The 72,089-nt window shown below is 33.2% G+C and overlaps 2 pseudogenes; both read right to left on the bottom strand.

Moving 5' to 3' along the window:
- Window positions 1-32,822: 32,822 nt before the first annotated feature.
- Window positions 32,823-32,942, bottom strand: LOC112470796 (annotated as a pseudogene).
- Window positions 32,943-33,633: 691 nt separating this feature from the next.
- LOC102886525 lies at window positions 33,634-34,436 on the bottom strand (annotated as a pseudogene).
- Between the last annotated feature and the right edge of the window lie 37,653 nt (window positions 34,437-72,089).

Here is a 72,089-nt window from a genome sequence, read left to right as displayed (position 1 = left end):
CTGTTTGACCAAGGTCAGGAACAAATGGCTGGTCATAACTACTCCAGCATTATTTTTCAACAAATGGGAGGTAAACTATAGAATCATTCTATTACACAGGTATTAAACCAGTCACTATAATACTCAAATTCTTACAGAGTTGATATCTTTTGCTTTTAGAACAAATATAGATATTATTTAATTAAATTTAGATTGTCTGGTGCTTATTCTTCTGAAAGCTGGTACAAATACTAGAATTAACTAATTTTCAAACTGCATAACTGATATGTTATTGGAGTCTGAAGAACCATGTAATTATTACATTTAACAATTTTTTTGTTCTCATTTTTATAATAGTTGATCTTGTCTTTTGCCATAAGAGAGGTAGCTTAATGTACTTCCCAAAGTGGCAGAGTTGCAGGAAAAATCCTATTGCCAAAAGCCAGTTTCTTAGCAACAGCACCCTCTCAATGTGTCACAAAGTCTGAAGCCCTTTGGCCCCTCAAAGGAAGTTCCTTAGGTGTCTTTTACACATTGAATGCTTTGTGATAGTTGAGGCCTGCTGGCTGTCAACTCCGTCCCTTAAGGGAACTTGACAGATCTTAAAAAAAATCAATTTTAAGCTCACATGCCCCAGTGGGTGCCAAAGCCACTTCAGAGAGCCTGAAAGATGGCTGAGTCGACAGGATTTGACTTCTAGAGGTAGAAAGGTGACAAACTCTATCATGAGAAAGGGGCAGCTCAGGGCCTCAGAGGCCTAACCTGCTCCCAGGATCTGGGGCCTAGTGTTGTATTGAACCTATTTATCTCTTTCAGGGGCCTAAGGTACCACAGGGAAAGAAAAGTTGTTCAAAAAATGCTGGCAGAATTCAGGGGTGTAAATGATGAATTACTTTTCATCAGCTGAAAGGAAACATACTCCGGAACAATACTGAAAGGGAGCAGGAGCGGCTGACCCCCTGCTTCAGAGCAGCCAATATCTTCATTCAAGAAGACAACCATGAAATTACACAGAAAATGGGATTGTCATGAACAGCCCCTTGAAATCTCAGTATACAGTCATTACTGCATGGGAAAAAGCCTTCATCCACACATCATAACTTGTAACAGACAAGGAAGGAAAAAAAAGAATAGAAGAAAAAAGGTCTCGGGAGTTACCAGGAGGAATGTAGAAAATATTTGTTGATTCAAACTTCCCCCTATAGCTTTCTCAATACTATCACATAGTTTTAACAGCATATTAATTTTATGCTGATTGTTGATTTCTTTTTCTGAAGGATTTGGGGAGATTGTATAAATTTCAGAGAAGTGGCAAGGAAAGGAAGAGTTATCTTTACATTCATAAGGTCTTCACCCTACAAAATAATAATTAAATGGACCAATATTATATGTCATCAAATTATTGCTTAATTAATCATCTAAAACTTAGTACTGTATATTACTTAACTATTACATAGAAATTACTTAAATTCTTAATTCAATTATCGCTCTTTAGAAGGTCAACTAATTTTCAGGTTTATGTTGAAAATATTCGAGTTCAAATATAGACTCAGAATATAGATTTTTTTAATAGGATAGTTCAAATACAAAATTTGGGGGATCCAAAAACTTTAAATAAAACTATTAGAGTTATGTGGTTTGCTTTGTCTGGCTACTTTCTCCACTGAATTTTAATTAAATTTACTCCAGTCTTTTTTTTCTTAAAGGATTATTCATTATACTATTTTCTTCCTCTAGTTTTCAGTTGTTCAAGTGACTACCCCTCGTGAAAATCTAAATTACAGATTTTGCCACAAGTTCAGTTACAAACAAATGAGAAACTATTACCTATTTGTGGGATACATTTCCTTCCCAAGTGATAATGAAAAAGAAGCAGAGTAGGAAGTGCCTATTTAGACCAGTCAATTTTTGGGTAATGTCTTGGAGACTACTGTTTGGAATTTTGGGGTGTTCTTGATAATCTTTTACTGATGCTCTTTACTGTAAATCTATGTTTGTTTGTTTGTTTGTTTGTTTAAAGAGATTGCATTGATTGGATGAGTATTCTTTTCCCTGCCTACTTATAATTTTTGTAAAACAGTTTAGACCATAAAACCAATAGAAAAGAAAGAATTCCCCAGCAATGCACTTCAGACAAGAAAGTTACTTTCCTAGAATAGCAGTTCTCCCATTGTATTAGTTGATATCTAACAAGGTGTAAAAAGAAGACATATCGCACAAAAACTATCCTGTGGGATATTATGTTTGGGAAATGCTGCCTGGTATTACTGAAGAGTTGAATAAGACATGCCTAATAAATTCCTACCTAGGATATAAGTTATGAGGCTCCTAAGGAGAAAGAAATGTCTCACATACAGGAAGTCAGGTTTTACATCAAACTGTAGAGAAGATTGTCCAGGGAATAAGCATATAAGCAGAATGTCTATATGATCATGCTTAACCTTACAAGTTAAAATACAACCACATTCAAATAGTAATAATTGTCAAAGCTTTTGGTCGCTTTTGAAAGTTGTCAAGGCTTTTGCAACTACTTCTACTATTTCAGTAAATGCAATTTACCCAAGATATTATGAGGAGTATAGAAAAAGGCAGAAATTCTGCCCTAATTATAAGTTAATTTTTATTGTAATTTAAAAGTGTTCAAGACCTTATTCTAAAAGATGATGAGACTATTTAGCTAACCATTCACCTCTTTAGTTTATTTGTTAAATCAAGGATAGTGATTTTGCTCCCTCTGTCTTTATCATTATTTTATTTTCCACATTGACATACCACTGAATAACTTTTACAAGGTGTCATCTGGAGCTACATTTATATAGCTGGCATTAAGGACCAGAGAGAAAAAATATAACAGCTTAATTTGACTAAACTATAATTTTCAAAGGTTAGGTGAAAACATATAGTCACATATTGATAGTCACAAAAGCATAGTTTTCCTTTTAACATTCTCACGTTTGTGGGGGTTTAAGAAAACTTCGTCTAATATATGCACATTGAGTATATGTGAATATATGCACATAAGTACATATAAGTTATAACTTCAAAATTACCCCTCTTCTTTTTCTCCTATTTTTCTCCTTCTATGATTTTACTGTATGCATAGAATTTCTAAACCTCATGGGAAAATTGTATACTTTTCCTAGAAAATTTTGACATTCATAAATAGTTATTTACTGTCACCAAGGTATTCGCTATAGCATGAAATGATTATTATGTTTATAAAATATTGTTAATATTTTTCATCAAAAGACTGTTAATTAATAATTGCAATAAATTTCAAAGCTATTCATTGCCTTTTTTCACCCCCAAAAGTAAAATAAAATTAGTTTACAGCACTTTCCTTTTTGTCACATGTATTGTTCCATATATTCAAATATATGATCAAATGTTACTTGGTTGACCTAATGACAGCAAAAGTATACTACAACTGTGCATCAATGGGGAAAATATAATTATTTAATAAGAAATATTCTACAGAAGTAGATATACATTCTAATATACAGCCTTGCTGACATTTAGTTAGTTTTAGCATTAGGCATCCATCCTTCTTCTAATTGTTTTTATTTTCAAAAATCACGTTAAAGGAACCAAAATAAAGTTCTTTGGCAAATAGGAATCCTGTTTACTTTCTAACTCTGAACTCAGCAGGTTAAGTAATTGGGCTACAGAAAAGTTCTTCCATTTCTATTTCCAGCTGGTGATACACAAAAGGCAGGAAGTTATCTCATTAATGGGGCACCAGCTTTATGCAAATTATAGTAACAAAAAGGCTTCCCTTCATACTTTTTCATAAATTACCTAATAAAGTGGGAATAAATGGCCATATTCAAGAGCCTTTGTTGTATTTTTAGCACAAGACTCTTTCTGTTACTGCAAATATGACTAAATGTGCCTTGTTCAAAAGGGGTGTTTATGAAATAAGGCCACTCAAAAGCTTTTATTCCTTAACAGCCTTCAGTTACTTTTATGGCGCAAAATTAACATAATTAGTCACAGAGAATAGATGACATAAGCAGCGTGCCATGCACAAAAGGGGGAAGCAGTATCTAAGGAAGGTATTTTGAGAGATCAAAAATTTTCAAAGTGCTTAATACTAGAAGGTCCTTTTTATTTGTGCACAGCCTTAAGATACTTTTTTTTTTTTAACTCCGTGAAATTCACATAATGAGATGCAGTAGACAGATGACATTAGCGATGTGCCATTAGAAAGAGGTCAGTTTCCTCTGAAAGATAGTCACTGTTCCTGCTCGTCATTAATTTGCAGCTTCAAAGCACTGAGCATATGATAGCCTGGCATGTTAAGCAAGTTGCAGTTATCTTTAAATAACCATTTTTTCCAGTTATTAGAAGCTAAAGTTTTTAAACTACCGACTGAAAGCAAAATTAAAGCACACAGCAGTTTAAGGGGATGGGGGGAGGCTAAGAAAGAAAGGCTGGAAGATTAGGAAAAGAAAATCAAATATATTTTTTAAATGAAGTTGCTGTGGTTTTCACTGGGGGTGGCCTGCTTTAACTTCAGTGCTAGAATTTTAGGGGTAGTAATAGGCCTCAAAGATTGGAGCACTAGCTAGCAAATGAAACAAGTGGGAATTTTGGGGATTCTATGTCCTTATTATGGCATATATTACAAGACGAGTTGTGTTGTTATTTATGATTGCACTGAGGGGAATCAATGCCTTTTGAAGCCTGAGGGCTCTATGAGGTAGGAGCCTAAAAAAGGGTTAAGAACACATGGATTTCTGTTACATGGGTATTGATCAAATAAAAATGCATGGAAAAATATATCAGATTATCTTATTTTAAGGAGAAGATCAATGAAAATTCTCTGGTTTGGTTTGTAAATAAATAACAGGAGAGAACACAGAAAACTAAAGAATTAAGACTGCATTCATCTGAGTTGAAACCTATATTACAAGACTCTTCTGTTTTAATTTATTTTTAAATAATTCACTTTTTGCATATAAATTCATGAATATGGTATAACGCAATTCAAATTTTCTCAGAGTTTACTTTTCACTTAGAAATTCTAGAAGCATTGCTTAGGGCTTAACTGCTTTAAAAACATTCTGATTTATAACTTCATTTCCCACCACTCAAAATAAAATTTAGTCACAAAAATCTCTTGTGAGGACATGGTGACTGATTTTCTGCAGTATTTTTAGCCTGCATGTCAGTGGAGTGGCAAGACAAAATGACTTTGGATGAATAGGTACTGGCATGAAAATGGCAAGCTACATTGGCAAACATTTTGGAACTATTGAAACAAATAAAATATTTGTTTTTAGGCCAGCAATAAATAAGAAAAATAAATGATGACTATCAGATGATGCTTTCATGTGTGCAGTGACATTTTTCTATAGGAGTATTATTTTTAAACATCATCTAGATTGTTGGACTTGCATCTTTACAGTGCGTGAATAACCCAGAGATGTGCAGAGTTGGGGAAGATTGCATGGAGCCACCATTTCATGGTGAGGAAAGGAAGCTGAGGAGGGACTCAGGCCAATGCTATAGCTATGGTGATACTACATGACATGGGCCACAGCGAAATGAACCACCAACGTTTTGGGGAAAGTTTTGACATGAAAATCAAGGATTAAAGAAGGTTAACACAAACTGCACCTCTTCCTTCCTAAAGTTGGTTTTATACCACATAACTTACTTTTGACATTATTTTATTAGCTTTCATTTTGTTAATACAACTTTTTTTCTTTTTTACATTATAGTTTCAAAATAATTTTGCTGCTTCTCTTCTAGTAACTTGCAGGTAACATACTAATGCTAGGGAAACACATTGCTACAGCTCAAGGGGCTTACAGAGGAGAAAGTAATTATCAGCAGATGTACAGAGGAGAGTTGGATGCTGCAATAATAGAGATTCTGATTATTTCTATCTTGTTGAATCAAAGGAGGTATCATTGAAGGGTGACTAGGAATTCATTTGAATGACAAAACTGAGAAGCACATTCAATCAAAGGGAGTCTGGAGAACTGGAAGGGCAACTGTCATGCAGGACAGGGTTGGTTCACCACTGATGCATCTTGAGGCTCAGTCAGAAAGAGAGATCCTGGATCATGCCAACCCAAGAAGTTCAAAAATTCTGGTGGTAGAAGTTTAAAAGTGAAGATTTTCAATTTTAATTATTATTTTAAAACAGCATTTTAGGCAGATTCTGGCTGACTTGGACCACCTTCATGTATTATCTTATATTTGGAGAGGAAGTAACAAAAACCATGTCTGCCTTTTTAAAAGTGCCTACTGTGTGCTGGATACTGCAATGGGCATTTTGCATAGATTCTCCCTTTAGCCTTCTTGACAGTTCTACAAAGTAGATATTTTTATCTCTGTTTTTCAAATGAGAAAACTAAAGCTCAAACAAATTAACTGACTTGCCCAGCATCACACAATTTAGGAACTACCAGCTGGATTCAAACCTAACTCTGAATGGAGAGGACTGTGACCTTTCCATTATACCACACATAGAAATCATATCTTTAAGTAATAGATCACAATTCATCTTCTTCTACTAACTTTTAAGGAGTGCCTTCAAGGATCAGAATGTGAATGACAAGAGAGGACACTTGGATAATATAATATTGGAATTTTCAGAAATTCACTTCCTAATTGTGTTCACATTTTTTCAATTGTTTAAAATTTTATATATATATTTGTAAATACAATTGATGATACAAATTGAATCATCAATTGATTCTTTGAGAATCTCAAACTATAAAATAATAGAGAATGCATATAAATGACAAAAAATAAACAAAAACAATCAAACACTAGAGAAAATATATATCTATAATGTAGAGTAATTGAAGAAAAATTCCTGTTGAGTTCAAATGCATAATTGCCATTTTGTCATTGTTCCTTTCCATGAAAAATGTCGTAGAATAATTATATGTGTTTAGCTATATACAAGAAGCAATGATGGTTAATACTGTATTTTTTCTTGCAAAATGAATTCTATCTGCCTTTATAAAGAATAGTTTTAGTAGAATGAGATTCTTATTAATCTAGCTGGTCTAAGTAAGGTCTAGTTCACTTTAATTAAAAAGCTGAATTTCTAAGGAATTGTGTATATACGGACCCACTGAAAGCCTCTTACATTTCAGACCTTTTATTTTAATTCCTAAGCTTTCTATATTGTTTTTTTAAAGTACATGTTAATAATATGCAAACCGATGCTTTAAAAATTCTCTGAGATGTGGTTAATGAAGAGAAACTGCACAATAAATTGGATCCAAAATATGCAGTCCATGCAGATGTAATTTTTCTTGAACTACATAGTTTTTTGCAATAAACATTTTTTAGCTTGTTTGGATTTATTCTCTATTGTTTATAAAAAATACCATCAGGCTCTACTGCATAAAACAACTACACAGTAACAGCCAATCTTAGTTTAATAAGATCCTTTGGATTAAAATAGATTTCAGATCTATTTTGTGTTAAGAGAATGCAAATACTGATGAAACTGCACACCACTGTTTTTCATAATTTCAAGTTTGTCACATGGTCTAATGTACTTGTTCACTTTCCCTTGAGTTCGGCCAGAGGAGGCATAGTGGCTATACCAGTTTATGATCAATAGAGATAGAATGTTCTACAAGGTATTCTGGGAACTGTAGTTAACTGAGAACATTTTTCTTTCAAATGCATTTGTTCAAACAATGCCCAAAAGAGACATGATATTCCGGCGACTGTCAGAGTTTCTATGATAAACCCTGCATTTTTCAGAGGGTCGTAACTGGCAATTTGGCCATTGCTAAATGGCACCATCTGTAGTTTAGCCTGCAGGGTTGCACAAACTGAGATGCTGTCACCATTTAGGAAAGTGTATTCTTTAAAGATTTCATGCAAACCTACGTTAAGAAAGACATGAAGATAGTTGATCTTTTCATTGATTTTCATTGTAGCCTAAATTATCAAGCATAAAGAAAATGTGCTCAGAGCGAGTGGGAGAGATTGTGGCCAGTTTATCTCACAGTGCTTTATTTTGCACTTCTACTCGTTTGACTTTCCATATTATATTATTACTATTTGAGAGGGGTAGGGAGAATGCCAGGAAGGAAATAAGAAAATATTTTGATTCTATTTTTCACTAGAAGAAATAAGTATCGTTTGAATCATCGGCTATCCCAAGAGGCAGAAACCAAAATCTTGTGGAAGACAGAGATGCATGGTAAATGAAGGGAATGGGAGTCTGACAACCAGGAGAGCAGTGCCCAGCTTAAATGAGCAGTGAGTATACAGCTCTAGCAGATGGCTGTGTGCTCGATGTTGCAAGCTAGCCCTATATTTTTTCAAAATATGTTAGAATTATGGACTTTTTTACAATATCAAATGGCTTCATTTTTAAATGTTGGCATCATATTCACATTTAAAATAAATATAATCCTGTGTGTGTAAAAATAACCACTCTCTAAACCGTATTTATCTAGTCTACCTTAATTTGAGACTTATTGATCTCATCTTGCATCTTCACATCCGTAAAGTATCAATGCCGTCACAAATATAAGCAAAAAATTCTGAAAAGGTAAACTTTAGAATAAGATCAAATTTCACATTTTTGATTAATCTGTTTCTATGTTTCAAATAAATAGATTACTTTTAAGTTATAGTAATAACCTCCTGTTAACTCTTTAATTCCTTTGAATATATATTTCTGTAATTTATGTGCTCACACTCTAGCGACTTCATAAGTCATTTACTTTATGATTTTGTTTTGTTTTTTCAAGTGGACCAAAATCTATACATCAGAAATTATCATCATGGAAAAATTAATATCATTAAATCTAAATAAAGCCAAATACCAAAATAATAAATAAATAAATGTACATTTATTTGTGAAAAAGTTATTTTATTGAAAACCCTCTGGAAATTGAACAAAAGAAAGTGACAGTAATTGGCAGATATTTGCCTCAAAAAGAAAGTGAGCTCTGATAATCAAATCCTTCTTTAGGTATCTTTCAATTCCTTAGCTTTGTCTGCATAGGATTGAAGTACAATAAAAATAGTATTATATGGAAAATAATCACAAAGAAAGAACTATGCAATTTTGGAGAAGACATAAAAAGGATGAGAAAATCTTGCTTTTTCAACAAGAATATATATGTGTGCATATAGATATATAGAATTTCTTTTTATATATTTTAAAAAGAAAGATAAAAACATATCCAAAAATATTATATTATTATAATTATATACACCAAAATCAATACATTTATATTTACAATTAATACAAAGATTGCTATTGTCCTATGTGTATTTAAGGTTGACCTACAATTTTCCAAACTGGAGAATTTTATTTGAAACAAATGTACCATGCTAGCATATCAAATGACAAACTATCTCACAGGAATCAGTTTCTACCTTAAAATTATTGGATATGTTTAAAATCCAAGTATGTTCCTATTTGGCCCTTTAACAAATGCTCATTGCCTTAATTTGTTTCCCTTAAAAGTCTGGTGATCGTTGAAAAGAAAAACTAAAAGTACATATACTCTTCACTGAGGCAGAAAAAGCTCTAATCCTAAAGTTTCCGACCAGAACAGGGTCACCTACACTTAAATTCTCTGTAAACAAATAAGTGCTGAGACAGCAAATAGACTTCCTTAGTGCATTTTTTCTCCAGTAAAATCAGTTTGAGATAAATTACAAAATAAATAAATGTCAAATAACAATTCCCATGACTAGTATTTGAACTGAATTTAATGATTATTATGAAGACAAAGCTGTGATAGGCCTCTGTGTAGAATGCTTAAAGGGGACAATCTGGAACGATTTTAGCTTGGAATCATTTTAACAAATGAATATATTTCTTAAATTGCTACATCAACCAACCTTGAGATCTAATTATGGCCAGCAAAAAGGGCTACAGAATAACTATTTCAAAGCCTACTCCATTTTTTTTGGTTGACATTCCTGAACATTCAGTTAATAAATCCAAAAGCATTTTGTTCATTCAGTATTCTAGGTTTTTATTTTACAACTGGTTGAGAATATAAAAGGGAGTTGTGTTGCTACAAATTAGGCATTCTCTAAGGACTTTCTTCCAGCTCTATGACGTTGTTGGCCATCAATGCTTGAACCATTTTCCAAGCTAAAATGATCACGGCTGCTTCTTAGAATAGAAATTTAAGACATCTAAAACCCATTATTTCAAAATTATTTAGCAAGAAAAAAAATTAATAAAATATCCATCCTACATTCAACAGGGTGAAATGGCTTAGGATCATGCAATTATCTAGCCCCAACTGGCTCATTTTGAAAGCATATGGCTCTGTACTGATCAACACGTAGAACAATCTTGAATTTAGTGTTTATCGAGAAGAATTTTTAGAGAAACAATATTTAGAAATGTTATTTATGGAGAATATAGGAATATATTTTTTATGTTCTAAAATTTATTTTGGTATTAAGAAGCTTGTCCTTTGAAAAGTTGTGTACTTGCCAACATTAAATTAGTTTACTGGTAGACTTACTTTGTTGATATTCTATCTACTTATTTTGAGAAAAATTTTTAAATGTTATTAAAAAACTTGAACTTGCATTTTCTATCTACAGTATATCACAGAGTCATCACTCTAACAGCCATCTGGGAAATTTCTCTTTGTCTCGTGGATACAGTTTTATTCTACCTAAACAACACTAATTGCATTTCCCTTTGAGCATAGGCTACGAGAATGCTCAGTCATACTATGGTCCACTTCTAGGAAACATATGAGCCTTCATGACTCTCTGCTACCTTAACCTTGCTATTGGGATCAACTCTCCTTCTTAAACTCGTCCTTAATTCCTTCACCTAGTCTTAGGGTGTTCATCTAGTTGTAACGAATCTTTGGAAGAAGCCATGAATCTTATTTTAAATACAGTAAAGTTATGAAAAGTAGTTCATAATTTTTTTTTCTTTTGCCATAGCGCTTTTTGGAGACTATGGGTTAAACAAAGTATTATCAAAAAACTTTAGAAAGTCTAGTTTTTCTTTTCTAAAATAGTTCTATATGCTCTTTAATCACTAGTTAGTTCTCCTAAATTCCTAAGAACGCAAAAGTAACCACTTAATTTAGGCAAAAGAATAAAAGTTTTGCACAATCATACCTATAAAAAGTGAAACATTCAAACGAGTCAATTTTGTTGTCCTCCTGTTGAAAATACTAACTCGGCCCTTGTTGAAATAAATTTTAGAAATAGAGTCATCATAAGATTATTGCATAAAATAGAAGAAAAATAGGCTTTTAAAAAATAGTTTTTTAATAGCTAGTCTACTTGCCTCCGTTAAACAAGTAATCTTCATTAATCATATCGAATTGGACTCTGCATGATTGGGCTTCTGTCTGTCATCTTGCTCAAGGATCATGTTGTTTAAGAGGCCTTTCCTGGACACAAGCTAAAATGCTTACCTACTCTCTCTCTTGTATTCCTCTTCACTGATAGGAATGTATTCTTTTATCCATTGCTTTACTTGTCTGTTGCATTTCCCCATCACTCTAAGTACCAACAGGTCAAAGAGCTTATCTGTCTTGTACATCCACCACTAAATTAGCTGTTCCAACCCAATGCTGGGCACATTGTAGGGATTCAATGGCTATTTCTTAAATAAATAAGAGGAGAAGCATCACCAAATTTCAAAAAGTGAGAAAGTAGAGAAATATATAAACAAACATTGCATTGTCAAAAGAATAGTTCAAGGAAGTCAGGAATGTAGTATCTCACAAAAAATCTTAGTTATCAATGTAATATAAAACAGTATTTGGGGAAACAATAGCATTTTTTTCAAAAGGGCCTTGAACAGTCATTAAGTTTTTAGGGAGCCAATTGTAATTCAAATAAGATATAAGGAATGAGTTTCCCATATTGCCTACATTTTCATATCCATAAAAATAAATAACAAAAATAATAACTATTTTTCATATATAACTACAACGAAATAGTAAAGGTTTTTCTCTCTTTAAAATTTATATTCATCAACCAAAAAATGTTTCTTGAATATAACTTATAAATATATTATCATTATGTGCATTTATCTAAATTTATCCTTCTAATTATCTCTATGTGTACATACAGTTGTCATTATGAATATCACTAAAGTAATAAGTTGTCCATTCTGGAATTCTGACAAATAAGAGAATCACAATAAAGTTTTGGGAAGAAAATCCTTGCTTTTAATCCCATATCCTTTTCATGAATCTAGTTCATTGATGCAAAATATTAAACCATTGAACAAGAAAATAGATTCTATGCAAGAAGTAGTTTCTTTAGAGGTAGGAAATTTGTCGGACTGAAGACTAGATTGTCTGAGGATAAAATTCAAAATAACCATTGAAGAAATAACATGAAGATTTAATTCTTTCCCAAGGGTAATTGTAAAAAGAGCAAATGATTTAATGCTAATCTAAAAGCTAATGAGAGTTAACTGTGGAATAAAAATTTTGAAAAGCTTAGTGTACATGTAATCTTCTGACTGTTTTCCTTTATCAAAATAGCTCCTAAAATTTTATGGAGATTTGTATATATTTCTATATTTTGCATCAAATATTTTTATTTTGTTTTGGTTTTTTGCTGACTATAAAGAATTTTACATACTTATGTGTATGTCTTATTGAATTGCTTCATTGACCCAAAATTTCTTTGTCCTTCTGAGTTTAATAAAATAAAATTTTCAATAAAAACAAAAATAAACTTAGCAATGAGTGAAAGACAAAGACATTTTTTCTTTTAAATAATATAAATATACCTTATTTCTTTCTGTTTAAATATCCTATGCTTTCCTTTTGTTTTTTTTCTTCCTTCAAGTTTACACACTCAGGTGATAAAAGTAAATATTATATTATTATCAAAAAGAAAATATAGTCATTTGATTTAATTTGAAATTAAAGTTGCAGTAATGTGACAAGATTTTTTTCCCTCCATATTCTTATATGGCATTGTTCAAATGATTTAGAAGCATTTTCATTTTTATGTACAATATATGCCAGTAGGTGGTGGTAGTATTTTCTACAAGCACTGCAATGCTATTTCCATTAGTAAATAACCCCCAAAATAGAGATCATTTTTAGATCTTCAGAAATTTGTAGAGCAATATAGAATGTTCAGAGATAATCTTTCTCAAGTTATCTTCCCAGACTCTGTTTAAAAACAAAAGCAAGCATTTTAATCAGAGTATCAGATTTTGGGGGGTTGAGGGGAAAGCTTCTAATAAATCCGGTGGGCTATGGATTTAATTCCACAGCACTGATCATTACATTTTTTCTTTACTAACAGAGGCCAGTCATTAAATTGGAAAATTGAAATTGAAGATAAAAGGTGGGATATGTGTATCCAGATAGTGGGTGATATTAACCAGATTTTCTCGTTCATCATGGCTCATTTGCATTGTGAATACTCTGAAAAAGACAGCTTTTGTGGACTCTTTGCTGAGTTTTTTTGCTCCTACAATGTAATACTATTCAAAGGTTTGATTGTGTATTCAGATATCACATACATATTGCCCTGGGTCTGAGATTTCCTGTTACTGTGAATGATAAAGATTCTTTCCTATTTAACATACAATTCACCCATTGTACCCACTTATGTGAAAGGACACCTCTGTGGGATACAAGCAGAAGAGACCAAGAAACAGGGGATGTGGTGTTTTGGCAGATTATACAAAAAAAGGTACATTTAGTAAAGGGGAGAAGAGAACAGTAGAAATGGTTGTCTCATAAAGAAACTGATTTCAGTTTGAGATGGGAGAGTTTGGAAGTGATCTGGAATGTAGGGCTTTCTGACCTGCATTTTTAAAGAGTTTCCCTGACCTTAATTTAATCCAACTTTCGGGAATCTAAAATACCCCTTCCAGTTCTCAGTCCAGTTTTATTTTTAGAAATCAAGAACTTGAAGAATGTACAGAAACATGATTCACATTTAGAAAGCCAAGATTATTTAATATCTGGAAATAAAGATAGGAGAAGAATAGTTTAGAACCATGTTACTTTCAAAGTCTGGTCCTCGGACTGACAGCTTAAGAATCACCTGGAAGCTTGTTAGAAATGTAGAATCCCAGGCTCCATCTCCCTCCAGACCTATAAATCAGAATCTGCAGTTTCACAGGATCCCAAGGAACTTTGTATTCATGTCAAAGTTGAAGAACACTGACAGAATATTCCTAGTTAACGAAACCAACTTACTCTTTTCATAGAGTGGAGAAAGCAATTATGGAGTGGTCTGTTGTATATCACATATCATATTAACAGAATACCTCATCTAGAGCATGAATGTTAGTCACTCAAGGTCTAAATTTTCCTATCTTAACTCTATTTTGGGATCTGTTTATACTGTAATAAAGAATTAAAATAAATTAAAAAAAAAAAAAAAAAAACTGGACAGATGGCCAAGCAAACAAACAAAAAAATCAGGAGGGTGCTGCAATTTTAGGGATGACAGAATCTTAAAGATCATTTAGTTCCTCGGTGTTCCTGTATAGGCAGCCAGTGGCAATGACCTTACATATTATGCTTCCATCAGGACTTGGTGATTAAAGTATTCCGAAAAGCTTTGCTCATAAAAACTGGTGTTGCAGCTCTTTTGAAAATGAAAGCAAAAAAATCCCAGATAAGATTAAGTACCAAAATTTTGGAAATGTAGTTATCAGCAGCAGAATGGAGCAAATTAAACTTTTGAGCTCCAGTGAGTTTTCAGTTGTTCTACAAGATTTCTTGTTAAAATGTGTCTGGAAGTGTTTGAAATATATTACAAGCATTTTAAAATAGTTTAGCAAATTATTAATATTAGAAAATGCCCATCTTTTTTTAAAAAAAGTGAAAATAACCCACTGTTACTGTATCCATCCTCACTCATAAACTTCTTGAGCACAAGAAATTCAATAATGATTATATTCTAGTTTCTATACCCTATATGACTTAAAAATGCCCCCCCCACATTTTTGTTAAATAGGAACTAACACAATTTTAAAAGTTATGAAATTTAAATTATTCATTAACTCATAGTTACTCATTGACAATAAAGCTTAATCCAAAACTATTTTGCCTAAGGTATCAGAAGAGATTTAAACAATACATTGGAACAAACACAGTATAGCAAGTCGTCGAATAACATCATTGCCGTGTAATGTTGATGAGAAAAAAAAAAAAAAATTGATTCCGAGTCAGGGCCACTGTTTGTGTGGAGTTTACATGTTCTTGCCATGTCTACCTGGGTTTTTTCCAGATACTCCAGGTTCCTTCTGCATCCCAAAGATGTGCAAGTGAGGTGAAATGGTGTGTCTAAACTGACCCAGTCTGAGTGAGTGTGGGTGTGTGTTGGTGCTCCCTGAGATGGAAGGGCGTCTTGTCCAGGGAGGGTTCTGCCTTGTGCCCTGATCAGCTAGAGAGGTTCCAGCCACCCACCACGCTGAACTGGAATAAGCAGGTTGGAAAATAATGATGTCACTTGTTTTTATTAGTATTTCTTAAATATATGCATAGCTCACATTTATTTCAATGTTTAATACTAGAAGTGTTTGGGATCTTTATTTAGAAGTTAGGTGATGTTTTTGTGATAAGAAATCTTCTGTAGGAACTTAAGTCTTGTTTATGTCAATTAGCCTCTAAAAATATTGGTTTCATTATGCGTCATTTTGCTTAAAGTCACAGATCCCAATAACATATCAATGACCTTAAACGAGGACTTACTGTGTTATACAGTATATTCTAGTACTCCGTTGAGAGATGGTCCAGGTAGAGAAGAATTGCAAATAGTTACCTATTGCCTTAGTTTTAGCCAGAAAAATTTCAGTGACATCCAGGTGTGATCCAGTTTACATTTATTTACAGTCAGTGGTAGAAAACTACTTTCTAAAATGAATTTCAGATTTGGGGAGTATATTAATCAGTTATATTACTAAGAACAAAGTTTATTAATGTGGAAAAATTGAGGATTTTCAAAAGAGTCATTAGGATTGGTTGTTGACTCTATAGATCTCATTTTCATGGATTTCTTTAGTTGCCACCAGCATAGGGCTGACGCCACCATCAGCCTGGAAAATCTTCTGCTTCCCCTACACTGAATCTTTGCAAATGGTTTTTCTATAAAGAAATCATTTTGGAAATATCAAATTTTTAAATATGGCATATTTATTTTGAGACTCTGACAGATTTGGGGTATGTAAAAATAATTTTAAATTTTTTAAATGAAGATTTAAATAAAAGGAACTGAGGTATTTTTTAGATCACTTGTTAGTAACAGACCTGGATAAAAATCTCATGATGTACAACTCCCAGCTTCGTTCTTTTTCTCTGTATCAAAATGGGAGATTTGATTCAGAAAGAATCACTTCTTGAACATTTTTTCTCCTCGATGCATTTGAAGAGGATCAGGTATGTCTCTGGAGGCTAAACTCTGTCCCAGATAATTTTTCTTTGAAAGGCAGTCAGTGGTCCAAGGCCAGATCAGGTACTCTATGGTGTCCACCTAAAATAAGGAAGCATGATTTCCCATAATATTATCACCTTGAAATTGACTCAAATGTAGTTCATGAAACACACTCAATGCCAGTGACTTTTCCTGGCTCTGCACCTTTTTCTACTTTTTAAAAGGGTGCTAGAAACAGAAAAGGAAGAGAGGTTGAGATCAGATTACTTCTACAAAAGCACACATGATATTGATGAAATATTATTTAAACCATCAGTTTTTGTTATCTTAACTAAATTGCTTATATATACATCATATAATAAACCTTTTGACAAAGTAATTGTGAGATAAAAATAGTTATCTACATGAGATATCTGCTTTTTTAACATACACACATAAATACATATGTATTTACACACGTTACCCTGATAGATACAAACACACACATATGTATATATTGATTTTGTCATCTATCACACATTTATTGAGATGCACTGCAGTCCTACACTAAGTTCTCTATGTTGAGGTGGACAGAAGTCCACCATTTACAAAAGTCTGGAAACCAGAGGTGACAATGTGTTCTTGGATATGAGGGCAGGAGGAAGAGTATATTAAGTCTTAAATAAATATTTGATAATTGACTGAGCAAAATTGCTAGTAGTGAGCCTGTCCAGAAACTGTTTATCATTCCAACATTTTAACTTTATGATTTTCCATCTGAAATCCATGTAGCTGTTCAAGAGTTTCTTTAAATGTAAATGCCCAGAGAGATTATTGAACATCATTGACTAACACATTCTCAGGATTATCTAACCACAGAATAAGGAGACCTTGTAATGACAGGGTGCCAGATATTGCCACAGAGAGGGGACAGAGTTAGTAGAAATGAAGGTAAATGAAAACTAAGTCAAACTTAATTTCTCTCATAGAATAACATGGACATAGAGCTGAGAGCATCCAAAGCCCTATTGGGAAGTTTTCTTTGAAAAACCTAATTAAATAATTATGGGTCTCATTTTAAACTTCTGATGTGAAAAAATGGAATGTTCTTTTCTTCAATCTTACACTGAGGAGGAACTGCCAGTGCCATAGGGTCAGTCCTAGGCAGAGTGTGTTCCCTAGGCAGAGTGTGCTCCCTAGCCAGAGCGAGTGAGTTCTGTCCCTAAACCCGTGGAACAGAAATTGGCATCTACAAAGGAAGTGGAGGAGGCCTGGGTTAGAATCACGAGATTGTGAGTAAGGTAGACTGGCCTGAAAAGTCACTATGCAGGAAACAATAAAGTCATAAAGCTGGTTATTTGTGCAGCACGTTTTGTGGAAGTAGGAGAAAAAGAGTCTCTTTCTTGGTGAGGAAACAAATTGAACACGTTTGCAAAGACCAGTTAAGTTGTCTGAAGTGAAGCAGTTGCTGTTGCTTTTGGGGCCCAGTTATCTTTTCACACATGGTTTAACTTATACTGTCTTCCTTGGGTTGAGGAATCATAAACTAATGTTAAACAAAAAAATTTGCCCTTCCTCCATATCTGCCCATGTTGACTCATTTCTCATCCCTTTTCCCTTTTGATTGGACTAACCCTATTTTCTTTGCTTCCTCATTTTCTTTCCTCCAAAGAGAAGAAGTTGGTGATCTTAAAGAAAGAATGTTGCATTCAAGAGCATCATTTACTAGGAGAATAATTAAAAGATATCTCGACTATTCATCTTCAACTTCTGGGAGATATTCATTAATAATATCATTTTCAGAGATTTAGATATACAATTTTTCCCCCCAAAATTCAAGCATGTAAGAATTAGTGACTATCGCTATAGGCATTTAAAATTTTCCTTTTTTCTTCCTAAACCAAGCTGTATTTGTTTAAACTGGAAAACTTGATGTTGACAAAAAACAAAACACTGCACTTTTGTGAAGAAAAGATATTTTATTAATCCTAATCATTTAAAAGTATACTGTGTCTGTGTGTTCTTTTTTCTTTTTTCATTTTCAATTCGCTTTCATATCATGTGACCATAAGTTTAAGGACTCCTTAAAAATCATGTATAAAAATATGTGTTTTTCTCTTCTGATTGTAAAAGTACTGAATTCTAATTATAGGCATTTGAAAAATATAAAAGGAAAAAAAAAGTCCATAATCCTACTCTTGAGAAAATCACTATTAATACTTTGATGTATTTTTTGTGTGTTTTTTCATTATTATTCATATGAAGCTTTTTAAGCCCAAAGCACATTATGGTGTATATAAAATGTTACAAGGTTATTATCTAATTTAACTGTTTTTACATAATTTTTCCATAGTGACATAGTTTTGACATCATTTTAGTAGATTTCATACTATTCTATTATGAGGCACTATTCATGGGCTTGATTTCAATCATTTATCTCCTTTATGGATGAGCACTGTTTTCCAATTGTTTATTATTGTAAATAATGCTGCAATAAACATATTCATTGACTCTTTACCTCCAGGCTCTCTAGCCTCTCAGATAAATATCTAATTATCTGCAAACATTTTCTTTCCCTGAGTTTCTGATAATTTTTTAAGATGCATTTCTGAATGTGAAATTAATGCAACAAAAGATTACAAATTTGTACATTACAATTTCTAAACTTTTAATAGATATTTCCAAATACTTTCCATAAAGTTTATGAAAACTAATATGCCTACCAGTAGTTTAGAAAAGGTCTACCTTAGAAAAATAAGATTTGAATTTATTGAATTGTGATGAGAACAAAATTTGTAATAATACATCGGTTAACTCTTTCTTATTTTGTGAATTATCTTTTCATTTATGTTGTTCAATATTTTATTATATTATGGTCTTTTATATTGAACTCAACAAACTAGAAAGAACATCACAAGTCTATTATATAAATTGTAAAATTTGCTTTAGTTTTTGTTTACTTTGAAACTAATATATTGATTTAACATTTAGAGATTCCATTTAATGTTATAAAACCTATTGATTTCTCATTTGTGAATTCCTCAATTGTTTAGAGATTTAGATTCTACATAATCATAGATTTCATATTTATCTCAAATGCTTTTATATAATGTTTAAATTTAACATTTTAACCAATAGGGAAATGATTTTAGCATTAAATAGTGATACATATTTGTTACCTAAAAATATTTAACTAATGTTTCAGCATCATTTAGTAAGAATCCATTCAAGAAACTATTGAATCATGTCAATTTCATCAGATTCCAAACTCTTTTTTGATTTTTTCTGAGCTATGAATCTGATATCTTGATCTTTTTTGTTTTTATTTTATAGCAATTCACACTTTTAGATATTGTAGTTAAACAATACATTTTAATATTTATAGCTAAAGAATCTACCAGCTCTTTTTTTTTTAAAGATACAGTGAGTGGCTTATTGCATTTAATTAGAATGTGCATTCTTTTTTAATGTTTACGGAGCATTGACTTAGCCTATTTGTTTTAAATTACATTATTTGGATTGTTCTTTTTTTTTTTTTTTAGGTGATAAGTTCTGTTATGTCGAATGTGTAAGTAATATAAATTTCAAGGCTAAACTTTTGAAAAGACACGTCAGTGAAGTTATGTGCCCATTGTCACTCAACAAGCCAATAAATTATAGATCTGGAATCAGAACTCATGTTATTACAAATTTCCAGCCTGATGCTTAACCCACTGAAACTCATAGCTGTATTGTTTATAGGCTGAGAAAAGGCCCCGCTGTGTGGCTCCTGGCTCACAAGGAGCTTTTCCTACATACTGTGGAGAGCCTCCCTATTGGCTCACAACATTTTCTTAAAGCCTCCATCCCAGAAAGAGAAGGCACTGAGGACAATACCCTTGCCATGCCATCTTATCTTGTGAGTTGGAAAATAAAATAATGTTCGAAATCTTCATTGAGAATGCTATTATAGAAATAGGCAGTCTCTCTAGGGGTAGGCTGAGGTTGAAAAGGGCAAGTTCTTGGAATGTTATAGGGGCCTAATGATATGTCTGTGATATAAAACAGTTTCTGATATTTTCCAAATGGGTTATTGTTCATGTTTAAGTGATTAGAGCAGTGATTTAAGCCAAACTAAATATTCTCTTTCCATGGTTTACTTCAACTTATCCTAATCCTTCTTCATGCAAGCTTGTCCAATTTTGATTTTATTTTCTTATGTGGGTATTTGATCATGTGGGCAAAATTAACTGGGTGAAAAGAATGGAAACTCAAAAAAAGAAAAAAAGAAAGAAAAAACAGTACAGGCAAAGACTGTGTGGTTGGTAGAAGCAGGGGGCCAGAATTGATTGCAAGTATTCTAAGAGAAAAATTACACATCTGACTGGGCATCAGGATCTATTTCTTGCCAGTAAAATTCCTGAAGCTGTGGAATCATATCTAAAAGAAATGATTGAAACCTATTGTCTGAGCCACTTACAATTGCACCTAATAAAGCTTTTCAGAACTCTATACTGTTAGTAAGGGATGATGACCTAGTAAGTCCAGTCCATTGATTCTGTGATAGCCTTGGCAAGACCTACTCATGAAATAACTTCATAATCAAATCTAAGACACCCTGCAAGCACTTTATAAATTCATGCCTCCAATTTTAGATTACTTTTAGATATATTTTTGTATTTGTAAAAGTTCCTTTTCCTCACACACACACAAAATCTATTCATCTATCATTGGAGAAATAAATAATTTGAAAAAATAAAATAACAGACTATAGTGATTTATCAAACTATTATGTACAACAGCCGTCATGCTTGTTTCTAGCTATTGATGTTGTTATTTCAAAAATTAAGAACTATGTTAGAGACTCGATTATCATTTTATCAAAATAAAAGTGAAAGAAGAAGAAAACACTCTAAGCTGACAATTTGCGTATCACATTTTAACATGATGTGATTTAAAACAGCTGATCTATTAAACAGTTAAATTAGACTTTACAAGCAAATAACCAATTCTACCTTGACTTTAGTATTGCCTTTGGTGCCTTTATAATATGAATATCTGAACAAAATTATAAGAACTTCCCTTTTGGTGCATGGGAAACTTGTTAACTATTTGATATTCAAGGCTAGGACTTCCCGATATAAAAGTTAATGCTAATACTTGATATTGGTCTGATTGAGCCTTGTGTAGTTCCTAAAAAAATACTAAATTAGCAGCTCCCTTCTTTTACCAAATATCGATTCATTTTCTAAATCCTTTTATGTTATAAATTAACCTGGGGATTTCCACCTTCTTTAGTTGCAATGAGAAATGACACACAGAAACTTGCCTGTTAACTTATCATGTGGGACAGAATTTGGTTCTGTAATCGTAAGCTCAGAGCCCTGTAGAGAGCTTCTAAGTGGTAAAAGGAAAGGAAATTGGAAGAAGGAACTGAAGATATTTTTCTCCTATGAATTAACACAAATATAGATTTATAGCCTACACATGTGTTCTGTTTTTACTGATGGTTGTAACTAGGGACACCTGTAAGACAGAGCCAAAGGGGAAGAATTAAAAATAAATGGAAGAAAAATGTAATAATAAGCTGCAATTCAGAGCTTGATTTGAAGTCTAGTATGTGAGACTTTAAAATTCTCCTTTCCTGGAAAATGTTTTATCATTTAGCTTATGTAATTTCGCATACAGTATGAAAGCTGAAATATAACAACATTTTTTAAAAGATTCTTTCAGTATTTCCAACGGAAATGTTGAGCTAAGTGTAGAATTTGTAGGATCAGTTAGCTTATAAATAATGATCCTTTATGCTGGCATTGGGAAATCTCTGTTCCCACAGCTAGTTCAATAAAGCAATTAATATCAATAAATGCTGAAGAAAGCAAATCTCTATTCACTTTTGTCTGGATTAGTTAACATGAGAAAAATCCTCTCTCTCTCCTGGAGTATTTAACCTTCTCATAGGAAGACAATCTAATGAAAGGTAAATACAGTATGTTTTTGACATATGTTTCTCTTGTCATACACTGTCTATTTCTTAAAGAATGATTGACCTTTCTCCTCTCTCTAGAAATTTTCAATATGGTTTTCTTTTCAGACTAGGTTTCTGTGACAAGCTTGTGTTGTAAATATACCTTAGCATTTTTTTCTAATATTCTTAAATCTATTCTCTGTATAGATGACTTTCCTGAAAACTTAAACTTCCAATATTCAAATATAATGTTTCTTTTCTATTGCTTACACTGCCCATGCAGAATACTTCATGTGTACTCAATTTACAGAGGATATTTGAGAGAAAGCAAATTTTCGGTGCCATAGAATGTTTAAGTGAATCTTTTAAAAACAATCTACACCATGTAAAAATGCTTCGTCAAGGTATAAATTGACCCCATTTATGGATATGGATTTGTGCATTCAAACTTCCATAGATCAGCATTCATTAAAACAATGTCATAAAATAGCCCTGAACTTTCACTACATTTGGCTAGATTATTTGAGATTTCACACACAAGCAGTAAAAGGCTTAAAAGATATTATCCTGCAGTGTCCAAGAAATGTGGTAATAAGGTAAAAGTTGAAATGCGTTGTTGGCATAAGAAGCCCATGGCTCATACTTGATTTATAACACACCCAGTTTCGTCAGAGTTGGCATAAGTGTGCTGTTTCTGACAGTATGGTGATAACATACTGCAAGAGTTGAAACCGCCAATTCTTACACCTTCATTCTACTAGCAAAGAATTTTAAAACAAAATTTCAATATTGCTACAATACCACACTCCGCTAGTTCCCAAAACTGACAAACTCATTTTGCCTGTGTATAAGTTTGAGGATGAGAGATAGCTAACTTTAAATGTACTTAACTAAATAAATGTATTTGTTAACTTTATATATACCAAAGTCATGTACAGCTAAAATTTGTGGTGAGCTAAAATTTGTTATGAGTATCATGAAGTCATATGTAGGTAACAGTTCAATTTTGGATGAAATAGTCATCTCAAATCAGTGTCTTAAAATTCACAAACATAAAAATGGGTGATATTATTACTCTCATTATAATAGGTTAAAAATATAGTCATCTTGTTCATGGAGACTCAATAAGCAAAAACACAAAATTTCTTACAGTAAATATATTTAAAATTGCATTACAGTAAAGCAAGTAACAACTTTTTAAAAAGAAGCTAAAGATGTACGTCTGCTGTGTTCAAATGATATACTTTATGTATAGAAGGAAGTGTCAGAAGGAAATCATCCTTATGGAAAAATAAACGGACTATTAGTATTTATCATTTTTAACTTTCACATTAGTCACTTTTTAAAAGGTTTTTGTTTTTAATCCAATTAAAAAGTATACTTTAAAATATTTTATATGTAAATTGAATTATATTTAAAAGTGGATAATATTGATGTTTATATCAAGGGATTTAGTAATATATTAAAGTTCAATGTATATTATTTAAACTTTTTATTTTGAGGTAATTGTAGTATCACATGTAGTTGTGAGAAATAATGTGGAGAGACCTATTGTACCCTTTATCCAGTTCCCAGTGGTAAAAACTAGTATAACTATAATGCAATATCACAAGCAGGATATTAACATTGATACAATCCACTGATCATTTTCAGATATCTCCAGTTTACTTGTACTTATCTGTGTGTGGATATGTGTATTTAGTTTTATACAATTTTGTTACATTTATAAGTTCACACATAAGTTCATACGTCCACACCACCACCACCTTCCCCCCACTCCCCCCTCAGTCAAGGTAATGAAGAGTTCCATTACCAAGTTCATTACTCATGTTGCCTTTTTATAATAACACTCACTTCTTTCACCCACTCTCACTCCATTCTTGGCCTCTGTCAACCACTAATCTATCTTCTGTTTCTGAAATTTTGTCATTTCAAAAATATTATGTTAATGGAAACACAGTATGTAACCTTTGAAAAGAATTTTTTTCACTCAGTGAAATTCACTGGAGATTCATCCAAGTTCTTGTATGTAGTTTGTTTCTTTTTATTGCTGAGTAGTATTCCAGTTTAGCAATTTACTTACTCAAGTATATCTAGTGTTTTCGCCCCAGTTTTGGCTATTATGCCAAATGTCCTCTTGTCTTTCTTTTCTTAAATTCTTGTATGATTCCATTATATTAAGAGAACATATGCTACATAAGTTTAATTCCTTTAAATGTTTTGAGGCTTGCTTTAGAGCTCAGGATGTGGGTGCTTAAAAAAAATATATGCTATACTGTTGTTGGATGGAGTGAGATAACTCGATAGATGGATATCATTAGATCATGTTGGTTGATTGCATTGTTCAGATCTCTATATCCTTGCTGATTTTCGGTGTAGCAGTTCTATCAGTTGCTGAGAGGGGAATTTTTAAGTTCTCAAGTATAATTGAGAGTTTGTTTATTTCTCCTTTCAGGTCTATCAGATTTTTGTTTTCTATTTTGTAGGTTTATTGTTGTACTTAGGGAAGAGGAAGAGGGAGAAATGAGTCTACCTAAACTTATCTAGATGGGATGTGCCACACAGTGCATTTTAACCTTTAAAAGCTTTTTTTTTTCAGAGAGTTGATTAAAAAAAAAAAAAAATTCCAAAAAGGTATATGAGAATGGTAAGAATAAAAGAATAAGAGAAACAAAAAGTTGGATAGATAAGAATAGGTCTGATGCTGAATATACAAAACATTAATTAAAAACAATATTTCAGTGTCGCAAGTCATTTTATACTAAAATAATAAAAAAAAAGCAGCCCACACATTATGTACATAAAGGGAAAAAAAAAGAAATCAGAAACTTGATATTTTGACAAGATAGCATTAATATACTAGTTGTGTTAGTTTGGGTAATTTTCCTAAATCTTTAAAAGCATGGCGAGAACAACTAAAAGAAATTAAATATCAGTGTAATAATTTTTATTATGAAATTGTTGCTTATTGCCACAGTTTCAAAAATAATTATTCTAAACTAATTTAAAAATTGAATAGGTCAATAAAAGCTTAGACAACATTGAATAAAAGAATAAAAATGGAAAAAGTATATGAAGCACATAAAAGACCTAATAAATCTAGAGAAATTGAAACAAGTCAAAAAATGTAAAAATGAAACAAAATAGAGGGGTTACATATGCACAGTCAATTGTTACATGATGTATTTAGTACTGAAATTTAATGGTGAAAAATCTTCAATTGATATTGTTGTCAATTATATATTCAAATAGAAAAAAAAATAACCAATACTTCACAGCATAGTCAAAGACCAATTCTAGATGGATCATAATATAAAACTGAAAGGTAATACACTAAAGATAACATAGGAGAAGGACTTCATAAACTTGAGGCAGACAGATTTCTCAAGCAAAACCAGAAAGGAATAATTACAAAAGAAAAAATTTGTAATTTGGACTATATTAGAATTTTAAACTTCTGTTCATCGTAAGACAATATTAAGAGAATAAAAAGATACTCCACAGAGTGGGAAAAGAAATCTGCAATGCATATATACAACAATGGACTCTTATGTAAAATATATAAAGAAATCTTACATTAAGATAAAAAAGACAGATGACCTAATAGAAAAATTGTTAAAAGACTTGAACACTGCTTTACAAAAGAGGTATTTCAAATGGTTAATATGCATATAAAACTTGCCCAACTGCATTATTCATCAAAGAAATTAAAATTAATACCAAATTAAATTAACCTACACATCTACCAGAATGGCTAAAATAAAAAAAAATTAATAATTGAGAATATCAAATAATAGAAGAGGTGTGGTGCAACTGGAATTCCTATATATTATACCTCAAAGTATAGACTATATAACTATATGTTAGTTTCATCACTTTGTAAAAATATATGGCAGTACTTATTAAAGTAAGCATACACATATAATCCTATAACCCCTCAATTTCACTCCTACCTATACATATGCACATATAAGCATCAAAATACATGCAGAAAAATATCCATAGCAGCTTTGTTTATTACACATAAAAACAGGAAACAATCCAAAGCCCATTAACAGAAGAATAAGCAAGGAACCTGCAGAGTGTTTGTATACTAAAACATCATAGAGCCAAAAAAGAAAAAAAATTAATAACATGTAAACATTATATAAAGCAAAAGAAGCCAGACACTAAAAAAGTATATACCCTGTGATTCTACCTGTTTAAAGTTTAAACAAAATAAAAGGACCAGGCACAATCTCTATAACAAAAATTAGAATGTTGGTTTAAATTTAGATGGTTAGTTCTTGAGAATGGACATGACAGAAGCTTCTGAGTGCTTCACAATATAAAAATTTATTGAGCTATATATTTATTGAGATTTTATAATTTAATATCTTTACTAGCGACCAATTGAAATATTTTCAGAAGTAAAAACCTACCTGGTATTACTTAAAACAGTACGACAATTACTTGTGAGTGATTACTAAGATAATGTATAGAGAAAAAAGCTAGAACTATTTTATTCATACTCCACATTTAAAAAAAGAAAAAAAAAAAACAAAAAACAGGAGGAAGTAGGTGATTAGAAATCAGAAGATGTGGATTTGAGTCAAGACTCTTGTACACTCATGATGAAATACAGAATGTCACCTAACAATTTAGCATCAATTTTCTCATCTATAAAATTTAAATTAAAACACTTGCCTCAATTAAAATTATGTGGATGGTAGTATTTGAAAGTGACTTAGAAAGTGCTGTAAGTTTTAAAATGCTACAACTTTTAAAACAAATACAATTTAAGATAAGTCCATGTTATTAAACACTATCATGTTGTGCTTGGGAATATTTAGAATAATAAGAAGAATGTCAAGTATTCTGGAGACAGTAAGATGAAGAAGGTGTAATAGACCAGTCTTTTGAACAATTGCAATCTATTTTGTGTAATTGAACATAGGGCATTTCACTTGGATGACCATTTCATTGTCCCACTAAATCCATTTTGTCTTTAACGAAGCTTTTTGTACACAATTTGGCATCTTGTCTTTTAATTCCTCTTATACATACATATATCTCATCTGTCTGTCTAAATGACAGTACCATCCTTACCCTTACTGTTTCCCTCACCCTCTTCTTTCCCTCAGGGCAACTACCAAATCTTTTTTCATCCTACCTCCTAATCTTTCACAAGTTATGTACTTCTTATCTTCCATTTTATGACGACCTAATTCAAACTACTCTCATCTTTCATCTATTTTTATACAATAAACTCCTGTATTTTTCTGTTGTTGCTGTTGTAACAGCATCTATGAGAGTACTCATACTGTTGCAAAATTTAACTAGCAAAAAATAGATCAGATTAGTGACATTTAAAAATTCTCCCATTGGTTGTGAAAAAGCCTCAAGATAAATACATATTCTTGGACATAGCTTAATTATTTTTCATTATTAAATCTATGTTGTCTACTTTCAAAGCTAATTCTCATAATCCTGCTAGTCCATCACTTGCCCTTGATTTTGATTTTTTCCCCTCAGGCTCACTAAATTACTTGTATCCTTGAAAAAAAAAAAAAAAGAACCACAATAATATCTCAATTTGGAACTTTGTCACACATTTCTTCTTCCCAAACTCCTTCTTCCTGCCCTCTATCCTCTCCTGTATCCCTTTGCAAAATGAGATATTCTCAGATTAGATATCACAACCAGGAAACCTTCTAAGGCAAACTGGGTATGGAGTCTCTCTTATGTGCTTTCAAAGCAACTTAGCTTCTCATAAAACTGTCTTGAGATTGGCTGCTATCCGCGGAGTCCCTGACTAGAAAGCAACCTCCTCAAAGTTCAGGCTCACATCTCCCTTATTGCATCTCCGGTATCTGGGAGAGTGCCACATATTTGTTTAGCAGGCATTTGATAATATTGTCTTGAATAAATAAATGACTATACAGGTATCAAATTTCTATGTAGAACCTGTTTGAAGTTCTGTCAATCTTTACTCTACAAATGGATTTAGTGTACTTTCAACAGTATGGAGATGCAATGCAAAAGAAAACTCAGAACTCATCAGAGAGGAATGATAGCATGGGAGAAATCAGAGGAAAAGTGGGAGAGGGGATGTCTATGGATGGTTGCATGAGAAATGACTTTCTCAGGTACTCAAAGCAAAACAAGAACCTTTCCCCTTACTGAACTGCAGAGTTGTGAATGTTTTTGAAAATAAACTGAGTAGAATTTCAGAAAAAGAGGAATTAATGGATGGCTTTCAAGAATAAAGAGTGGCCTGTGATGTCTGAGAGTTATGGAGATCGCTGCATAACTATCAGGAAGTTGAATTAATCACATCGAAACCCAAGTGAGAACACTTGACACACCTATAGTCACACAAAGGTAGAAAAGACACTCATAAGTCCAGAAATTCATCAGCATATGGGGAAAAAATAAGTCACAGAGGGATTAGCTAGTTACTATATTAAAATCTAATATCAATTTTTGTTAATAATTTTAATTAAAAATTTACTTTTAAAGTTCTGTTTATTATGTAATTATAAGTTATATACATGGGTACATTATTTCATGTAGCAAATTATATTTGAGTTAAAACATATTTTATTGGTCAAGGTAGGATATGTTATATTGCAATAACAAATAATACCAACATTTCAGTGGCTTATATATTGAATGCTTGTTTAATGATTTATGCTACATGCCCATTATGCATCAATAGGGAGTTCAGGTCATTTACTCAGGTACCCAGGCTACAAATAGTCTATACTGACATGATCTTTTATGATCATCTTTGAAGAAAGAAATCAAACACTTTCTCAAACCTTTCCTTAGGAATGACCAGTGTCACTGCCACTCATATTTAATTGGCTAGAGCAAATCATGTGGTCATACCCAACTTCAAAAGTCACAGGGAATTGACATCTTACCAAAGGCATGCACAGAGAAACAACAAGAATAATGTTTAACAGTCTCAATAACAGCTTCAAATGGGTCACAGAAAGCAGGATAGTGAAAAAATTTATTCTGGGCCCTCTAATGAATGAAACGACTCTAGGAAGTTAGAATAGAGAAGGAAATTAAGTCTTTAGAAGTAGAATGAGATATCACAGTGATACGACCAGTAATTCACAGAGCTACACCTGGATTTCAGTTTTGGAATTTTTTTTTTCATATTTTTTTATAGTACATTATAACCTAATGCCTCCACATTCACATATTTATTTAAAAAGGGATCTGTGAGTGCCATATTCCTGTGGCACTCATTTGTCTTGCCTCCCACAATACTCTTCTATCATTTGTCTTGCCTCCCACAATACTCTTCTCACTACAAAACTGTCAGAAAAAGATACAAATAAAAGGGTACCTTCTATGTCAAGACACCTTTTTTTCCCCACAGGTATATAATTATCATTCTATTTAAAAGAAATTTGTTGATCTTCAGTGAGTGTATATTTTTAATCAGTTTAAAGAGAACAGCACCTTGTTGCCCTAGAAACAAATTTGCTCCAACTGATTAGTTGAGATGGACTGACCTTCTGACAAGTAAAGACTTTTAACTAAAAGAATGACATAAAAACAATCAAATAAATCATAATTGACTCATATTCTGCATTACCAATGGACTAGAACTTTAGAATCATCCCAAGACTATTATTATCAATCTCAAGTATGAAATGACAAGACCATCATCTGCTTAAATGCTGATTCAGGAACAACTACTCTCAGCTTTCTCTCTAATTTTATAATTTCATGAGTAAGAGGATTATGCAACCTGAAAAAATACCACTCTACATTTAAAAAATAATGCCACATACTGGGACTATCCACACTTGCTATACCCCCTTTTATTTCAAAAAGCTTGTAAGAAATTTAACTGTGATACTTAATCAATCACAATTTGCTAATGATATCAAAGTGGCAGATTCAAGTGCACTTTAGATCATTTGAAAAGCCTTTTATTTTTTATGCACTCCTTTTGTCTGGTGTAGAATACCCTTTAAAACTCTGTCTCAACTCTCTCTTCACTGAAAAGACAGAGACTAATCACAAATGGGAACTGATTGCTGTTCACCAAACTTGAAATAAAGTGCAGGTCTAAATCTTCATATGCAGAAAAGATGGAGTCCTCTTATCTCATATTGAAATGATTGCTGCCTCTCAGCTCACCCTCTGACATCTATTACCATATTAAGGACATCTTTACAGAGAAGGGAAGGAACTGTAGATTTAAATATGATAGCCGTTTTAGTTCTACCAAATGTTTCTTTAATTTTTGTTTGTGTTATCTGATTTAACAGGTCTCCAGCATGTCTGTCTTTCTCTAACTTATCTTTTCTAAATTTCCTTAGAAATTATTGGCATCGCCATGGTCTCTACCTGAAAATAATTTAAATCCCTGGGTTGTTGATGCAAAGAAATGCCGTTTAATTAGCAGTTGCTAAATTTCTTGCCACTTTTCAGAAACACAAATGTCCAGAACTCTTCATTTACTCTCCATATCAGAGCTTACACAGAGGTTTCTTCTGAGTTATTTTATGCCTACCATAGCTTTTATTTGGTCTGAAGCATGTGTGTGTGTGTGTGTGTGTGTGTGTGTGTGTGTGCGTGAATGTATGTGTGTGTGTTTCAAACATATAAATACTATATTGACATAATCACCCAGATTTTTGGCTTCTCTTGAACACAATTGAAAGGGCCAATATTCTTTCAGAGAAATTTCTTTCCATATGTCGCAACTACTCCTTTCAGCTAGGGCTTGTAAGTGTTGCTGTTTTTCACATCTAGTCTTCATTACTCATTAGTATTTTCTTTTTAATTTCTATAAGTATTTTTTTTGTCTATCAGAATTTATATATTTAATAACTCATTTCAATCAACATTATTGAAAGTGATATTAGTCACATTCTTTTTATTTTACATACTAGATTGCTATATATAGTTTATAAAATGATATAACTTAGGAAGGGGCACACAGCTTCAGTGTTCTCTGGGAGTATATTAGTTACTCTTCTAGAATCTCTCCGTGTTCACCAATCCTGAAACTCCTCGAACCCCATATTTTTTTTTCAGGATAAATTTCTAATAAATTATTTTGAAATAAAAATTTAGTGTAACCTAGAGCTGAAAATTCTTAAAGAACAATATTTTTAGAAATATTTAACTCTTCATACACATCAGTTTGATCTGTTTCTTATAACTTTAATATATAAATGTAATGTAATTAATATATGAATTTAAACATAAATTTATACAAGAACATTTTAATGTTCTACTGATATTTTCTGTAATTTGACAGTTGTAAAAGACACAAAAATGGCTTAATGACTTGCATATAACTTAAAATTTCAAAACATTTGTTTATATATTTTATAGCTATAGCTTTAATAACAAGGAAATAAATAATTCTATTCATTCCCTTCTTTATTACTAATTGATTTACACAAAGTTTCATGTGAAAATAGCATTCTTTTCTGTCAAATATGGCCATTTTCAATTTAATTTCTGTTAAGTCTGTGGACATGTGCTTTAAAATGTGGCAGTTTTTAAAGTCAGAGGTTTTAAACTGAAAAATTCTAATATCTCTCTAATATCATTTATTACAATACCTATGTATATGCTTTTGTTTGCTAATAATGCATGGATAACAGTTAATGCCTGAGCACCAGCTTTGCCTACAATGGTGCTCAGGCCAGATCTTTGATATTTGTGAGGTTCTGGAGTCACAGGTTCCCAGACTTGCTTCTGCAGCATTGAGATTCCTCCTTTCTCAAGGAACCATGGCACCTGCAACCACCTCTGCTGCTATTGCTGCTGTTCCTGCCCTTGCCTCTGTAAGGCCCAACCTAGGTTCCCACCTAGCCACCCCCACGGGAAGATAGAAAGCCTAGACTATCCTGGGTGTGCACCTGTACCCCAATATCCTCCCCCACAGTCTTTTCCTAAATTCTTTATTTCACTGAGTTGAAACATCATGCATTCAGTTGCCAAAGCATGCAGTCTAAGCATTCTTTTAATTCTTTTCGTTTACTCTCTCTCTCTACAAATATCCAAGCTTTCTTAATTCCCATATTACTCCAACTGTCAGCAGCATTCAACACAATCAATTAGGCATATTTTACCAATATCCTTCTTCGCCTGCCTTTTAGGACACTAGACTCTTATTTTTTCCTCTCACTTACTTATTAATCACTCCTCAGCCTACTTTGTAGTTTTCTCTTCTTTTCTTAATCTCTTAATGTTATAGTCCCTCACGGCTCAGTCCTCAGTTCTCTTCTGTTATTTATCTGCACCCGCTCCCTTGGTTATCTCATTTAGCCTTATGGATTTATATATATATATATATATTTTTTTTTAATTTACTTTTTCTCAAGCACACTGACAGCAATTTTATGAGAAGAGCATATCTGTTATCACTGATATTTTGCAGATGAGGAAATTGAGGCTCCAATAGTTTAAGTCGATAGTCCCCAGGGTCATGTGGCTAATTAGTGCGAGAGCCATCCTTTAGGCGAGGCAACCCTTGGTTGACCTCACAGATTGCAAGGACCTTGTTAGTTTATAATCCCTTATTTTTTATTTTTTACGCCTACAGCACCCCAGTCTTCCTAGGTGGTCTCCCATCCAAGTAATAACCAGGCCCGACCCTACTTAGTTTCCAAGATCAGACCCGATCAGGCTTATTCAGGGTGGCATGGCCGTAGACTCATGGTTTTAAATATTATCTCTATGCTGATGGCCATCACATTATGTCTCTAGTTCAGATGCTTATATGTATCTCTGCTTAGATGTTCAGTAGACATCCCAGACTTAACATGTCCAAAACTAGACTTCTCCTCTCTCTTGAAATCTTGCTCCATCTTCACCTTTCTATTTCACTTAATTGTAACTCCACTTTCTTTGCGACCAGGTCAAAAAATAAAAAGTATCTTTCTCACATTTAATATCCAGTCCCCCAGGAAATAATATTAGCACAAAATTTAAAATAAATACAGTTTCTAACCACTTCTCAGAACTTCCACTGCTGCAACTCCAGACGCAGCCAACGATCATCTCTTGTCAGAGTTCCTGCCATAATCTCTTAACAAATCTCCCAGTTCATTCTCGTTCCCCTACATGCTAGTCTTCATGAACCAGTCAGTATGTAATATTTAAACATGAAACTCAAATCATAAGATCCTCTGCTCAAAGCTCTTAAATGTCTCCCCTTCTTAATCAGCCTAAAGCTGATGTACTTATAATGGTATGCAAAGCCCTAAATGACCTGAGTTCTGTTTCCACTCAGACATTCTGGTCTTCATGTTCCTCTAATATGCCAGGTATATTTCTCCTGCCTTAAGGACTTTGTGCTATCTTTCCTTCAGCTTGCTATGCTGTTCTACCAATTTTAACATGGCTCACTCTCTCACTTTCTTCAAGTCTTCCTCAAGCCACCTGTCTTCTGGGACACTGGATTTTTCACTTCTTCTAATCTGCCATTCAGATACCACAGGCTCCCTTCTACATTTCCGATATCAGCAAGTAGGTGGGGCAATGATCAACTCTCCTCCTCTAAAAACCTTGGGAAGTACAGAAGTAGCGGCTTTTGGTAAATAGCCTCTTCAAGTTCAGAGATGGCAAATACTACTTTTTGGTGCTCTCTCCATGGATTCCTAGGAATCTCCTTACAGTGAGAAGTGCTATGTATGTTGCATCCTCTAAAGAATAACCCTTTTTTGCAGATGACACAGGGTCCAACAGACTAATCTTTTGTCAGCTGAAGTATGTTTCTGTAACAGCTGTACAGTGAACTCTCAGCTGCTGCATAATACTCATATTTAGATCCTACTGCGTGAATGATGAACATGCCAGGTAGATTAAATTCTTTTGTCAATATTGCTTCACCTTTCTAACAACCTTTACGTTTTCTCCAAATCAGGCCCTACAGCATGGGGATACTTTCTGACACAGGATTCTTATCTGTGAGACTTTTATTGCTGGTATTTACAATGGCTATACAGTTCAGCAATACCACATCTTCTTTCCAGAGAACCACTTTTCCATTGATATCCTTATTATAAAGAAAAGATGATTTAATAATGTCTTCCTGAAATCTTTCTTCTGCCCTATTAGAAGCATTTAATTTGTCTTTACATGAGTTGCCCCAGCTGAGTAGTGTATCTACATCCATAAATGGGGAAGGTACACCCAAGGGATCCATGGAATGAAACTTCAGCTTGTCTTTTCCCAAATTCATTAGCAAGTCAATATCTTCTGGAGTCTTTAGAATACTCAGGCCATCCCATCCAGGTGGCAGGTGAGGCAAGTTAAGTTCCTCATAGAAAGCAGGGAAGCAGTATCACAGTGCCTATTACATAATAAAAAAACCTCAATAATTGTTAATTGGTTTTCTTCTCACTTGATAACTTTGGTTAACAACAAGATTGCAGTTCTGATACTTTGTTATAATCACCTGCTCATTTGTCAGAAGACTTCCACTAAACTATAAGTTTCTTGAGGGCAAGGAATGTAATGAGATTACATTCATTCTCCTACTATTTGCAAATGAATGGATTGATTGAATGAAGCCCATATAAATTAGTTACAAGATTCCACCTTACTGGAAAATTTCAAGTAATGTCTGGATAATGATTCAGAAAGTTATTATTAATGGAATTAGATAAAATGCTCAATAAATATCCACCCCAATGCCTTACATCAGTTAAGAGTAATAGTGGTACATATCAAAATATATTTCATAGCAATGGCACTGAAACATTGCAAAAGTCTCAATTATCAAAAAAGAATTATTTTCATGATACTAGATTTACTAATACAGAAAAATAAACTAATATGTTTAAGAAATCTGTCAATAAAAGTTGAAATAAAAATGTTTTCTCTTAATATTGTTATCCAGAAATATTAATTTATCAAGTTATTTTCTCAACTATCTTAGTATATCAAATGTCATTATATAAATAAAGAAATCAGGGATTGTAAATTAATTTAGGAAGCATAATATTATGAGCATATTTGTGTGTAAAAACATAAAAAATAATTTTAAATAATAAAAGTCTATAATTTTTATAGAATCAAAAAGTTACACATAATTATCAATAATTATAATTTTTAAGAAGAGGAACTAGCTCATAACTTCCTAGAGAGCAATTTATCAATTTCCTAAAGTATTTTTCAAAAGATTTCCTAATTTTATTCTGTTGTAGTTGAACAATTTTTAAGTCCAAGTTATAAGGTATATCTTATTCCTTAATGATCAAGCTTTAGAAGATAACGATATCTTTTGTGATCGTAAAACAAATCCACATCGACATGAGGATGGAAACATTTCTCATTTGTGCAAATTTCCAATAATTATGTAGAGTAGTGCTGTCCAGTGGAATGTAGTTAGTGAGATGAGGTTCTAGGTTACGCATGTAAAATGCAGAAATTTTTGTCATTATGGAAATGTTCATCTGGTCCAATATGATAGCCACTAGCCACACAGAGGCTATTTAACACTGGAATTTGACTAGTGCAACAGAAGAAGTGTTCCAATTTTATTTAATTTTAATTGCAATATGGTGCCAGTGGCTACCATTCTGGACAGTGTAGTTCTAGAATTCCCCTTATGTTCTGAATTGGGAAACAAATAGACATTTTTAATCTACCTCTATACTACATCTGAGAATACATTAACTGGCAAGTTCTCTTATATGTTGATTATAGTGCAAATGTAAAACTGTTTTCAATATGCCATTTTTATAAATCTGAATTTCTTAAGAATAAACCAGTGGTGGAATTTACTCTAGATCCATGAAAATTAAGCAATCTTTGCTTGCATTATAAATCTTTGCTATTTTGATGTGCAATGTGAAACATGAGGTAAACCTATATCATTACATGTGTTCATATATATATATTATGTCATCAGTTTAAGCTGTTTATCTAAGAGAAACAGCTATTTTTAAAATGCAGATAAAGTAATGACTAAAATACTTTGTTGGCATTTATTCTAATAAAACACAGGTGTCACTTTTATGGTTTTCATAAGACACACAAATAAGAAAACAAAAATGTGTCAGGAAAGATTTTTTAAAATTGATTTTTAAAAAAGCATAAGCTACAACCCTGGTATTGCTAGGACATTTGTTTTCACAGGTGGGAAAAATATTTACTAGATATTTTATAGTATATTATTAAAATAGATAATGTTTAAGTTTTGAAAATACATGACAGCTTCTTAAAGCAGGTGTCATTAAATGATCATGATTGGAAAGTTAATTTACAAATGTTTCAATAAAATGTATTAATATCAACAAAATAGAATAGGAGTTCTTTTGCTAACATTTTATATTCTGCATCTATGATATCTGCCATTATTTGAGATGTTCAAATAAGTAAATCTAACACCCAGGAATCTGGGCATTTACTTCTAGGTGTTTTGTCTTTAGACAGTCTCTGTGATCCTAGATTTTAATTTATGTTTTAAACAGACATAAAATTAATGAATGTATATGGTTTAAACAAAACCAATGACATACTTTACCACTTAAGAATGCATTCTTCAATGAAAATGTAATTAAATGTATTTTAAAAGAAAAAAAATACAAAGCAAATACAGAGAAAATCCAAATAATGCATCAGTTATTTAACTTCTCAATAATACCTGTTAGAAATGCATTCTTTTAACATGATTTCTAACCAGCTTACTTTGACAAATTATTTGATATCATTTACACATAAAATACAATTGTAAAAATAGAAAAAAGAAAATATAAAATGACAAGATGTTGGCAAAATTAAAAATCCAAGAGTTTACGCTAATATGGTGACTATAACTGAACATTAAATTTAGCCCAAAGTTTTCTGAGAATAGAAATATTTTTTAAAAAATTAAAAAGGAAGCCCAAGATATAGCAAACGTAGAGTGTTACAAATGGTTATGACATTGTAATGAAAGAGGATGAGTAATTTGACATTTATAACATTGTCCTTGATATTAAAATATGCACTAGTCTGTGACAGTAGAAACCTTGCTTTTCTTTAAACTGAATTCCGAAAGTAATTTATTAATGATCTTTATGTGAGTGATATTGAGCAACATGATGAAAAATTCCCTCAATAGTGCTTTTGCAGAAAATGCACAGATGTACTTTATGTGACCATTTGATTTGGATGTTTTATTCTAGGGAAGTAGGCTAATGATGTCCAGTTGTATGGATTTCTAGTTCTAAATTGATTTTTCATAAAGCTTAGAAATTAAAAGAGAAGTAATTAGTTAGCATGTGTCTTACGCATCGTTTTTCACATATAGATTCTCCAAGCTACATTCTCAATAGGACGCATTGTTAAACTGAACTGTAGTAAATGTCTGGAGACAAATGTTATATGTGTATTAACAATATCCTCACTCTTTGTGGATACCGTGGGTCATGGCCACAATATTTACCCTGTATTATAAAAAATTCAAGAACTCAAATTATAGGTTATAAAAAAAAAGAGGAAATTTTCTTACATATGTGCAGAAACAGATTGCAAAATTCATTCACAACTGACCCAAATATTTCCCGAGTGGCAGAATTCTATTTGCTGGATTATCTGAACAAATTCTCATTTGCCAAGCCAGATTTCCACACCATAGAGCACAGACTAAATTAATTTTACCAGGAAAAATTGAGAGCAAGTATGATTATTCACTTTGACCACTAAATTAATTACTACTACTCATTGGAATATCTCACATGTGCATGGTTTTCTAAAGATTTAAATTATATGTGTTCCCAGACTAATAATTTAAATGATCTATAGCATATTATAATTATAACCAAATATCATTTTATTTAACTTTTATTTTCTCCTTTGTTATTTAACAACATCTAGAATTTTCAATATAAAGACAAAATTCTTTTCGTATAGTATAAAGATATTATGTACTTTCGGACAGCTATTTCTCGCATTTATTTACTTCTCCTCATTTAACAAAGATTACATTTTAACATGGTCTTAAAGTTTACTCAACATTTTTATTTAACTTAAAATTATATATTTAAACTTCTGTCTCTTTTGCAGTAAGGATAATATTCAAATTCACAAAACTTTCATACATTTACATTTAGGAGTTTATTATTCTGTGCTTCAATATGATGGGACATATATTTCCATTATATAATAATTATCATGCTGCATTTTATCTGTTTGTTCATAAATTTGTCTTTCATCCTTAGGAGTAAATTGGAACCAATTGAGATATTTTCAAAAACCGATGCCTGAACTTTCTTCTAACTCAAGATTCTGATTCAATTGGTCTAGGGACACACCTGAGGACTAGTAGTTTGCGAAATTCTCCTAGAAATTCAGATATGAAGAATTAAGTGCAGAATTACTGCTCTCGACTGTAAGATTCTTGAGAGCAGGAACCATGTTTTATACAACCTCATATTTGCTTAACATAGTGCCTGCCACATTTAATTTAATTTTAGGATAGATGTTACTGCTGTTATCCAAAAATAAAAACCCAAAACAATACCTCACAAAGGTATTTCTAAGACTTCAGGTTTTTCTCTCAAAAATTGTGACCCTCTTTCTTAGGATTAAAGTTGTTTTTTTTGTTTGTTTTTTTTTCTTTCATGGACAAAACAAAAAACAAGAAAATATATGATGTCATGTTACCTATAATAGCAAAAACTAAATACTGTTGTTAATTTCTCCCATTAAAAAAAATTATCTGACCTCTCTCCTTTAAATGTGATCTCTGTTAACACCTCATTTTTTTCAGAATTTACTTTACCATTAAATAAATTATATCCCTAAATGTCAAACACACCAAATTGGCCTGCTTTAGAAATAATTTCTTCTCTGTGTAAGCATTTTAAGCCAAAACCATACTTGAACATGATTTGAAATCAGTGGTTCCCAACCAAAGACATTCAGCAGTGTCTGGGAACATTTTCTGGCTGTGACAACTTCGGGGAAGGGGATTGTCACTGGTATCTAGTGGGTGGAGGCCAGGGATGCTATGAAACATCTCACAATACACAGGAGAGCCCTCACAGCAAAGAATCATAGGCTCAAAATGTCAATAGTACAGAGGTTGAGAAACAAATGTAAATTAAATCCAAATGCAAATTAAACACAAGTATTTTTAAACAAATTGTATTATTTTCCATGGTTTCCTTTCATTCTAGAGAAAAATCAATGAAATATCCAAAATTTATGCTTGCCAAAAGTGCTGATTTCATAAGGTATCAGAAATGAAAGATCAAAACATTCTACAGAAATGGAATTGTAGAAGGGAGTGAGGAATTTCCACCACTGAAGTAAGTCATTAGTGGCTGCCATGTTTTGCTCTAGTGATATTTGAAGTTCAAGGCCAGATTTGCTCTGAATATGTTGTAAAGTTTGTCAACATTCTCTTTCCTTCCAGTCAATATACTTTTTACTTTTAACATTGTACTATTTTCTCCAGGGATTCATTTATTCATAAATCTTTCATGGTTGTCCTGGTGCCCCCTATTGCCTCCTTTATTGTCCTAAGATTTAAACTGGTTTATCTATCATTTTTTAAATTAAATTTTTTTGACATTCAATATTATTTTATATTAGTTTCAAATGTATAGCATAGTGGTTAGACATTTATATAATTTATGAAGCAATCTCTTAATAAGTCTAAAACCCATCTTGCACCATACATAACTATTACAATATTGTTGACTTATTTCCTATGCTACACTTTACATTCCTGTGACTATTTTGTAATTTGTACTTCTTAATTTGTACTTCTTAATCCCTTCACTTTTTTCAGTTAGCTACCCAAATCCCCTCTCAACTGTCAACTATCAGTTTGTTCTCTGTATTTATGAATCTGTTTCTGTTTTGATTGCTCATTTATAAATTTTATAAATTTCATTTATATTGTTCTTTAGATCCCAAGTATAAATCATATGGTATTTGCCTCTCTGTCTGACTTATTTCACTTAGTATAATAACTTTTAGGTCCATCCATGTTGTCCCAAATATTAATGTTTCATTTTTTATGGCCAAGTAATATTCCATTATATATCCATTCATCTGTCAACAAATACTTAGGTTGTTTCCATATCTTTACTATTGTAAATAATGCTGCAATAAACAAAAAGATATATGTACCTTTTTCAGTTGGTTTTTTATTTCTTTGGATAAATACCCAGAAGTGGAATTGCTGGGTCATAAGGTAGGTAGTTCCATTTTTTAATTTTTTGAGGAACCCCCAAACTGTTTTCCATAGTTGCTGTACCAATTTCCTATCCAAACAATAGGCATGAGGTTTTCCTTTCCTCCACATGCTCACCAACATTTATTTGTTGATTTATTAATGATAGCCATTCTGACAGGTGTGAGGTGATATTGTGGTTTTAATTTGCATTTCTCTGATAATTAGTGATGTTGAACATCTTTTCATATGTCTATTGGCCATCTGTACGTTCTCTTTGGAGAAATGTCTATTCAGGTCCTCTGTCCATTTTTTAATTGGAATTGTGTGTGTGTGTGTGTGTATGTGTGTGTGTGTGTGTATGTTAAGTTGTATGAATTCTTTATAAATTTTGTATATTAACCTTTTATCGAATGTATCATTGGCAAATATCATCTCCCAACCATGAGGTTGTGTTTTTGTTCTGTTGATAGTTTCCTTTGTTGTGCAAAACCTTTTAGTTTGATGTGGTCATACTTGTTTATTTTTTATTTTATTTTCTGTGCCCAAAGAGATATGTCAACAAAAATATTACTAAGGTTAATGTCAGAGAATTTACTGCCTATGTTTTCTTCTAGGAGTTTCATGGTTTCAGGTCTTACATTTAAGTATTTAATCCATTTTGTTTATTCTTGCATGTGATGTAAGAAAGTGGTACAGTTTCAATTTTTTGCTTGCATCTGTTCAGTTTTTCCAACACCGTCTATTGAATAGACTGTCTTTATCCCATTGAATATTCTTGACTTCTTTGTCATAGATTAATTGACCATATAGGTGTGAGTTTTTCTCTGAGCTCTCTATTCCGTTCCATTGATTTATGTCTGTTTTTATGCCAATACCATGACGTTTTGTTTACTATAGTTTTATCGTATTGTTTGATAGCAGGTGATATCTCTAACTTTGTTTTACTTTCTCAAGATTGCTTTAGCTATTCAGGGTCTCTTGTGATTCCACATAAATTTTAAGATTGTTTGTTATAGCTCTGTGAAAAATGTCATTGGTATTTAGATAAAGATTGCATCGAATCTATAGATTTCTTTGGGTAGTTTGGACATTTTAATGATGTTAATTCTTCTTAGCCATGAACACGGTATATGCTTCCATTTATTTGTATCTTTTTCAGTTTCTTTCTTCAATATCTCATAATTTTTTGAGTACAGGTCTTTTACCTCATCGGTTAAATTTGTTCTTAGGTATTTAATTAATTTATTTATGTGATACAACTTTAAATGGGATTATTTTCTTAATTTCTCTGATAATGTATTATTGGTGTATAAAAATGCAGCCAGTTTCTGAACATTAACTTTGTATCCTGCTCCTTGTCTAAATTTATTTATCAGTTATAGCAGTTTTTTGGTGGAATTTTTAGAGTTCTCTCTATATACTCTCTTGTCATCTGTAAATAATACTAGTTTTATTTCTTTGTATCCAATTTGGATGACTTTATTTATTTATTTTTGTCTGATTGATGTGGCTAGCACTTCCAATACTGTGTTGAATAAAAATCTTGTTGAATAAAAATCATCAATTGGTCTCCAGATGAACAATTGAATATGATATACTTGCTTTACCTGTGGGTTAAGAGCTATCATAGTGGAGATAGTACAGTAGAAGACTCTGAAACTGCCATTCACCTTCAACAAACATATCCAAAAAACAAGCAAAAAAATGTTACATCTTAGGTATAATTAGAGATTAATACCACCTTTAATGACTTGAAGTATACAAGAGTGGTAGTCCACATCACATCACTATTTAACTCGAGTCTGACCCTTCACAAAAAAAGTAAAAACCAGCAGAAGAAAGTTAACTTTTGTAAATATAATCAAGCATTAACCTCAGTTGAAGTTGCTGCACTAAATACAATATTCACTGAATATGATATTTTTATTAGAACCAATTGACACAGCTGGGATACAAGATGTGTAACCTTTGACCTGGCATTTGTTTGTTTCTATCATTATGAAAAAGGAAGACCAAAGCATTTTACATTTATGTGGAACAGGCATCAGTATATACTTTCATCTTTGCTTCAGAGTAACTCTATACTTAGTCTACTATATCAATGGCATCAGGTTAATCAGACTGGATAACAGGAAGTAGCAAATACATTGGAGGCCTTAGTATTAGAGTGGGAGATAAGCCCTGCAAAAATAAAAGCTTCGGGAGTTCAGTTGACTGAAGTTTGCCTGAAGGGTATGGACATACCCTTCAAAGTAAAGAACAAATGACTGTATCTTGTAATTTCTACCACTAAGAAGTAAACACGATTCTTGTTAGGTCTTTTTGGATCCTTGCAACAGCACAATCTACAGATGGAAGTACTCTTTTTACCCTTTTATGTGGTGACACAGAGATGGCAGGCACATTTAAGTTGGGTCTGGAACAGGAAATAGCTCTTCAGCAAGTCCAGGGTAAAGAGCAAGCTCACTGGTAGGCCACATAATCTGGCAGACTTTGTGTTACTAGAAGTAACTGTGATGAGAAAATCACAATGTAGTATTTATAGCAAGTCTCAATAGGGAATCACAATTTAAAGACACAGCATTCTTGAGAAGGAACATGCTATCAGTAAGAGAGAACTATGTGCCTGCCATTCAAAAAAATAGCTCCCAGCTTATATCGAGTCTTAACAGAATTGGAGTGGCTGATCTTGAGACATCAGATGACCATTTGGTCAGAGCTATATATCATGAACTGAATTCTGTCAGACCAAAGAGTGATAAGGTTTGGTGGGCTCAGTAGCAATCCATCATAAGATGTAAGAGTTATAGCCAGAAGCAGGCATAAGAAGGGCCAGAGACCCAAGCTGCATGAGCAGGTGACTCAGAATCATATCAAGCTCCACTGTTGCTCCAGTGCTTTTCACTCAATTCACACCTCTGGCCATATGGTGAATGACCCTTTTGAATCACTGACAAAGGACAAAATAATCCCAGGATGAGTTGGCTTGATACATTAATATAAGCTGAAAATGGATTGCTGTCGCATCACATCCCCAAACAGAGTACCTTTGAAACAAAGTGGTGAGGAAAAATTTTTCCAGAAGACAGAGCTTTGGATGATTTTCCTAAGTATCTGCTCTGTGTAGAAGAAGTGTCTTGAGATAAGAATACAAATAAACTCATTGGGAGTGATGAATATGTTGCCTACTTGTTCAGGAGCCTAAAAGGAGAAAAATATATGTATTGGAAGATTAGAGACAAGATCTAAGGAAGAAGCATGTGGATGGTCCCATGGGAGTGAATACACCTGTAAAAATCTTTGTATTACTAATGCTCATGCTAATGCTCAGCAGAATGCATTTAAAGGAAGAATACTAAATACTAACCATCTAAGAATACCTCGATCAGCCTTTAGCATTTGGTAATGTAATGAATTCATAGACAGAATAGTCAAGGAATAGGTATATGCTGGGCTCCAAACTTGGGCTCCAAACTTGGGCTCCAACTCGCCAAGACCAACTTCTGCACAATGTCCAAATTCTAGTTACAGATATAAACTCTGAGACCCCATTACAACATCATCCCCTGAAAGTACTAACATACTTGGCTGTAAGTTGTATTGAATTCTTTCTGCTGTAGAAGGACCAATAATTAATCCTGAAAAAACATTGCACATATTTTGGGCATGGATTTTTTTTTCCTGTCTCAGTCAACACCACTACTGAAGGGCTTAGACAGTGTTTGATCCCATTGACATAGGTTACTGCACAAAATTGCTTTGGACTGAGGAATCCACTTTCCTTCAAGGAGTGCAGCAGTGGATATACAACTATGTCCCTAGCACATTCCATATCACCCACAATCTGCTAGGCTATTAAAGAAATAAATCAGTCTTTTGGAGCTACAATTGAGGGCCTGACTTGAAGATGTTGCCCTCTGAAAACCGGACACTTTTGGAACATTATAGTCCCTGAATTGTCCCTGATAGGTAAAATATATGGATTCAAGAAACAAGAGATAGAAGTAAGAGGCTAATTTAACTTAACATCATCCCAGGGCTTCACTTTTCTTTCTGTCTCTGAAATTTACGTTCTGAGAATCTAGAACTGCGATGGACAAGTACAGCAGCCAGGGTCTGAGAAGGGCATAGTGAGAAGAACTCAGAACTTCTGGAGATTGTGTTTGCGATCACCCCAGCAGGTAAGCTACCTAGACCAACAGAGATATTAGCCAAGGGCAAGGGCAATCTAATATGGGTAGAGAGGAGAGAGGTGACAACTATCAATTGTAGCCTAAGAACAGCTGAAGTAGTGATAGAGACATAGAGTGCTGTAGTTCTTTTAAATAATTTTCCTCTTGTAGATTTTGCTAGAAACAAGATCAAACAGAATCAAAGTGGTGTTCTCAGAGGAGAATTTTCTATAAGAAGTGATTGGCTACATAGTAAACTATATAGTAAAGATTTCCTTTCAGGACTAAAGCACTCATTTCTTTAGATAACCAGAGTATTTGCTGGTAAAGACTTACGCCTTTACTCTCTCCAGAGAGGAAATTATCTTTACCCAAATTATGCTGCTGCCCTGGGGCCAGCCTTATCCAATGACCACTGGACAAGAGATACAAAGGGCCTCTACCTTTGCCTCAATTTGGGATAAAATGTGAAGGGCCATTCTAGATTCAGGATTCCTGTAGAATCAGCCAAGGCCTCTATTTCAATAACACTGCTATTCAATGTCTCCCTCTGCACAATCACATTTCCCTGATTCTTTACATCTCTTGTTTCCTAGTAAACTCCCTAAAAATCTTTATATAATAATTTTCTCAGAGTTTTTTCTGGAGACCCCAACCTAAGATAATTCTCTTGCTTTATCAAACTGTTTCAGGAAGTACTTACTCCTTGCTTCAGAACTTTGCTCTCTCACATGAAGGATGACAATTCTCAGGCTACCTTGGTCTCTTAGAATGCTGTCACCTGTGAAGTATTTGGAGTTTCCATTTTCCTCCTGTTCCATAGCCCCCTATAACTGGTTTCTGGTTGGGAAAGTCCAGCCCAGGCCAAAGTTTCTGCTTGCTTAGTGTTAAATACTAGTTGGAGAAAATGGACGTAGGTGATTGACAGGGCTGTCAACTAAGCTGTTCACATTTACCCGCTGTTTACAATATCTGCACTTTCCTCACCTTCAAACCATACCATTATTTCTCATGACCTCTAATTTCACTTCCTTTGTGTCTATGTATCATAATAGTCTCCTCTTTGACATGGTTTCATAGTTTAGATTGCTATTTGCACCATCCTAGCTTGAAGAGTTTTTTTCTCAAGTGTGTTTGATTTGTAAATGTGCATAGTCTTGTCTCACAGATCCATCTGTATGAGCATGAGCTGTCAGATTGTATAATCTAATATTATTTAGTCAAAATATTCCTTCGATTCACTTGTGAGAAAGAGTCTCCTTAAAAGAGACTTGTTAAATTGCCTAAGATGGCCTTTTGACACTAAATAACTAAGAAAGTAATTAAAGACGACATTTTACTTTTATTTATTTTTTTGTTTCGATTGCACTTTGACATTCTCATGCTCCTTTCTGGTCTATACCAGTCGTTGTGAAGGTTTGAATCATTGAACACTGTTTTTGTTTGTTTGTTTGTTTGCAAAAATAAAATATTTTTACAAATTATACAATGAGTGATTTACAATTTACTTTAAAATAATATTTAATTTACAAAGCGATTTACACAAATTATTTCTTTTTTCTTTATAACATATTTATAAATACTCTAATATATTTTTAGACATTTTTCTCTATGTTCTTTTTTGTCTTAACTGTCCTTATCCTCATTATCCTTATCTTTATTTTTATGTATACTGTCCTTACATTTATTTTCATCTATACAGTCAAATAACTGGGGTAGGAATTTTGCCTTAGAGAAGTGATATTACATTGTAGAAAAGAGCAATAATAGAAGAAACATTTTGAAACTTCCTGGCTTAAAAGATCTAAATCCAATTTTAAAAATGCATCCTCTGTTATTCATAGGCAAATATCATCATAAAATGTTGTTTTTGAGGTAAAACTACAAGAAAAAAGAGGGAGAGATCTCCCCAGGTAGAAAAAAATATATTTCCCTAGATTTGGATGAGAATGTAATGAGATGGGGAGTGACAAATGACTGATTAAAACTGTGAATCCCAGAAAAAAAGTGTCTTGTGCTTTATTTTCTAGGCATACTTCTAAGGGAGGTGACAAGACTACAGAGAGATTAGAAGGATTTCAGAGCAGAATTAACCTGTAAATTCCTTCCAGGTAGAGCCTTGAGAAGGCAGCAAGCTCTCAGAGACAGAATGGTTGTTAGTGTGTCTAGGACAAATGCTGGAAGAGATTAATATGCTGAATGATAGGCAGAGGTAGCCTATTCTCCAACTGTCTCTGAAGTAACATAAGAAAGTGCAGAAATTAAAGGACTTAAGTGAATAAGAATGGGGTGTCTTTCACCAGTAGCCTGGTAGACTGATGGCAATAAAAAGAGATGAAACAGCATACTATTCTGCATATGTCTTCATGGGCAAATGACACCTCTCTCCTAAACTTGGGCTGTTAAAGGCTTAAAATAGAATTTAAGTTATATCTTAATAAATAAAAGAGTTATTATGCTTTTTTTAACTTTTTAAAAGTTAAAATTATTGGGGTAACATTGTTTAATACAATTATATAATTTTTAGGTATACATTATAATTTGACATCTGTATATTCTATTGTGTGTTTATCACTCAAAGTTCAGTTTCCTTCAGCTACCATATATTTGATCCCCTTTACCCACTTCACCCTCCCCCTACCTCCCTATGTTTGACCCTCATTACCCTGCCTACGTTCCCCCTCTTTTGGTTACCCCCTACCCTCTGGTAACAACTAGTCCATTGTCCATGTCCCTGAGTCTCTGTTTGTCCTTTTCATTTGTTGCTTTTAGGTTTATATCCTACCTATAAGTGTTATCATGTTATTTTCAACTTTTTAGTCTGGCTTATTTTGCTTAGCATGATTATCTCAAGGTCCATCCATGTTGTCACAAATGGCAGTATTTCATCTCTTCTTAAGGCTGAGTAATATTTCATTGTATATTATACTTTTTGATACCTGAGATTTTGGATTTAAAAATCATACTCGTTACAATTCCTTTTAGGAACTGAAACTGTCCTAAGTCCTACAAGTAATGGTAGTTCTGAAATAAACTGATTTGTAAGTTAAGAACATGCTAAAGTTGATGATTTACTTGCCACCCAAATTCCCAAACAGTGACCTTGTACTCAGCGGTATATAGTTTAAAGATGTCTGTCTTGAGCCACCACACAGGCTATGTTCTGAGAATAAACCTTCAAAAAGCTGACAGTATCACCCAGCTGCACACAGTTTTAAGTGTGTTCTTGCAGAAGCCCGATTCTTCAAACAATTGAGCAGGTAAATATCATTTATCCAGAACAAAATCTTTAAAATCAGAAGGAAATTTTTGATGATGTTTATTTCAAATTATCAATCTAATTTATTCCAGCCATTCAACAAGCAACATGGCTTAGGTAAGCTTATGAAGTGAATTTGAGCCCTGATGATCTGTGACTTTGAATATGGGCAGCTTCTACATTCTTTGCGGTGCTTTGAACTTCAGAATCTGTTGATAAATACTTTTTGAATTTATACAACTTGCTTATCACCATTCCTCACAAAAAATTATATAAGTTAGTCTTCCAAAGGAAGACAGGTGCAGTTACATTTTATGCAAAGAATATTTTCTCAAATACATTATATAATTTGAAAGTCATATAATTAAAAATTATTTTCCCATAGAAATAAACATAAAATAAAAAATTTAGTTTCAAATTTTACATCTCAACTGAAAATTCATTAATACTTTATGTCACACTATTTCAAATTACCACAATCCAAATTTACATAAAATATGAGCCCACTTTGTATCTAAGCAATGACAAGGTTATAGACATGTGTCATATAGCTATATATGGGGTTACATAGCTTTTCAGTATGTTTGTTTTTGACAGATATTATTAATGATGATCTCTATAGGACTAATTCTAGATATAAATAGTATTTTCTAGAGTCTAATTCTAGATATAAATAGTATTTTCTAGAGTCTAAGTATGTAAGAAATAAATATTGAATTAGGGATATATGTCATTCACCAAATCAATCTGTACTTTTACATCCAAATTGAATGGAAAAATCTTTCTAATCAGAGCTTGGGACCTACACTTTAATGATAAGGGAACATTAATTCTTGAATTTGTTTTCAATGTCAATGATTTCACCAAATATCTCTTTGAAAACTGAGCATTGGCCATCTGATCTCAGAAGCTAAGCAGGGTCGGGCTTGGTTAGTACTTGGATGGGAGACCACCTAGGAAGACCAAGTGCTGTAGGCATGAAAAATAAAAAGTAAGGGATTGTAAACTGACAAGGTCCTTGCAGTCTGTGAGGTCAACTAAGGGTTGCTTTGCCTAAAAAAAAAAAAAAAAAAATTAAAAAAAGAAAATAAAAAAAAAGAAAACTGAGCACTGGTTCTGGTAGTCATCTACAGGAAGCTTAAAAGTGAGTGCCTTAATTCTATCAGAGTATGTATTTTATGGTCTGCTAATATTTTGCATTAATCCAATTTCAATCTATTAAAGTTTTTCTTATTTTTTTTTTTAAGTTTGCTAATCATCCGGAAGCACTGTTTCATTTGGGATTTGTTTGCACTGTGTTTCTTCAGTCCTGTGCTTCATACCAAGCTTTCAGAATCATTGTTGGAAGTGGCCGCAGTGCAGAGTTGCTAGAAAACACTCACTCCTTCCCACCCTGCTCCCCATCCCAGTGAGTTCCCATTGGCCTTCCTTGGGTTCATGGGATTAGAAATAGAGGGAAATAGAGAGAAAATGTCAGAGAGCCGGGAAAATATTTCTATCCATTTTATATAAATGGATAGACGAGAATATGTGCTGAATGTATCTGTTAGGAGAGTAGTTTATCATATTCAATTATGCTGATTTTTCATGGTAGGCATAGTGAAGTGTTTCTAGATGAATTTGAAGTCTTTTTCTGAATATCTGTCACATATCCCTTCTCTTTTTCCTCATAGTTTAGAATTCCCTGCTCTATCAATCGGGTTCCCAGCAAGAAACATATGGTACATTTAAAACAGTTTAACTGAGAACACTTTAATAGGAAGACCAAAATTAAGGGAACCAGCTAGAGATGTTTAAGGCACTTTAATATATTTGAACAATGAGAAGCCTGAAGGAGAAAAGAGGGGGACAGTGTTCCTGGAACCCAATGAAAGATGAAACCATGGAAGAGCAATCACCCCAGATATCCAGTGAGGACATAATTAGTATTTCCCTTCCAATCCCTCATATCCTGCCTGTAGTTCTCCCATTTATTTCCAATTGGCTGAACCCAACCAGAAGCCCAGAACAACAATAATAACAACAACAAAACAACAACAAATCTGGCAATGAAGTCTATAGAAACTAGGCGGCTTATAAATAACGGAAATCTATTTCCCACAGTACTGGAGGCTGAGAAATCCAAGATCAAGATACCAGCATTGTTTTGTTCTGAAGAGAACCCTCTCCCTGGTTTAGTTGGTGTCTTCTCACTGTGCTCTCACATTCAGAAAAAGATGAAGAATCTCTGGAGTATCTTTTTATAAGAATACTAATCTCATTTGTGAGAGTAACATCATGACCTAGGCAACTCCCCAAAGGCCCCACCACTTAATAACATCATCTTTTGGGGTTAGGATTTCAACATATGAATTTGGGACAAACATTCAGCCCACAACACAAGGTAAGTATTAATTCATTTTTTATTTATTAAGTACAACTATACAATAAGCCCTATACTGGAACTGAGAATACAGAAACAAAACAAAATCTTTGAACATTAGGATAAAGCATGATGACAAGGGACTTGAAAGCGGAGTTTGGATAGGAGGCACACTGATATATCTATTATGCCCCTCATCTAGACACTTTAACATCACATTGGTTTGCAGCCAGTCACCTTTGTCAGCAAGTCCCTCCTCTCATGCCCCATTTCTCTCAATGGGCCCTGCATTGCTCTCCACCAGAAAACTAAAACTCCACTTACACAGACACAGACATACACACACACACACACACACACGCACGCATACTAGTTAGCTCTTGGAATATAATACTATAATGTTGAGAAAATCAGTTATAAGTAAAAAGAGAAAAAAATAGAGAAAGAGAAAAATAATATGCTTTTTACTTCTTATCAGTTTCTTTAATATTAGTGGGAAAAATGTAATTATACATGTATGCACACAGAGACATGCGTAACTCTAGCAAATAACCACTGAAAGTGCTTCAAGGAAAAACTAGTAGATAGGAGACAACAGTCCAATTCTCCTGACTATCAAACAGAACATTTTTGGAATGCATAAGCTAACCAGTGGCAAAAGAAACTGCTTCTCATAATTTACTTCCAGGACCCTTAGAATCATCCAAATCCATCAACTCTTGATTGACTGTAGCCGTGTCTTAAGCTACTGGAACTACTTCCATTTCCACTACAAAATTGTGGTAGGGGAGAAGAGAATGGTACATTTAAGTACCCTCATCCTACTGCAAAGCAAGGACTGCTCTTGAACCCAACATTTTTCCATAAACATTGTTTACACAACTCAGCTGCTGGAATGGCTTCGATGACAGGAACTTATTAAGGCTTTTGGGAGGTGATGAGGTTTATTGAAATTGTAATGTCTGTTTGTTGTCCTGATTGATTTACCACTACTAGTCATAGGCTTCAGGAATACTGTGGCTCGCACAAGTTTTCTAGGCTGAACCGTGAGCCTATCCCTACTATGAAAATCAATCAATCAATCTCCTGTTTAAAAGCTTTCAGTGTCTCCTACAGCCTGAGAAATAAAATTCAAGCTCCCTAACAATGTACATAAGGCCTCTTATGATCTGGCTCTTATCTCCACTCTCCCTACTAGAAACAAATTGTACCCACCCAATTATCATAGGCTGTTTCTCTCGCACTTCCTACTTCTTTGCTTAGAATGCCTAATCTACTTTTAAATATCTCTGCTTATCTTTAAGACTCATCTCAGGCATCAGATCTTCATTGAAGGCTTCTTTGACATTCTTTCCCTTTCCACTTACATGGTTCTTAATTAAACTCCTATAACTTTTTATAGTTTCTTCTATCAGTGCTCTGAGCACATCGTATGTCAGTGGAGCCCAGCTACCATATCAGAGGCCCTGTTCTCTTCCACAGGCCTCCTTCAGCCTGCATCATTTTGTAATATGTTATTCCTAGATTCAAATTTCAGCCCCTTTATCTTCCAATGGCAATTCAAGTATATTTGGATTTTCATACATTGTATGAGTCTTTTCTCATTTTCTTCAACATCATACTGAGATACTCTGCCTCAGTTCTTTCTACAGTCCACTTTCCTACTAAGTGCCCTGCTCAGTTGTGAACAGATAGATACCAGAGTGAAAGGGTGCTTTATTCCACCACTGTGACCTTTCTTGTAGGAAGGAGCCCTTCCAGGCTGGCCCATCACTGCAAGGATCCTGGTAAATATCAATATTTTCATCTGCTGATGTTTTTATCACCTTGAAAAAAACATGAATTCCTTGAGGGCAAAAATTCTATTTAATGTTTCTTTATATCCCCAGTGTTAAGCATAATACATAGAAGACATAGAGAAAATTACTTTTAAATTCTAAACAACCACTTTACAATGGCCTTTTGGATCTTATCTCTTTGGCCATTAGGGAATGCTGTGTTTTACTATAGGACAGAGGAGAATTGCTGAGTTTAATATGGTCTTCAGGAATCTACCAGCCACAATTACAACTGAGTGTCTTCCAGATGGAAATTTCATTAACAAGAATTTTAAAATAAGTTACTGTTAATAGGATTTTTGATTAAAGGAATATTAAGGAAGTAAATATTGCCTTGTTTATCATTATTGGTTTGCTTCAAATTTCTGCCATTTCTCTTTTTCTAGGTTTCCATTTCTCTAGATTTTCATTCTACTCACTACACATATAAAGTCAAACAAAACTTATGGAGAGATTTTTCAGAGAATTTATCAAGAATTAATTGTATTGTAGTGACATTCAATAACGTCTCCAGAGATTACCATTTATGGGTACTCTTGGGGTTTTTAGATTCCAACTTCAAGAATTCTAGCAAAATCGTATATTGCAAATGACCTTCTGAACTTGCCTTAAATAATAATAGAAAATATTGCAAGTATGATATTCTGGTACCAATTTCCAGCGTGTATGTGTGGGTTTTTTTTCACACCACTAAGCAATTCTCCAACACCAGCTGGGTGTCCTACAGCTCAACTCAATTCTGACACTGTCTACCAGAACATAGTGTCAGATTCCATAGGTTAAGAGCTCAGTTCCACAAGGCCACCCTCCACTTCATATGCCAATTGCAAACCCTGGTTATGACCTGTGCTTCTAACCCACTGGCTATAAATCAGAGGTTCTCAAAATGCCCTCTTTTGGTTCAGTTAATTTGCTAGAGCAGCTCACAGAACTCAAGAAACTCTTTTACTCACTGGATTACCAGTTTATTACAAAGGCTATTAAAAAAAATACAAATCAATAGCCAGCTGAAGAGATACATAGGTGATGTCCTGAACACAGGAGCTTCCTTTCTCATTACTTTTAGGACTTGGCAGAGTGGCATGTGGAAACATTCTGGTTCCCCAACCTGGAAGCTCTCTGAAAGCCATCCTTTTGGAGTTTTATTGAGGTGTCATTACATAGGCATGACTGATTAAATTATTAGCAATTGAAGACTGAGTCAACCTCTAACTCCTCTACCCATCCAGGAAGTCAGGGGATAGGACTTAAAGTTCCAATTCTAGAATCACATGGTTGGTTTTCCTGGCAACTTGCTCCCATTTTTAGGTGCAAAAATCACCTCATTAACATAACAAAAGACACACTCGTTGCTCTTATTACTTAGGAATTCCAAGGGTTTTAGGAGCTCTGTGCCAGGAATAAGGACAAAGACCAAATATATATTTTTTTATTATAAATCACAGCATTACGACAAGTATCTATTAGCTAACAGATGTCTTAGATGAAAAAAATAAGACTGTACCTATGTATGTTTTCAGATAAATGTACAATTTATGTGTCAATATATGAGTAACCAATTTTATGCCCCACAAAGTAAATTTACTTGGGAATAGAGAATGGGGAGGAGTGTTGTATGGGATTCACTATAAGATTTAAGTTAGTAGTGGACAGGAATAGAAAAAGAAAAAGCTTTATTCAACATGATCTTTTTCATGTTGTCTTCATGTTTTATAAAGAAAGAATTAATAATTATTATCATTTATTGGTCACGTGAGATGTTCTAGATGCCTATATAAACGTATTCCCTTATATGCTATGAACTTGAAATCTTAGCCAAGATATGAAGATGTTTCAGATATAGGAGTGTATTTTTTGTTTAATGTCATAGTTAAAAAAAGAGGTGGTAAATTCCAAAAAGTAAATCAGATTCTAATAATCAAGGAGTGAGTTCTTCTGAATTGTTATTTTTCTTAAATCGTAAAACTTTATTTCTAATATTCCTGAGGCTTGAAAATCACTAGCATGATAGCAGCTTCCCAGAACATAATTTTATTCTGAACTGAGTATTTATACAACTAATTCTTGATAAATATCTCTGAAAAGTCTCTCCTTATTTTTTGTTTGACTTTATATTAAATTGTTTATTTTTCAGGTCCAAAATAAATGCTAGATTCATCCTTTAGAAATAAATCTAGTATGGCTCAACCATGGGGGTGGGGTTCTTGGATGTACTGAGAACCTTGGTAATTGAATTTTTTACTTTTCATTTGACTTAGCATAGAGTGAGTTCGACAATTTATTCACTATTCCTGGTCAAGATCATCAAAACTGGGGAAAAGCACATATTTTAATAAAATGGCTATGATGACCTATCAAAGGATTGAGCTTTAGAATGACTCGAGCCCCACATAGGCAGTTTTCTGGGCAATTTATTGTCATGAGGAACTCTGCCAAGAAAATTAAAAACAAATTCTTTCTTCCTGAAGTGCCAAATATTTCTCCATTATGAAATTTCCACAGAATTCCATGGAAAGTCTCTCCTGTAAAATGAGACTCCATACTTCTGCACAGCTGCAGTACCTGGCAACTTCCCTAGCCCTGGGAAGCTAATAAAGCAAACAACAACTATACTGGCTGTCGAAACTGTGAACAAGTTCTGGAAATGGCAGTGCACTGCTGCTCTCACCACAGAAAACGAAGAGCACACCGATTTTATTACCTGTGTAGTCTCAACTAGCAGGATGATACTAAAAGGACAATCAAAACAGTGGTTTATTACATGCATACCATGTGCATTGGTAGAAGCAATCGGTTTTTGTTTTCCTTTGCTATGCTATAGTCTTTGACCCTCTCTGCAAGGAAGACCAAGCAATGATAATTGAAGAAATCAGTGTTGTGTGCTTAAACATGCTAGGATTCAGTCAGCGATGATGGGTACAAGTGTTCTCTAAGAGTCCTTGTTCCTTTTCCTTCCTAAGAGAACAACATGCCATCTTGTGTACTAAAAGTGCCCCTGACTGACAGTGAGAATTAAAGATGAATGTTCTGCATATCCACTGCAATACAAATCATTCTGTTATCCTCTTGAGTTTCAGAGAAGATAACTTACTTCATTTGCTATAGGGTGGTGTATCTTTCTGGCATCTTCCACAGTACTGTGCTGTCCTGGACTCTATCCAGAGTCAACATCTGAGCAGCATGATGTAGCCTATGATTCAAAGACCCAGGGCAGAAGGGAAATAATTCCCCGGTGCCACTTTGTATTATCTTGCTTTTTACATAAATAAATCAACATCCTCTGAAAGATATTTGACTGTAGGTAGTAAATTTAAGAAGTTTGCTTCATATGAAGATGAAACAAGAGATATTATACCGTTTAAAAATTGGTCAATGTTGAGAAAAGAACCACACATGTCAAAAATTATTTTAAGATATACATTTGGAGGAAAAAAAACCACCGTTTATCATAATGTCAGGTTCTCCCACAATGGATTTTTCCTCCACAAACATATATATATATTTTTACTAATCTAAAAATATAACCGCCTTAAAGAGTAAATTTCTTTTGAAAATTACATTTTGCTAAGTTTCATATATTTTATTCACAAAACTTAGCAAATAGGTTTTAAAATGTATTTAAGTAACTTTTTAATGCATTTAAAATGAACATTAACCTACAACATACAAGCCTACAGCAGACCAGCTTTCCAGTTGTGCATTTAAAAATCCATATCAGATTAAACAAGGTAAATATAACCAAGTTCATGATTCTTAAATAGACCTGACATTTAGTGTGGGAAACGTATAGAATCTGTTGCTACTACTTAGCCTAGAAGGGAAAAAAAATAAGTCTTAGGTCCACTTTAAAAATTATGAAGTACCATAAAAATCTTGGCATTCTGAGGCTTCTTACTTCCTTATTTGACAAGGAATGAAAAATTTGAAAAGGGGTAAATCTCACTTTGATGGTCAACTGTGCTCAACAAGATCTAGAGCAAGATTTCTCAGTGTTGGTAACCTCATGGAGCAGGCCATTTGTGTTATGGATGCATCTTGTGCTCTGTGGGTACTTAGCAGCCTCTCTTTCCTCTACCTACTAGGCACCGGTAACACCCCCAAGTTGTGACATTCACTAATGTCGCCAGAGACTTTCAGTAATGTCTCAAATGTCCTGGGGAGGAGGAGAAATCATTCCTGGCTAAGAACCACTGCTCTAGAGAAAGGAAAATGTAAGATCTCAAAATTTCAAGGGCATATCTTCATCTTTACGTAGAATAATCTCTGCCAGGTTGATACCACTGACTTTCCCAATAAGGAAAATGTGCTCTCTCTCCCTTATCTTCTGCATGGTTTCTAAATCTCCTCTTGGCTGCATGTTTACTGCCTTCTTTTCATCTTCCTTCATGTTATGAAGCGAGTCTAGTAAGATTCAAGTCTAGATGCTTTTCTCTGTTTCCCTTCTCTTTCACCAGGTAATTTCATCCATGACCATGGTCCACTTAATATTGATTTTCCTCTAGTTCAGACTTTTCTAAGCTCCAGATTTCTACCTATCTACTGGAAAATATGAGTTGATACTTGAAGCTTATTATAAAATCCATTTGCCTAAAAATAATTTAATTTCCCCAAATCCCTTCATGCTTCCTGTCCTCTTAATTGTTATCCTTACCAGCCTCTGGTTCTAAAATAAGAATTATCTCCTCATTATAATCAATATACAATTATTTGCCCCCAAATTCAGTTACACATCCTGAAAAACCTTTTATACTTTTACCTTCTTTCAATGACCTCTGGATCTATCCTAATCCTAGCTCTCATTGCTGCCTGCCTTATGATTGACAATATTTTACCAATTGCCTCCCTGGCATTTCCTGTATAGAGATTAATGAACAGAAACCACATTAAATTGAAGTTGGGAAGGCCTATATGAGGGGTTCTCATGGCTTATTTCTCATAACCAATTACCCCAAACAGTAAGAGACATACTTTCCATGTCCAGCAGGAAAGATTTTTCCACTCTATTATCCGAAAGGAAAAAAAAAAAAAAAGGATCTTGGTCTTGCCAGGCAATCACTCAACCAATGAAAGACTGTTACAACTCAGCCAATAGAAAGTCACTACATAGACCTAGAAGAGGACTCTTCCTAAAGCATAATTTTGGTTATGTTATTTTCCTTCTCAAAACTAATTTTAGTTGCACTCTTGCCTTAAATAGTTAAGACTCTCATGATCTAGTCCAAACTTTATGGTAGTCTTTTCAATATTTTCTTTCCACTTGTAGTATCAGATCAGTAACCATTAACTGAAAACAGCTTTGTTTCTCATTTTATTGTCTTTCCTCGGCTCTTTTCTTCAGCAGATTTTTTTTTCCTCTCTAACAATTCTATCTAAGCATCAAGAAAGATTCATGTCAGGTTAAAACTTCCTCCAAATTCTTAGACATAGTTAATTGTCTTTCTCATCTTTATCTAAATTCAACACTTAACATTATATCTATTAAGAGGTGAGTTCGTTGTATTTCCAATTTTATGTAGCACAATATCATATTCTTTGTAAGGACTTAATTAATGTTTGTTGAATTATGTGTATATCAGCAAAACTGGACTTGCTTGGGCCCTAACTTCATAAACAGTAAGCGTTTGATATTACATATAAAGAATTATTGACTATCTCATTCTCCTTTAAAAAAACTAAATTCTCTGTGGCCAATTGTATTTTTGAAAAATGGCCACAGGACCATTTCGTACCCCACGTGGATTTCTAGAACCTCGTGATGCCCCTGTCAGAAACTGTTATCTACTTTCCCTCCTTTTAAAATTGGGCAGACCTGTGTAATTGCCCTAACAAATACAATGTAGCACAAAGATGCTGTGTGACTTCCAATCCGGCCTCTACCTTGCTCCCTCTTTCCAGACACTGGCCCTTGGAATACAATTACTGTGTTGTGAGGGAGCCCAAACTAATACACTCTAAGAGAAAATGAATCCGGATCACCCAATTGTCAGCCAACATTGAACACTAATTGGTTATGTGAATAAATGATGCGCCTTCAGATGATTCTTCCAGCACCCAGTCTTTGAATTTTCCTACTGAAGAACCAGACTATCTTGGAGCAGAGAGGCAAGCCATCCCTGTCTGTTCTGCCTATGTAAATTCCTAACCATGAGTATAGTGATTGTCTTAGAATACTATGTGTAGGGTGGTTTGTTATGCAGCAATAGTAAATAAAACATACTTTTAAGTAAATATAATTAAAAATAAAAAATATGTATGTATAATCATTTTTACTATGAGATGAAGCTGTTCTCTCACAGAGGTTGATTCTTACAATGTGTTATGGTAGGATAAAAGAATATGAAAACTGAAACAAATTAATGAGAATTGTAAATATAGGAAGAATATATATAATACATGGCTACAGTTTTAACAAAAACATTATTTTGAGTATGATAATATTAGATCCATGTATAATATAAAAATTTAAACTATTAACTTCTGGGGGAAATTTTAGATAAAGATATTTTGCAAATACAGAATAATAAAGGCATGTCTTTTAAGTACAGGGATGAATCTCAAAGAAAAGATTTTCAGGTAGATTAAAAATGATTCTTATTACTGTAATTATACTGTAAGATTTAATGTTTTTGTGATATTACCTTTCATATAGATCACTGGAAAATACTTACTCTGAAGGAATGTTGGTCTTTTAAAGGTATATCAAAAAATTCTTGTAGACTATTTTCAAATCATCCGCTTTTGTATTGTAAGTCTATACAAGAATGAATCATAATCCTTTCCTGGTTGGTTTCTTTTGAAAGCGTGGTCCTATTAGCTTCCCTCTCATCATTTCCAATAATGGATGTGCTCTTCTCTTTTTACTGTTGGTGTTTCTTATATTAAACCGATCTGTTCGAGCTTTTGGTATTCCTTGTTGAATTACAATTAAAACATTACTTTTAAAATGTAACTGCAACAATCATAAAATAGCTAATTTCATAATTAATTTTTTTTTACAGCAGAAAAGCTTTATTAGAAGGGAAAGTATACTTCCAGATATGGAAGTGGTCCTGAGCAAGAGAAGCGTGGCTCAAAACGTCCATAATTAATTTCTTAATGGACTTATGAGAATAATGGTGCTTACACACAGTATCAGGTTTAAAAACATCATTAAAATGAGTCAAAAGATATTTTTTCCTGTATCCCTAAAGAACATTCGTCACCACAGGGGCCAATCCGAGTTCAGTGTCGCCCCAACTGCAGGGGGAGAGAGAAGGATAACATGGCACAGATGTGCAGTTAGCATTTTTCCTCAGTTCTTCCTCAAATGAAGGCAGTAAAGAATTACGGGTCATTGAGATTTAATAATTTTATTAAAAATATTTTTTAGCAAGACAAAGAATGCCCCGCGCTGTGGTCTCAGCTCTGTAACCAACACAAATGGGCCAAAATGACCACAAAAGGGCAAAAGGCCACAAAAGGCCACCAAAAAGAGAACCCAGAAGGGCGAAAAGGACTCAGAAGCGGGAATGTCTGCCTTATATTTGATCCGTGATGGGTGGTTCCAAAGGCATTCCTAGGTGATTGGCAAGTGAGGTCATTTTGATTGACATCTGGCTACTATATAACTTTGCCTAGTGCACATGTGCTTACCCAGAATTCTACTACCATTGGGGTGTTCTTTGGGTGGTCTCTAGGCTGAGCCCCTATTCCTTTGTTCTCTCTGTCGCACACGTCTGACTAACTATCTAACACAATGTCCGATTAAAAAAACAAAACAATCAAGTACTCATAGCCCAATGAATTAGGTATTATTATTATGGCTACATCGTGGGGAAAAAAAACAGAAAACAAACAAATAAAACTTTATTTACATGTTTTTCTAGATGTCGAACTATTTTCTGATATGTTTGTATTACCAATTCAGTTTTAAAATTTTTAAGTGAAATTAATACTTTAAGAATCGAAAGGTTGAATTATTTGTAAAATTATAATTAAATATTAATTTTATTTTATAATTTCAATACTGATATATAATGAAGATGTTAACAATAAAATTCTAATCGCAAATGTTTATTGAGCATTTATTATATGCCAGATTCTGATAGACATTGTTCAGTATGAGAGTTAGTCTCCCAAATATAAGTATTAACTCATTTAATCTATACAACAACTCTATGGGAAAAGCACAATAAATTCTCCTTTTATTCAGATTAAAAAAAAAGTCAGGATTATATATACGTAAATGTATAGAAATATATGTATATAAATCTATGTATATATGTACATTTATTTTTGATATATGTTTGAGTGTGGTTTTTGTAATTATAAACTCTATACACATTAATATAATTGTGTCGTTTTCTGAAAAAATGACATACCGCTATTTAACTAGCATATTTTCTTTTTTGTTTTTACTATGAATATAATCCAGTTTCTGTCCAATAACTGTCTTCCCTGAAATGACCATTTTTCTCCAGAAATGGTCTTTGAATGGAATGTTCTAGCTGAGGGCTCACTGTTATAATGGTTCCCGCAGCCATCAGTACATTAGCTCCAACTGCTGCTGTAGCCATTGCTATTTACATTTCTCCTGGAAGAATTCACATGAAAAAAGAAAACTGTTAGTGCTATGTGCCAGGTTTGAATATACCCTTTAAATACATTCTAGCTGAGCCTAGAATGAGAATATTTTCTCTTATTTTTTAGTGGGCAAAATACTGTTATACATTACAATAAAAATAGTGAATAATAAAAATACGCATTCTTATTAAGACAGAGAAGATTTCATTTGGAACACTAGTTTTAAAGCTAGACTCTGCCTTCCTAAGTTTAAATATTAAGAAGCCACGGTAGCAGAGATACAATTTAGTCACTGAACCTTGACTTTGTTCCAGCTTGATCTTCCCTGACTACTTGATAACAAATATTCTTGTAATTTCAACTAAGGAGTTTTGAATTCAAAATGAGGATTTAGTAAACTTCAATATGAATTGAAGTTTATACAGATATACACGTTCATACACATATTTATTTCTTTGACTTTTTTTTTTTACCTTTAAATGTTTTATTCTTGCCCACTTCAATTTTGCTGAAAGTTACATTCAAAGTTGCAAGTAGGGTTTCATGCAAATCCTAAACCGAGAAGACTGGGAGTCAAGCAAGTCTTTGGAAATTAAACCTTTTATCTTCCAAATGTGTTGTTATTGCTTCTGAATGAGAGAGTTAAAGGCTGAAACCTGCTGCTAAATGGCTCTGCTCAATATGTTTATAGGTGCAGCTCTAAGGGAATCTGTGGAACTACTCCTTGTTTTTGTACAAGTAGGTGATGCTTCACAGTCAATATAGGAAAGTCTGACACACTGCGCAGAGAGGGAATGGTACAATGTTAGCTTCAGCGCAATTGGGAAAGGTATAATTAGAAACTGGAATCAAAATAACTGAAGAAATAGAAAACTTCAAAAATAAAAGTAAAATACAACAAGAAACTGTAAGTAAAAATTCTAGTAAAAGTTTGAAACTAAACGTAAGTCATTCTAATAATAATCAACAAACCACAGCCTCCTGGAATTTAAATCAGAAATATTACAGCAGAGTAAACCCAAATATAAGTGACAAATAACAGTTCCAGAATCCCACAAAACCATCCATCCAAACTTCCACTTATCCAGTTATTAGTGTAATTGATAAACCAAATACAGTATTGTGGTCTTCTGACTATCTGAGACACAAGAAATCAGACTTATAAATCACAAAGGTACTATTAAAAGCAATATTGAAAAATTGAATGAGATGGGATAATCCCAAAAGACAGTCTTGGTAATTAAGTAATTGTTATGTTTTTATTGGGTTTAGTGCTTCTGGTATATGTAGTATTATGGTGATATATAAAAGTGATATGAGAGGAATTATTTTCTCCTAGGTTAGTTCCACCCTTTTTCTTCTGAATTAAAAATTACTACTTTGTTTTACAATTCTTACCAATTGCACATATATTTTTCCTTTGTTTTCTATTTTTTTTCCTTATTTCTCAAAATTCCAAACTTAAGAGAGTTGATGAATGAATGCTCATGGCTAGGAAGTACAATTAAATTTGAGAATTATCGAAGAACTGTATTAAATCATTGCAATGAATTGTACTCCTTAACATAACACTAGGTTATTAGGTAAATAACTGTGGTAGATTGATAGCATTGATGATCCGAATACTTTATACATTTTTATATCCACACCTTTTACAATTTCTCTGAAAAGAGTTGGGGTCTATTTGCTCATTCCTTGAATCTGTGAATATACATGTAATTTGCTTTAGATGAAAGGAGGTTAGCAGGATTCATATAAGCAAAGGCCTAAAAAACTGCTTGTGCATTTCTCCTTAACTCTCTTTGGAAGCCTGCCATATCAGATTTGGAGGATGAGAGATCAGGTGGGACAGAGTTTAATTATCCATGTCAATGACCTCCTATATCAAGCAGCCCTTAGATGACTAAACAGTTGACCACAGATGCATGTGGAAATGCAGCAGAGCCTAGCAGAGCCCAGCCGAGGTGGATAGAAGCCCCAGTATATCTAAAGATATGTAAGAAATAACTAATGGTTGTTGTATTAAGCTACTGGTTTTGGGATGTTTGTTAAGCAATGAGAGTTAATTTGTACAATATTTCAAAGATTTATACTCTTGAGTTTATAAAAGCATCATCTTTTGGTATTTTAATGAAGACTCAGTTTTAGTTTGTGTCAGATAGTACTTTAAAGACATTATTAATATTAACATATACTTTTATCTGCACAATCTGTAATGTAACATTAAAATTAACATTTTAAGATTAAAAAACTAAGAAAGAGAAAGAGTAAATGATTTGCTCAATGTCGTACATTAGATAGGGTCTGGCTTTCAACACAGGTAATTTAGACCCAGAGCATGAGATTTCACCTACTAAGCTGTTTTAAATAAGATACCCATAATTCTGGTAGAGTATTGCCTTTTTCAGGCATAGGCTAAGGCTTTGCTTCTTTTAGAATTATCTTCAGTATGATTAATTTTGTATTACTTCTAATATTTTTATATAAACCATTGACATAGGTACATGGATTGTTTCCTAGGATCCAAAATATCTCAACAAATGGATAATAACTTTTGAAAAATTGTCCAGCATATCAAATGAATATAGTCTACTTTTTTTAGTCCTAGCAATCTATGAATATGAATGCTTATAGATGTGTCAAAAAATATAAATGTTCAACTGTTTTTAAGGACTATATTTAATCTAATCAATATTCTTCCCCTCTGCTCTTGACTTTTATTTTTTGTTTAACCATTTTTAAGAACAAAACTCAAGCAACAAAACTTATTCTATCATTCACTAGTCAAGAATTCTCCACTTGAGAGAACTTACTGGTCATGCAGCAGTGAGTCTGGAGAAACACCCAAGTGGGAATCAAACAGGAAATTCTAATACCTGACTGACTCCACCTGTTCACCCTGACTCCTTCCAGGCCCAGCTGAGGTAATTAACAGGGTATCATGTCTACTTCCTGTGTGGGGTCTATTTCATAGCTCCAGGGATTCTCCCTTCCTTGATGATTATTTCCCAATGTTTTAGGAAAGATATTTACTTAAACCTGTGATATCACTAGAGGAGAGTGAAGAATATATCAAAAATAACTGGGAGAGTAAAGAAAATATTAAGAATAATTGAGGAAGGAGAGGAGACAGATTCTATATTTTAAAACACAAAACAAATGAGTCTGTATTTTTGGAAGAGACCAGTTGTATATGAGGAACTGGGTAAAACTTTTGGAGTCAAATGACAGTTGTTCATTCCCTCCTACTCACCACAGTGTGGAATATGAGAGCAAAGGGACCCTCATTGGATTTAAAGAGCAATAAATATAGACCAAATAAAAAGAAATATTTTCTCACACAGCACATAGTGAAACTGCAGAATTTCTGGTGCAGGGAGATATTTAATTAAATAATCTACACAGATAGAATTAGGTAATTTTATGACCACTAATAACATTTTCAGTGCTACAAAGGCAAATCAACCCTCATCCTCCAGGCGTAAATTCATAGTCTATAGCAGATAAGAATTTTCTTTCCAATTGCAAATAACACTGGACCACCCAGTAAATCTCACTGACTTCCTTATGAGTAACAGGAGAGAAACTTGGAATAACCTTTCCTTCAATCATGAAAAACTGACTCCAATGCAAAATACAACCTTGATGCCAGAAACGTTAATGGTTGAATCTATATTGGCAGAATTTTAGGATAACTATTTCTTCTATTATGTTTTACACCCAAGTAAATTTTATAGCAGGAAAATCTATGAAAGTGAGGGAAAATAAATTAGAGTAGTTAAAGGTAGATGTGAACAGTTTCAATCATACAATTAAAAAAACCAAAAAAACAAACAAACAAAAAAACAGTAGAGCTTCATAATTTACTGCTACCAAGAATTTTTTATATTTCTTGACGGCTAACTTTGGTTATTGAAATATGAGGTGAGTATTCTTTTTTTTTTTTTTTTTGAGGAAAATGTGCAAATACTAAATGTATTAGTATGATTGGGCTGCCATAACAAAATAGCAGAGACTGGGTGACTTAAGCAACTGAAATTCATTTTTCACAATTCTGAAGCCTGGAAGTTTGAGATCAGGGTGCCAGAATGTTCAGGCTCTGTTGAGGGCTCTCTTCCTGGTTGGCAGACTGCTGCCATCCCACTGTGTCCTCGTATAATGGAGAGAGAGAGAGAGAGAGAGAGAGAGAGAGAGAGAGAGAGAGAGAGAGAGAAAGAAAAGAGCAAGGTGCTTGATGTCTCTTCTTATAAGGGTATTAATCTTATCGCATAAGAAGGACCCCATTCTCATGACCTCATCTAAACCTAATTACCTCCCTTGGCTCCTTCTCCAAATACCATCACATTAGGGCTTAGGGCTTCAACAAATGAATTTTACTAGACACAGTTCAGTCCAAGCACTAATATTTACTAAATGCTCAGTTTCATCAAAAAATAAACTTCATAACAACCAACACATCTCCATCTCTTATCAGACAATATTCTGGACATTAAATGCACAAAGTTAAAAAAAAAGATTCTTTATCTTAAAATGTGTCTTCAGTCTATCTGGGGAAGTTCTTATACAAATAAATGATCTTAACACAATGTTTTAAATAACTTAAAGGGAGAGTATACCCAATACTTTGGGGTCAGAGATATGGGAGAGGTGGGTAGGGAAAACTAGCATCTAGACTTAAAGTATGAGTAAAAGCTTGTCAAACGGATCTGATTTTTTTCAAACAGAGCTGCAGAGTTAACTGCAATTCCATAACAAGGCAAGGGGAGAGAATATTCACATTCTAGACATGACTAGTAATACAGTCTGGCTGAATCATATCATGAATGACAGAGAACTGATGATATTCATTGGAAAAGGTAGACTGAGATAAAATGTAAGACCAATTGCTTTCTACTGAACCTTAGAAAGTCACATTTCTAAATTAGAGAATCAACAATGGAAAAGTATTGTGTTAGTAGAAGAGAAATCTATTCAACAACTGGTCTTACATTTTTCACGAGTACTAAGAAAGGTCTTGCAAAGTGACTGGTTTGTAATAGTCACTCCTCCAGAATTTCGGAATGGCATTGACAATGGGAGAATCTGAAGCAGCTACACAATTTAGGGCATCTACACAGAAAGCTATATGTGTGACAGAGACATGGTTACAAACTTCTGGATGGATAGATTATGGTTCTTCATAAATTCCTAAAAATAAAGATAATTGAAAATAAATCAGACTAGGAGGGAAGTTGACCATATTGAATCAAATTGAACTAACATAAACAACTGAAAGTTTCTTGTGATTTACTTTTATACCCTATTCACACTGCCAATAAAGAAGCCCTTTGCCAGATACTAGATTTAACGACTTGTCAAAACATATGCATGGCAAAGCATTCTTGGTTACTTTGAAGGTTTATTACAAGGTACTATTAGAAAAAAGGAAAATATGTGAATGTATAATATAGTTCAATAAAATACAGACTCTGTAAATACAGTAGTATAATACAGACTAGGTAAAAATTAATTAAAATTATGAGTCTCCAGAAAAAAATGTTAAATATTAAATGTATTATAAATGTAGCTCGAGTCATGTGGATATTTTTATTATTTTTATTGATGAAACAGACTGCCATTTTTCTCTTTGCTGCAGTAAACTTGATTTTAAATATTATAAACATTTAACATAATTTCTAATTAAATTTTATTTTATTTTTTTCATGTAAAGTATAAACTTAAAAATTAAGTGAAACTCAAATATTCTCATTCTTTACTTGTATCACATTTGTATCTTTTAAGACTATGGAATTCTATTGTTTTAAAGGCATGAAAGCTTTTAAATGATGAGAAAAATCAAAGTGAAGTCACATGATCATGTACAAAATAAAATACTATTTCAGCAAAGACTTTTGTTCTCTTTACTCAACTCATCTTTTCAAAGTTGTGGCTTATTTATTTTTGTTATATTTAAATAAACAAAAGTGCCCTAGATCTGTGAGTTTAAAAAAGCTTTGGCCATCTGGCCTATGATTTATACATATTTCTCTTGTATTAAGTGAACACTATCTACATCCTTAACTCACCTATAATTACAGTTTTCTTTAGGAAACATATACACCCATTTACCCTGGATTACCTATTTATATACTTTTAAAAAGGCTTTATCTTCCTCATATTTAGCTCCATCACATAAATATATGCATAAGTTTTCATATTTGTTTCTAAAACTGAAGAGCATGGGTCTAGAAGACAGAAATTTAAAGTGTCTAAAAATATCATACCAAATAAACGACAAAAAAATTAAAGTCTCGTTTATGAAACAGAAATCATATCTCATAGAATACATTTTTATGGGTAATCTTATTCAACATTTTCTGAAATGACTCAACCCTATTCCTGTTTCTGCTGGTCACCATGCTTACCATAAACAAAATTTTGTAATGTCGACTATAAAAAATTTAAAGGTGCTTATAGGAAACTCACTAGTTATCACTTTTAAGCATCAAAATAGATTTTACACTACTCACAATCATTCTCTTTTGACTACTTCCTTCTTTTTTCTATTTAAATTGTGAATGCTATTAAAAATACAATAAAGTTATATAATGGAATTTAAACACACTTTATTGCAACAATATAAGCTCTATGTACACTTACCAGCAATATGGCTGTACTTAATAATTTTACATTACAAGCATAATTATGGTATCAAATTAGTAATTTTCACAAAGTACTTGCATTAGAAATTTGTATGATATAATATATTTCAATTCTCAGTTGCACAGGAAGATAACAATTTGTTTAATAGGAGGACTGGGGATACAGTTCATACTCTTAGATCTGATTGTCCTGCTTTATACAAAGCTTAGACTTCTAGTCATAGAATGTTAGAGCTCAAGGAGACCTTAGAGATCTAATAGTTTAACAACTTCATTTTACAGAAAAGAAAGTAGAAGTTAAGGGAAGTTATTTGACTTAAATAACATAATATAAAAACTTGAATGAAAACTATTTAACTTCCTCAGGGCCATAAAAGGATGCTGGAGCAAATGATTTAGATTTGGAAGTCTGGTGCACAGAAAAGGTGCTTAAAGCTATTAGGCTGAACTCAGTCACCGAGGGATGGAAGAGAAGGAGCATCCCGAAGAGGAACATCTCAACCTTAGTCGTTAGCAAAGGAAGAGTTAGTAGAGAAGGCTACGGAGGAGTAGCTGATAGGATGACAAGAAAACCAAGACAATGTGGGATCACTGAATCCACACAAAGAAATAAAGGCTGAGTGTGTATTCAATGTTGATGAAAGATAAAGTAACAAATGAATGTCAGCTTAAGTGACCATCAGATATAGCAACAGGGAAATCACCGATTTCCCTGACACTTGAGCTTTGATGGGGTGGTTAGGACTAAAGCTTGATCAGATGACATAGAGGCAGGAAAGAGGAAGAGGAGACTGGAGGCATTAAGCCAGAATGTTCTTCTATGGTGGCAGTAGCTGTGGGGAAAGGAGAGGTTAAATGGCATTGTCGTTAAGCTACTTCTTCAAGTTTGTACTCCAAGAAACAAAAACAACAAAGATTAAATTGCTTTGGGAAATTGGCTTGAGATTTCTTACAAAGGATATATGCACAATACTTTGTTTTGGGAGAAGGGAAATTATTAGTTAACTAGCCATCCTAGAATGAAATGTGTGGTCAATTTATAATATGCTGTGGAATCCCTGAGGGTGAGGGACAAACCTTTTTCATTATCTGTTCTGTCTTAACCCAAGTCCCATCCAAATCTTCAGAAAACAAACGATGTTTTTCTCTACAACACCCTAAGACACTCCATATCTAAAGCAGTCCACCTTAAAGACGTGTTTCTTTTAACAGGGATCTCATCAATATCTGCACAGCCTCGAAGCCAGCTAGGAGGCCCGTCCATTAATGAAATGTTAATGACTGAATTAGACCTGTAATAACTGAAGTAGGAGGCACTGCTGTGAGTCCATTAGCATCAGCAGACCCCGCTGAGGAACAAGTAAACACTGCACACAATGAGAAAACTTTCCTGCAGAAGAGTTAGAATTGTTACACAGGTGTTTTCACATGGAAAATGACATTTCCCTGAAATAGGATTAGTTTATTTAGGAATGCTAATCCCAGTCACTATATTTCTTTGGACAAAAATAAAGAACACAAGATAAATGACATACTAAGTTAAGAGTGTTTTGATTTTCTAAATTCCAATATTGCACAATTGTTTTTGCAAAACTTTTTAGGATAACTTATATTTGTCAGATGCCAATTATTCTCAATAAGTACTGCTCTTTTTTTCCTCTCGTTTTGTTCTCCTAATGGTTAAAAATTTTTTTTCTTATACTCCCTTCTTTTAAGGTGTTTCTTGTTTCGATTGTCATGTAAATCCTACAATCTTTTCAATGCAGCCTATCTATTTTCATAAAAGGGAAAAAATATAGGGAGATTTAGGACACTTTTTTAGCCTTGATTAATATAAACTGATTGTGGAATTCACTCTTGAGATGTAAATATAAATCATGTGGCATATAAAGTGAAAGCTGTTATATATTAGCATCGAGCTCAATTCAATAATATACTGTTCTTTTAATAAGCTTGAAGATTTACCATTTTTATTTAAATATATATTGTAATTCAATAATATTTGAATTGCAGCAACTTGATGTAAGGCAAAAATAATTGGTATCTCAAGTTATTACAAAAGACAGAATAGCTAAGACTAATTCTATTAGATTTCTTTATTACATTTACTGTGGGTTTTATTATTGTCCCATATTCATATCTGGATCTCTAACCATAGTTAAAAATGATGTATATGTAGTTTGAGGATTGGACCTTAAGGTTTACTAGGCATATGTTTTAGAAATATGTGTAAAAAAGCTACAAAAATCAGTATCATATTATTGTTTTTGTTAAAAAAATTCTATATCTAATAAAGCGGCTCAATAACATAGATTGCATCTTATGTTTAACCTCAAACATCCTTCCAGGTCCTTAGTTCTATATTTACCAATATCTATTTGGTGGCACTAAAACATTTTTTCAATCTTTCAGAGATTTTTTTTTAAATCTTTAAAAAGAAAGTGTATAAAATATAATATCTATATACATTTAAACTTTACAATTATATAAACTTAAAATGTATATAATTTTGGTTTCTGATATTCTAAAAATTAAGAGGTAGAAATAAGAGATGAGAGAGAGTGAATTTAAATGGTGCATTATGAATCTATCAGCTAACTCTTCCTCACAAAAAAGGAAAAGTCATTTTAGGGGAACCCAAATTCACAGGAAAAAACTATAGTCTACAAAAGCGCAAAATAAATATTTCCACAGAATTTATAAACAATAAATCACAAAATATATTGTTTGAACAAACTGCGCTCTAGTACTACCCTTAAGAGGTCAGATGTGAAAAAGGACAAATGAAAATATTAGCATGCTTTTTTGTTAAACCTAAATATTGGTTTATTATGCAAATAGTTTGCTCCTTGATTTACATGTCTGGGGTGTTGTGGTTAACCTTAGACCTTAAATACATACACTCAGATGTGCACACTCCCACCTGCACACACATACACACCCACCATCTTGGTTCTTGAATTTTTATTAGTTTTCTTACTTCATTTTTGCTTGCTATGCGAATTTAAAGGGAGAAGCTCTGCACAGTATTTGCAAATAGCAAGCATGATGCTTGAGTTTAAATTCAGACCATACAATGAATTGACGTAAAAAGATGAGGTCAGTGACAAATAGTAACACCTGACAAAAAGTATCATTTTGATTACAGCTAATGGAATGCTTTTCTTCATTCGGAACTTCCAGAGCCTATAAACACTGCTTCGTAATTTTAAATGGATTAGAAAGAGAAATCCATCACGTCTAAATGGTACAATGATAACTATGAATATGCAATTTGTGGATAATCTTTTGGAGGTATATTCTGAATGAGCCAAAGATCAACTATGGTGCATACTAGTAATATAAACACCTTATGAGTTACTACAAAATAATAGGCTCATAAAATCACTCACAGTAGTAATAGTAAGTTTAAAACCAATTTAAAGTAGTAGGCTATAAGCTTTAAACTGAATCTCAGCATTTAAGATTGGATTTCTGTTTTTCCTGGATGACTATTGATTCCAGAATCAAGAATCAAAAGGCTTTTGTAATGTAAAATGTATCTCCTAAGGTTGTTTTTTTTTTTTTTGTCTTTAACTAAGTATTCATTGTTTTGTAGAATAATGAGCAAACTATCATTAAAGATTAGTTTAGTACAAAATTTCAAGGGAAAAGTCTAAATATATCTATTATTTTTCAATCAGGATAAACTCCCATTAGCAATATATATACATTACAAAGAAGTATACCAAATGCTGCATGTCTAAAGGCTCCTTTAATTTTAAATGTTTACAATATATTGGAATATAAAAATGTCTTCTTATTATGGAATAATGTTGCTTATTCTACTGTGAAAAATAGCATGAAATTTTCCAAAGTAAGATTAAATCAGATTTCAATTAACTTTTCCCCAAAAAGATTGATGAAGCCCAATCATATCAGATGGCTTAGTATAGATTCCAAGGTTCACAAAGCAACATGACATCCCTTCTAACTTGGACCTTATTGGTCCTCCATCAGGCTGTTATGTGACTATCCATTGACCCTTGCTCTAAAGACACTATCATATAGAAGGTAAGAATTTAATTAATTGTAATCCAGAAATCTCAGCAATAATATTCTCTTGTTAACACTTAGAAAATCTCTATAATACACTGAGTTGTTGATTGAGAATAAGGTTTTCTAGTTAATCAAATAGCTGTTTTATTAATTTATTTATATATTCTTTCTTTTATAAACATATTAAGCAGCAGTTGTGTATAAGACAATTTATTTATACATGCTGTTATTCACTGCTCTCAAAAATTTTAAAGTTCAATATGCATTCATTCTTTCATTCAGCATATTTCCTGAATCCCCATATTCCAAGCACTGTTGCAAATACTAGAAACACAGACATAAAGAAAACTGTCAAAATCTCTATTTTCATGGAGTTCATGTCCTTGTCATGGAGAGAGTAAATATTAAATAAATGTCCAGAAATATAACAAACGTAACATCAGATTGATAGGAATCAAAAAGAAAAAAATAGTAGTGTGAATCCATTGTAGTTAAGTGGCAGAGGTACTATTTTAGATAAGATGGTCCGAGAAGGCCATTTAGAGATAATGTATAAGGATAGACCTGAAAAATACACTATTGGGGAAGTTTCGAGGTATAGCGCAAAGCAAACACTGTGAGCCCAAAGTGAGTCGACTTGGCATATTTCTGGAAGAGTAAGTAGGCTTGTTTGGCTAAAGTGGAATGAAGGGGAAATACAGAGTGTACTTAGAATAAGCCCTTTAAGCAAAGATGCAAAGGACATGATAAGAATTGGGGGATTTTATTCATAGAAAGATTGGAAGATACAAGCCATGTACAACGAGTTCAT

This window comes from Pteropus alecto, unplaced genomic scaffold (assembly GCF_000325575.1).
Source record: "Pteropus alecto unplaced genomic scaffold, ASM32557v1 scaffold3, whole genome shotgun sequence".
Taxonomy (NCBI): Eukaryota; Metazoa; Chordata; class Mammalia; order Chiroptera; family Pteropodidae; genus Pteropus; species Pteropus alecto.
The sequence above is the reverse complement of the archived record's forward strand: the minus strand, read 5'-3'. Positions and strand labels throughout refer to the sequence as shown.